Source organism: Rhineura floridana, chromosome 11 (assembly GCF_030035675.1).
Source record: "Rhineura floridana isolate rRhiFlo1 chromosome 11, rRhiFlo1.hap2, whole genome shotgun sequence".
In the NCBI taxonomy this organism is placed as follows: Eukaryota; Metazoa; Chordata; class Lepidosauria; order Squamata; family Rhineuridae; genus Rhineura; species Rhineura floridana.
The window spans coordinates 35,046,300-35,118,388 of record NC_084490.1 but is presented as its reverse complement, the minus strand read 5'-3'; the positions used below and the strand labels follow the sequence as shown (position 1 = coordinate 35,118,388).

The window sequence follows — 72,089 nt, the reverse complement described above, 5'->3', positions numbered from 1 at the left end:
AATTTCCAATTAGCCTCAATGACAAGCCCAGAAAATGTTCCAGTCTCAATTTGTATTTAACCTTTTTGGAGACAGAAGTTGGAACTTCATGTTTTCACCACCACCACCCCAATTTAAAATAAAGTGCAATTCAAATTCAGTATTTAGTTCATTAACACAAGGCTAGGTACCTTGCCTTGCAGGTGTAAGAATCTGGGTCAGGTGTAAGAGCTGGGTCAGTTAAGATGAAATTAGAAATTAAAAAATTACCTTCATCGCTTTCTCCTGCTGTTTACTTTTTCTTGGCTGTTTTCTTTCTTTGTATACCCTTGAATTATTTTCTGTTTCAGCATCTGGAAACCTCCAAAGCCATGTGCCTATCATCAATCTGAGCAATGCTGACAACTAGTTTCTGTCCTGTTGTAGATATTTATACTTGCTTAATAAAGCCATGGCATTTTTGGAAGCTTTCTGTTTAATAAAATAATGGGACTATTGGGAGAAAGACCTTTGAGGCATCCCCAGGAAGATGAGAAGTATTCATTCTATTGCTTATTTCAACATTGGGTGCATTTTCAAATACCTGACTTATCTTTCCATTTTAAGAGGACCATCTGTTCATATGTGTTCAAATGACCCATCTGTTCATTTTAGACACATACTTAACTCCTTTGCTGAAGTCAAAGAAACATTAGAGTGGTCGCCCCACTCCAGAGATTCCTGGATGATACGGATTATCTGGATCCATTTCAATCTGGTTTCAGGCCTGGCTATGGGACAGAGACGGCTTTGGTCGCCTTGGTGGATGACCTACGCAGAGAACTAGATAGGGGGAGTGTCTCTCTGCTGGTTCTACTGGACCTATCTGCGGCTTTCGATATCATCGATCATGGTATCCTTCTGGGTCACCTTGTCGAGATGGGACTTGGGGGCACTGTGTTACAGTGGCTCCGATCCTTCCTGGAGGATCGTACCCAGAAGGTGGTACTGGGGGACTCCTGCTCGACCCCTTGGCCATTGATCTATGGGGTCCCTCAGGGTTCTGTTTTGTCCCCCATGTTATTTAACATCTACATGAAACCGCTGGGAGAGGTTGTCCGGGATTTTGCGGTTCGGTGCCATCAATATGCTGATGACACTCAACTCTATTTCTCTTATCCACCTGAAGCCAAGGAAGCCGTACAGACCCTAAACCAGTGTCTGGCATCAGTGATGGACTGGATGAGGGCAAACACGTTGAGATTAAATCCTGACAAAACAGAGGTACTCCTGGTCAGTCAGAGGGCAGATCAGGGAATAGGGGTTCAACCGATGCTGGATGGGGTTGCACTCCCCCTGAAGTCTCAGGTTCGCAGTTTGGGTGTACTCCTGGACTCAGCTTTGAATCTGGAGGCCCAGATTGCTGCTGTATCCAGGAGCGCATTTGCCCAATTAAAACTGGTGCGCCCGTTCCTTGACCTGCCTGATCTGACCAGGGTGATGCATGCCTTGGTCACATCCCGCTTAGACTATTGTAACACGCTCTGAAGACTGTTCGGAAACTAAAATTGGTACAAAGAGCTGCAGCCAGAGTGTTAACTGGGGCTGGTTACAGGGACCATACAACCCCCCTGTTACAACAGCTCCACTGGCTGCCAATTCGTTTCCGGTCACAATTCAAAGTGCTGGTTTTGACCTACAAAGCCCTATATGGCTCAGGTCCAGACTATTTGACAGATCGTATCTCCCTACATGAACCTGTCCGGGATCTGAGATCATCAGGTGAGGCCCTTCTTGTGTTCCCCACACCTTCACAAGCATATATGATGCGGACACGAGATAGGGCCTTTTCGGTGGCCGCCCCTAGGTTGTGGAACTCCCTCCCGAGTGAGATACGATCAGCTCCCTCCTTGCCGTCTTTCCGGCGACAAGTAAAAACTGTTCTGTTTCAGCGGGCATTTGGGATGGAGAATGACTAGGATTAATTATGTCTTTTAGGCTTGGTGATCATATTATATGATTTTATTATTTTAAATTGTTCGTTGCTTTTAACCTATATTTATAGTTTTAATTTTCTCATAGTTTAATTCTTTTTAATAATATATTTTGTATGTTTTAATGATGTTGTTTTTAACTGTAAGCCTCTCTGAATCCTATCATAGAAGGGCGGGGTATAAATAAAGTTTATTATTATTATTATTATTAACATTGGATGGATCACAACACTAATATTTATGCTGTTCAACACACACACACTTCTTCTTCTTACTACTACTACTACTACTACTACTACTACCCACACTTCAAAAGCAGGCCTTATGCCAGGGTTACAATATTTTACCATTCAGTATTAAAAACAATTCAAACAAATCACAGTCTCAAAATACATCTCAGGTGTCAAAGGCCAAGGTGAAGAGATGAGTCTTCAGCATTTGCTGAAACTGTCAAGTGAATCTGCCAGATGGATCTTTGTGGGAAGAGAATTTCACAACCTAGGGGCTGCCACAGAGAATGCCTTCTCCTGGGCCACTCCCCAAATCTGTGAGGGTGGGAGAACAATAGAGAGGGTCACCTTTACTGACCTTAACCCCAAATAGGGTCTGTAGAGAAGGAGGCATCTCTGAGATATTTGGGGCCTAATGCCAAGTGGGCTTCTAAGTGGTTTACAAAATATAGAAAACTAATTTATAAAAGAAAAATTAGGGTAAAACAAGGATGGGGAGCTTGAAGGCTGAATTCCCTCATAGATAAAGTTCCAAGGGCCATATTCATGTGATGGCCAGAAGCAGAGTGGGACTGATTGGAGGGAAACATGGGTGGAGCAACAGAAGTGACTCCTGTCTTGTTTACACTTGGCTATATTACAGCCACACAAAAGTTTCCATACTCATACAGTACATACACATCTGTCCATCCTTCATCGAGGTAAGCAAGATGGATTTTCTCCATTCAAGGGCACATTCTAGCCAAATAAATACACTCAAGGAGTGTGTGGTAAAATGCTACTGAGTATCAGGGTAGGGCAAGGGAAGCCAACATGGTGCCCCACATATTATTGCTCTGCTGTTGTAACCCAGCATATCTGGATATGGGGCATTTTCTTGTCCAGCTCCAACACCCTCAGTCATTTGAAGATCTGCTCCATCAAACTGCTCTGCTTTTTTCTCCTTTATTGTCCCTTAGGCTTGGAACTATCTATATCTATATCCATATATTTGCTTTCCAAAAGTTAGATTCTCATCTTCTCCTTGATTGGGAGGTCGGTAGTAGACTCCAAGCAAATTGCCAATGTTTCAAGGAGGCATGACGTAGGGCTCATCCAAATGGAACACGATAATCCATGTTTTCCATATTCGATTTGTCATCTGCCAGTCCTCACTTTGCCTGTTTGTTCACTCTTTCCAGAATAAAAAAATGCTTTCACCCCCCCGCACATGCAGCGGGAGGATCCATACTTGCTTTTTCTCAGCTCCACCCATAACACTCCCCCTATCAGCCAATTGGTCTGCAAAATATGACGTATGCTCCTCTCCCCGATTGCAACAAAGCACAATAAGGTGCATGCACTTGAACATAAGAGCATGAAAGTTTGCATTTCCTGTGGCTGTAATGGAGTTCCTTGCTGCTCGCCACTCTGGAACAGGGCTGGCGGGGTGTGTGTGTCTCCAGGGGCCTATATGCCAATAGTTCCTGTAGTTCCAGACACCTGGTTGGCCACTGTGAGAACAGGATGCTGGACTAGATGGGCCACTGGCCTGATCCAGCAGGCTCTTCTTATGTTCTTATATTCTTATGTTCGTTTGCTTGTATTTGCGATATTACACAAAAACAAATGTATGTGTTCTTTTTAGCTTTTCTACAGTGCAGCGCTCGGCTGCGGCTCCAAGCTCCTCTGCAGGAATGCTGCCCCCGGGGGAACCAAACAGCCTCCCCAGCGGGTGGCCACTCTTGGCTTGGGAAGGGAATGCGTGCAAACAGCCCCACATGCTGCTGTGCCAAGCTGTGCTAAAGTGCCCAGCACCGGTTTGCGGTGTTCCCCCTGATAAAAGAAACGTGCAAACCACTTATATGCCAACAATTCCTGTATTTTTATTAGCTTGTATTTGCAATATTTCGCAAAACCGAATGCATGCATTTCTACTTTTATGCATATTAACATTTCTGGAGATACACACGGCTGGCAATTCCACTTATTTCTCCAGAAATGCAGGTAATGAAGTGTCATGTCTAGGAGGGTAGGGCACCAGTCTCAATGGTTGCTGGTGGACGCGAACCACTTATGTGCCAATAATTCCTGTGTTTCTGTTTGGTTGTGTTTGTGATATTTCACAAAACTGACTGTATGCTTTTCTGCCTTTATGCATATTAATGTTTCTGGAGATAAAAGGCACAAGGCTGGTTGTCGCTCTCCCACTTGCCATCAATTGCAGAGGGTAAATGCTGAGCTTTTCTAGAGTGCAGCGTGCCATGGCAGCTCCCAGCTCCTCCACATTCTCTCTCTCTCTCTCTGCCTGCCTCTCTCTCTCCGCTTAGGCGGCCTTGGTGGTGTCAGGGAAAAGCCACCAAGAGAGGCGTTCATGGAAGGTTTGATTTTGTTTGTGTTGAGAGAGAGAACCTGTCTCCGCCCCTCTTCCCTCCTTCCACTCCCACCCCCTGTTTCTCATGGAGAGATTCCCTCCAATCGTATTCCAGGGTGGAATGTTCTCCTCCTTGTAAACTAGACTGACATGAGTGAGAGCTCCCAAAGAGCGCTCCTCCCTGTTTGCTGTGGTGGGACTTGCCTGCTGAAAAATTTGCTGGGGGAGAGATTAGGCCCTTCCCAGCAGCTTCCCAACCAATCTGGGCAAAACTTGATGCTCCGTTGCCTGCACCCACCCCTCCTTCTCCCTTTCCTTCACGTGGCCCTTTGCAAAGCGCCAGGCTCTTGCTTTTCTCTGCTGTGTGTTCCTGTGCGTGTCTGTCTGTCTCTGAGCGAGGAGGAAAGAGCAAAGCGAGCTCCCTGCACCAACCAGCCGCACTTGGCCAGCCAGGAAAATGGAGACTTTACACATAACCACAATTGCAGATCTCACCCTGAGTGGCAGCCCAGTTCATAGGCTGGCTAAAAATAAACTGCTCTTGCTGCTTGTGCACAAATGCAGATTTTTGCATCTGCACAGTAGAAGTTACCACACCACACCATTGCTCTGATTGGTTCCCTTTTCCCGGGCTATCCCCGGACATTCGAACACATACGCAAAAGTAGAAATATGTGATTGGCTGGGAATGAGGGAAGGTGTATGGGGAAATGCCCAAGAACTGCCCATCAAATGCCCACAGCTGTAAAGTCCGCAGTATTGCCTCTGAGCCCCTGAAGACATAGCAGATGATTCCCAATTTAAAAAAGCAAATCACATTTTTCGCGATAATGCCAAAGCGGATTAAACCACACGAAAATTCACAAAAGAGCACGACATCATCTGGACGACCAAAAAATAATGAATACACAAAGCAGTCATGTCACACATTATACAGTCGTCTGGATGAGCCCGTAGTAGTAATGGGGGACTTCAATTATCCCAGTATCTGCTGGCAGACAAATTCTGCCAAACACGGCCTCTCCAAGAAATTTCTGACTTGTGTTGGAGATAACTTTCTCCTACAGAAAGTGGAGGAAGCAACCAGAGGATCAGCTATCCTAGACAGGTATCACAGAATTGCCGGGATGGTGTCAGGAAGGCTAAAGCTGAGAATGAGCTGAGGTTAGAGAGAGATGCTAAAAGCAACAAAAAAGGTTTCTTCAGGTATGTCATTAGTAAAAGACAGAGAAAATAAATGGTGGCACAGCTACTCAATGAGAATGGCAAAATGATAATAGATAACAAAGAAAGGCAGAAGTACTCAACTCCTACTTTGGCTCAGTCTTCTCCCCAAAAAGGGTCTATGACCCTCCCAGGAAACATGAAGTGGAAGGGGCAGGATTGGAGCTTGAGATTGATAGACAAACAGTCAAGGAATACCAAATCACTTTGAATGAGTCCAAATTGGCAGGGCCCAATAAACTCCATTCTAGAGTATTGAAGGAACTGGCTGAAGAACTCTCAGAACTGTCTATTAAAATTAGAGCCAATCTAGCAAAACCGATGCCATATTCGGAATCAGCGACACAAAGTTACCCTAAAATCGATCAAACATTATTGGCAATAAATTTAGTGTTGACCAGTGAAGTGACAGAGAGAAAACACACATGGTTCGGTCTATCTTCACTTGCAATAGTATGGGAACGACAGAATTGAAGCCACACTTCCCAGTACGTGAATTCTGTTTTACAACTATTGGGCAAGAAGCAAACCATCCTGCGGCCACCAAGGTGCATCATCAGTGGGTTTAAGGGGGTTGAGCTGAGCGCATGGAACCACTGTTGTTATTTTTATGGATGTAAGGGAGTGAGGTCAGAGGTAAATGTAAATTCTAAAAGAAAAACAAAAGACAGTGATGATTTCTTAAATGCAATACCATACCAACCATAACATGATTCCTATGTGTAAGGCAGAAAACTCAGCATCCCACAACCAGTCAGATTTCTTAACAAAAACTAAAAAAAAAAATTGCAGTTAGTCAGCCAAAGTCACAGAAATCCCCATGCAGCACAACCTGACCCGGGGGCTGCAGTTAGGGCAGAATGCTGTGGCACAATTGCTGACATGAGTGAGACCCTATCAGCACATAATACCTCTGCTCTGAAATCTGTACTGGTTGCTGATTTGCTACCAGGCCAAGTTCAAGGTGTGTTTTCCATGTTACAGATTCCACATACGGGTTCCTTAATGTAGCAGCACCTACGCTTTGGAACTGACTGCCTATTGATATTAGGTAGACACCATCATTGTACTATTTTTGGCACATGCTAAAAACCTTGTTGTGTAGTCACGTAGAAGCTATTACATTTTTTATATATTTTTAACTCATTGTTGGTTTTATTATTTCAAATGTTAATTAAATACCTGTCATTTACTGTTTTTGCCAATAATTTCATTATTTTAATTCCTTCTGTAAAATGCTTTGAGGTTTCTTACAATAAAGACATATATAAATGTTGTAAATGAAAAATGGAAATGAACTGCCTTCAAGTCGATCCCGACTTATGATCACCCTATGAATAGGGTTTTCATGGTATATGGTATTCGGAGGTGGTAGTAAATTTGTTACGGTCAAAGACCAGCATATGAGGTGGTTTACCACTGCCTTCCTCTGAGGCTGAGAGGCAGTGACTGGCCCAAGGTCACCCAGTGAGCTTCATGACTGTGTGCGGATTCGAACCCTGGTCTCCCAGGTTGCAGTCCAACACCTCAACCACTACACGACACATAAATAAATGTCAGAATCACTGGGACCCTTGGGTCTCTTTTCTCTTTTAGGAACAAAGGGATCTGTCTTATACAGAGCCAGGACATTTCGTACCATCTAGCACACAAATATCTGTTAGGTAAATTGGAACAATGGGCTGCTGAGAACTCGATTCTTGCCGAAGAACGGGGGGGGGTTATCAGAGGAAAATCCACTACAGATCAATGCTTCACGCTCCTCCATCTAATTCAGAAATATGCCTTAAGCGATAGGAAAGAATTATTTGCCACTTTTGTTGACTTTACTTCTGCCTTCGACCTTATAGATCACGGGCGATTGTGGCAAAAGTTAGCATCTACTAACATTGATAGAAGATTACTCTATCTAATCCAGATGCTACATTCTAACACCTCGCTTAAGATTAGACTGGGAGCAAATGGCCTGTTATCTGAATCCATCCCCACTCTGAGAGGTGTCCATCAAGGCTGCCTTTTAGCCCCTTTTCTTTTTAACTTTTATATTAATAATATTGTTCAAGACCTGAGTGGCCCGGATTATCTTCCAGCCACAATTTTAGATACCAAACTTTCAGTTCTTTTATATGCAGATGATCTAGTTTTGATCTCTATCACACAAATTGGCATGAGAAGGCTACTAAGAAGCCTGGACAAGTTTTGTGCCAAGGAACACTTAGTGATTAACTACGACAAAACGAACGTGGTGGTTTCTCGCAGAAAAAGGAAAACCCATGTGTGGAAATTAAACGATAAAATGATAGAACAACACCATAGCGCCACATATCTAGGGCTGAGATTTAACGCCAACCTCGCATGGAAACCACATTTTGACACAGTTAAACTGAAGGCCTCCCTCTCCATTCATTCGCTCCTGTGCTTTTACAACATTAAAGGCGGGAGCTTGGTTTCCCCCGCTGTAGAGGTGTTTAGGAGAAAAATAGTTCCCCAGCTCCTATATGTGGCGGAGATTTGGGGGTATGCAAACTTCTCTTCTTTAGAGTTAATTCAGAATGCTTTTTTAAGAACTATCCTGGCTGTCCCACAAGGCACACCAGTAGCCCTAACGAGGACAGAAACTGGTCTTCATTCGTTACAAGCTATGGCTCACACGGCTCTTGCTGAGTACTGGTGTAAGATTGCCTGTATGCATGAATCACGAATTCCTAAGAAATGTCTGCTTGAACAAATACAAAATTCATCTTCCTTTTTTTGGCTCAAGCGGACCAAGACAACACTTGCTGCTTATGGGATAAGCACAATATTCTTCCCTCTAACTCCTCTCAGCGAGCGAAGTACCTTCTTAGAGAAATAATATGTCTTTACTCTAAAAGATGGGACTTATATTCAGTCACCCATTCGTCCTTCTCCCTGTGGTACCCCCTTTTTAAAACAAGTTTTGTTATGGAACATTATTTCACTTTTTTAACCTCCAGAATGTTGAGACAATCATTTACAGCATTACACTTCCAATCAATGCCCTCGGCCATTTTGGAAGGGAGATACTCAAACACCCAAATCCACCAAATATTTTGCATTTGCCAATCAGGGGACATTGAGGACATTGTACACTATTTATTAAGCTGCCCATTGTATAAAGTGATTATGGGACAGAAAAAAAGTCCAAAAGGGGTCTGCTTCCCCCCCCCTCTTTTTAGATTTGAACTCTCGATTCTCTCTGTTTTGTGTATTGCCATGAGAATTTATAGTGTTGTCAAGCAAGCATTTCTGAGTTCAGGACTATACATTTTGTAAGGTTTTGTTTTGAAATTAGCTTATGCAAAGCATCAGAATGGCATGGGGATATTTTCAATTTAACATTGCGGAATATGAAAAATCCACACTGGCTATGGTTTACAGCCAATCTTGTGGCTGTATAGTCCTAACCATGTATACGCAAAAGTAAGTCCCATTTAATTCAGTTGGGTTTACTCTCGGTATGTGGAGTTACCATTGTAGATTTACTCCGAGAAAACAAGCATAGGGTTAACGCTTCATATTGGGGAAGTTTTCAAAATGTCCTATGAATTAGGGAAATAAACTGTCCTCTTCAGCAACCCAGGAAAATTTAAACAAGTTGCACAGACTTCTTTTAAAATTATATTTAAAAATTATTTGAAAGATAAAATGTAGCTTTTAAATTCATTTAAAAAACCCAGCATGTACACTTCTGTTATAATCATAACTGAAATTATTTAAAGTAAACAATTACCTACCAAGATCCTGCTGTGATTTTTTTTTGTTGTTCTACAGCTCCTGACAGGGACACAGAGAGAAAGGGACATTTGCTACTGATGAAAGGTATAAACCAGAAAAAGACAACAGTTTTCTGGCCTTGCAATGGGTTCTAGCTATTGCCTGGAGGTCAAGAAATCCCCTGTCAATCATAACCCTGACTTCACTTATTGGCTACAAGCCTGAAAGTGCAGGGTTAGATCAGACAGCTACAAGCTCATTTAACAGAGATGGTGGACATTTTGGTGTATATCTCTTGAATCAGACCACCTAGAAACTTTTGTTTTTAAAATGAAAGCTGAGAGTCCCAAGATTGGGGTAACTTACCCAGAGACCCAAACAGAACCCCCCAAAACTAGACTTTCTGAGCAAAAACTGGAGACTTGACAACCATGCACACCATGTGTTTAAAACACATCCAACACACATTTAAAGCACATGGCATCCCCCAAAGAATGTGGGGACTGTGATTTCTCCTCACAGAGATAAAAATTCCCAGCACTCTTAACAAACTGCAGTTCCCATGATTTTTTTTGAGGGAAGTCATGTGATTTAACTATATGGTGTGGACCTGCCCTCCCTCACCATGCAGCAGGAGGTGCTAATATTTTTGAGTCTAAGGACGCATATGGAAAGTGGGGAAACTCTCTTGTGCATCACACACACACTGCAGTCAAACACACACTACAATCTGTTTTATTGGCAATCATATAAAACTTATTTGAACCCTAAGTTCTGCAGGAGGAAGGGACTCTGTGTATGCCAAGAAAGACCCCTGAAGGTGCAAGTGTGTCTGCAGCTGTAACATTGGTGACCCTTGGCATGTATCAAGGTTGCATTTTCTACATCAAGTACAGAAAAAAGGTATGTGGAAGTTTAATATGAGCAGTTATCAGAGTCTGGAATTTGGGAGCAGCACATATTTCTGTGACCATGACAAGAGGGTCAATAAATAAAGAAGTCATGATCAGTCACATCACAGGGCAATGACAGCTTATAAATGCAACTGTCTCCACTTTGTTCCTTGTCATCCACTCACTCAGGCGTCTCCAACATTTTTGCTTGAAACCAGCCAGATTTCTTTCCAACATGATGAGGAATCAGGGTGGAAGACAGGAAGGAATGTGGAAATATGTTGGCTTCATGCCTCCGAGCATTTATAGGTCCCAGGCTTGAGAAAGAACATGATAAACCTAGTCAGGGCCTTAGACATAGGATACATGCAGGAAACACCTCTTTATGGCAACCCCAACATTACTTATGAAGAATTCCTGTGTCTATTGAGTCACAGGTTTTCCACTTCAAAATCCCAGCCAGGAATAAAGTGGAACATTTTAGGAACCATTTGGATATATTTTCACTGAAAAGCTATTATGCATACAGATTGAAGAAAGCCTGAATTTTATGATCCACAATTGATTCCAAATCATATCGTGCATTTTTATTCCACATGAACAGTCCAACAATTTACTACTTCCAACTGTTCTCCTGTTCCGTTCCTGCCCCTAACAACAACAGCAGCAGCCGCATTGTTGCTATAGAAGATCTTTGCAGATCAGACTTGAGGTCTCCAGAGCAACCTGACTCTTTCAGTAATTGTCTTGAGTGCCTCTTTTACTTCTTTGTTTCTCAGAGAATATATGAGTGGATTAACAACTGGGGTTACCACTGAATAAAGGAGAGTAACAAATTTGTCTTGTGAGTAGTCTGAGCTGGACCTTATACCTGTATATGTGTAAATGACTGAAGAGAAGAGTAAACTGACTACAATGAGATGGGAGGAACATGTGGAGAAAGCTTTCTTCTTTCCTTCAGTGGAACGGATTCTGAAGATAGCTCTCAGGATAAAGCAGTAAGATGTTAACGTCAACCCACAGGTACAGATCCCATAAAACACATCTGACAAAAGAGTCATCATATCATTCAGGCTGGTGTCAGAGCATGACACCTTTAGAAGTGGGGGAAGATCACAGCAGAAATGATCAATGATGTTAGAATTGCAGAAGGACAGCTGCAGCACAGCTCCAACATGAACAGAAGAATTGATCATCCCAGCAATCCATGCTACAATGGCTATGCCAACACACACTTCCTTCCTCATGATGACTGTGTACTGCAAAGGATGGCAGATCGCAGCGTAGCGATCAAAAGCCATAAATGAGAGGAGAAGAAGCTCTGTTCCCAAACACCATATGAACAGATGCATCTGTGTAATGCAGCCATAAAAAGAGATGGTCTTTATGTGGGTCCAAAGAGTCTGGAGCAATTTTGGAGTTGTAACTGAGATAGAAAATACATTCACTAGGGACAGATTGATGAGCAGGAAGTACATGGGAGTGTGGAGTTTCCTGGAAGTGCATATAGTAAAGATGAGGATGAGGTTGCTAGCTAAAGCAGTAGCATAGATGAATGCAAATGCCCCAAAGAGAAGTGTCTGTAATTCTGCAGAGTTAGTGAGACCAGCCAGTGTAAACTCCATCTTAGCAGACTGGTTCTTATTTCAGTATCTCTGATCCCAGTGTCCTAAATAGATAAATCGTATTGTAAGTTGCATTAATTATCATAATTCATAGATAGTTCATATCTTTCTCCTTCACTCACTCTCGTTCCTTCTCAACCTTTCTCTCTTTCTGTGCAAAATGGAGAAGGCATCTGTTTGACTTCCCCAGTCATTTGCAACACTATGGGAAACAAGTTGAAAATCTCAGAACATGTTCACACTGAGATACAATTCCATACACAGTTAGTTAGAAATAAGTCCCATTGACATCAATGATGCCCAATACACTCAGGATGACCCCCCCCACTCAAGAAAGGACACATAGGGCTTCCGATTTAAGCAGGGACCCAGAACCTGCCAACCTATCTTACATCATGTCTCTGAAAACAGGCTCATTTCACCATCTGTTCTGGTTAAACCAGTTTTTAAAACTTTTATTAATGAAATAGATTATAGCAACAATAATAACCACATCAGATCAAATACAAAGTGGTTGAAAACAAATCATAGTTAAATTTACATAATCTAATAGTCATTTAAGCAAAAGAGATGAAATTGAATGGAGCTATGTTACTACATCATCTGTTTATAATTAATATAGTCCACTTCTTTTTTTAATTGCAATTTCTTCTTCAACTTTTAACACATTATTTCTAGCATTGCCTCCCAGGGTTTCTTTGGGGGGATGGGCAGGATATGAAGTTAAGTAATAATAATGGCAATGTTAATAGCAATAATATTATTGGTATTAATAATAATATTTTTAATAATAATAATTTACTGTATAATATATTGCTTTTTCATTCTCTTAAATATTGAATATCTCTATCTTACCATTTTTGGTATTTAAACAGGGACTAATTCATTATCATCTTTGTACTCTTAAGTGATAACAATCCATCCAACCTCAATGTAAGATAAGGATGGTAAACATTTTAGCACAAGGGTTGCAATTTGCAAAGGACAGTCTTCTGGGAACCACATTCCAGTGGTAGGTAGGGACCAGAGGCAAAAGTCTGGATGTTGTGTAATATGAAACTCTTACCTTTGAATAGTAGGCAATATTCCACCCATAGAAAGGTTTCTCCACCCCTCAGTACTCACAATTCTCCATCCTTTATCCAGGCAAGCAAGAGGCCTTATGACAGATCAAGGACACATTCCAGTCATGGAAATCCTTTGAGGACAGTGGCAATCAGGGCCAGTGAGAGGTGTGGCCTAGAGACGGAGGTTTTGGCCTAAGGAGGAATGGCTTGGGAAAATTAACAAGATCTGGATAGAGAGGGTTGGAGGGATACAATTGGCCTCCAGGCCTTGGGTTCTTCACCCCTGTCATACTAGTACTGTGGGATCCACTGCTAATTTGTAAGCTATAATGTTTTCTTTTATAGACCTCACCTTAGTTCAAAACAGTATGTCTTTACAAGTTCACCAAATACGCTCAAAATCTGTAGTCTTGCTGACATCTTCAACAAAATGCATTGGATAATGAAAGGTATAAAGTGCTTTAAGTACAGAATCTTGTAAAACAATTCTGATCCATTAAACAGAAACATCCATTAAAAGTCTGGCCATTATGACACATTGCCTTCCATTGGTTAATCAGTCGTGCTGTTATTAATTTTTTTCCCTCAACTTACCTTAATTGCTGTCTCCACCCTTGAATCTCTGATAACATATATCATTGTGAAAACATAACCTTTTGGGAACAACGGTAGTTGTGTTTATCCTCTCCCTCTCAAAAATAAGGATATATTATAGAGTCACAAGAGTGGCTGTATACTGTAGCCAGCATGGATTTTTCACATTCCGGAATGTTAAATTGAAAATACCCCCCATGCCATTCTGTTGCTTCCCATAAGCTCATTTCAAAACTAAACCTTACAAAACGAATAGTCCTGAACTCAGAAATGCTTGCTTAACAACCCTATAAATTTTCATGGTGATACACAAAACAGAGAATCGAGAGTTCAACGTGTAAAAAGAGAGAAAAAATCCAGACCCCTGTTGCACATCTTTTCTGTCAGAGTTCTCATAATTTGTTGAAATTCATTAAAAATAAGCCATATTCACAGTGTACCTGTAAATCCTATTACTGACCTTGCCCCATACTCTGACTTTCATCTTCTGCAGTTTAAAAGTTTTAAAAAATGCCTAGCTGATTAACATGCTACCAATTTTTTCCAAGCTACACGCAAGTGGATTGCACTGTGAAAGACCAACCCAAATTGTGTTTTCATTTTGACAAATTTGTAGGGAAGTACAATATCTCAGAGAAGAGGTCAGATCTCCTACTCCCCTGGTGCATTCACTATCACTTCCCCATTTCCCTGTTTTTTAAAGTTTGATATAAACATCTTAAACCACAACTTTTTTTTGGCTGTTAGTGAGTATATCAATAGTTATTAAGAATTTAATTGAACAGCTGTAAACTGTTGTTGCTTCCGCCTCTAGGATGCACATCTTAAGTGGTGACGGGGGTTGAGTGTGTTGAAGAAGTTGAGTGCAATGCTATCAGTAGTCTAGACCGAGACCAGGGTCATCAAAGACGGAATGGTCAAAGTTGAGACACCAGACTAAGATGCATCCAAACTCAGAGGAAGATGATGGTAAATCACCTCTGAATACCTCTTACCATGAAAAACCTATGAATAGACTATCCAATATGCAACATGAGATAATGCTGGAAGACTAGACCCCTAGGTCAGATACCACTTACTGAGATACTGGGGAAGAACCGACAAGTACGAATAGTACTGTGGCTACTGATGCAACTGGGTCAAAGCCGAAAGGAAGCTCAGAAGCTGATGTACACAGATGCGAAAGGAGTGTCCAGAGTTGTACAATGTACCCAATAGGAACATGGAATGTGAGAAGCATGAACCAGGGAACATTAGAACTTGTCAAACAAGAAATGGAACATATTAACATTACAATACTTGGCATGAATGAATTAAAATGGATGGGAATGGGACATTTTCATTCAGGCAAGTACAAAATATTTTATGCAGAAAATGATAAAGATGAAACGGGGTTGCTATAATAGTGAGAAGTAATGCAGCAAAAACAATTAGGAGGTATGATGCTAGCTCTGAGCGACTGCTATCGATGAGACTCACTGGGAAACCTATTAACATAACCATTATCCAAGTCTATGCACCAACGGCACAGGAGAGGAATTGGAGAAATTTTATGCAGAAACACAGGAATAAATTGATCTCACATCAAAACAAGATGTGCTGATAATCATGGAGGACTGGAATGCAAAAACAGGGAACAGAGAAGAACTAGGAATTGTGGGAGAATGGGGCTTATGAGAGAGAAATGAAGCAGGAGAAAGACTTTTCCAATTCTGTGATGCCAATAATTTGTTTCTCGCAAACACATTTTTTGAGCAACCAAAAAGATGACTGTACATGTGGACATCACCAAATGGTGAATACAGGAATCAAATTGATTATATAATTGGTAGCAGGAGATAGAGAAGTTCCATACTTTCTGCCACATCTAGGCAGACTACTGTACAGATCACGAACTGGTAATATTGAAAATCAGAGTAATATCAAAAATCAGAGTAAAACCAAAGAAGAAAAACAAAACAATCACAACACTAGGATACAATTTAAATAACATCCCAGAAGACTATAAAGAGCAAAGAAGGAACAGATCTGAGGCTTTCAATTTAGTTGATAGAGAACCAGAAGAACTATAGATTAGAAAATGTAATGTAAAAACACAATACCACTAGCTAAAAGGAGAAAAAGGGTTCATCCACACAGCAATTTACTGTGTGTTTGGTGCTACTTGCATCCCCTTTCAATTCACATGATTCACATGACTTTGCGGGCAAGCAGAAGCTATCACTCAGTTTTCCCCTTTAAATCCCTATTAACACAATCCACTGATAATGCAAAAAAGGAAGGAAATACCGTCTCAGCTGTGATGCCCTCCTCCTTGTAAGCACTTTGCTTCAGTGGTTTTTAGTGAGAAGATGAATTGTCACTTTCATCTGTTCCCCTTTATCCTCCCAGTGTAACTCTCCCATGAATTCAATTTTGTTCCAGCAGTTTAACCAGCGACTTCCAACTGACTGCTCTGTCCTCCCCCATAGGATTTTGCTGCAGCCCGCCTTTCTTTCCCTGCTTTCTCCCCAATTATCTTTCTTCCTTAGAGACAGGCGGACATGGCAGGATTGGCAAAGTGTGGGGTGCGCCTGCCGCGGGTGCATGTCCCCACTTTCCCAGGTGCAGAAAACCCTTTTCTCCCCCAGCCTTTTCCCCTGGATACTTTCAATCCACCTGCCACTTGCAAAAGCTTCCTCAGCTGCTGACTACTTTCCCTTTCACTCACTCCCCCCAGTCTGCCTTTCACTCAGTCTTGGACAATGGAGAAGGGGAGGGAGTTTCAAGTCAGTTCCATTGTTTCTTGTCAATTGCACGCTGAGGCGCTCTCCTGGCTTCAGCCTTGAAGCCCAGACTCTCATGGAGATTGCAACTCAGAGAGGCAATTGTTGCCTCCCGTAAAATATAATGCTTTCCAGAGCAACGCCTACTTGTGTGAATGGAAAACAGGAGATTTCAAGCTACCATTGAGCAGAAATGTGGACCTTGAAAATCTCTTAGGATGGTAAAAGCAGTGCTTTTAGTATGAAATTAGGCTCCCGTGTAGATAAGCCCAAAGGCCTCAGTGGATGACAGACAAAACTCTTAAAATGGTTAAAGAGAGAAGGAAAGCAAAATCAAAAGGAGACAGAAACATGGTCAGAACGCTAAATGCAACAATACATTAACTAGTACGTAGGGACAAAGAATTATTACAACTATTGTATAGAAATAGAAGAGGATGATAAAAAAGGTAGAACAAGAACCTTATTCTGAAAGATTAGAGAAATTAAAGGAAATATTAAACCACAAATTGAATAATAAACAGGGGAATACACTGACTGACCAAGATACAATAAAAGGAAAATGGAAGCAATACACTGAAGAACTATATAAAAGAGATACAAGGATGACAGATTCATTCACGGAGGAACCGTATGATGTCGGCCCAGAAATGCAAGGTGGAAGCTGCTCTTAAAATACTCGGAAGAAACAAATCACCAGGAATAGATGGCATATCAATAGAGTTGCTACAGGTTACTGAGACTGAATCTGTCCAAATCTTCACAAAAATTTATCAACAAATATGGAAAACAAAACAATGGCCCATAGACTGGAAGCATTCAATATACATCCCAATTCAAAGAAAGGGGTCTGTTCCAGGTCATGGGGGGGGTCTCCATCCTGATAGTTTTTTGAGAGATGGGTCATGGGGGTCCCTTTCCTTCAGCCTCCACAGGAAATGTCTGGCGATAACGTCACTGCTGTTCACCGCACTCACTGGGATACAGGAGTTGCCAGCGGGCAGCTAGCCTCTAAGGCAGGAGAAGACAAGTAGAAAGGAGAGTGGCTTTTGCTTTCACACCTAAGGAGAAGGAAGAGGCACAGCTGCTACTGCTGCTGCTTAGCATGGCACAAGTGAGCGCTCGCCCCCTTCACTTCATGGCATCACTCAGTCAATCGAGATGTGCCCCGCCAAGCAGCAGCACCAGCAATGTCGGTGCCTCTTCCTTCTCCTGAGGTGCAAAATGCAATGCGACCCCTTCCTTGCCCCCTCAGAAGCCTATCACCCACCCACAACTCCTCCCTCCAGCCCAGCGAGAGTGGTAAGTGCAGCGGGGGCTTGCAGGAGGGGCGTGCAGGGAAGGGGGCACAATTACCCATGTGGTAATCAGTTGTCAGCATGCATGTCTACTCAGAAGTAAGTCCCAGTGAGTGCAATAGGACTGGCTTTCAACTAAGAGAATATAGGATTGTAGCTGCATGAATTCTTCTTAACCTATTTCACAATGCCTAGAGTTGAAGCATCTTTACAAAACTTAAGATACAATTCTATATTTAACAGTGTGTGTATGTTATGTAGGCCACCTTTAAATCAATTTATTTAGGACTGAGGGTAATTTTTTTTCTAAGTAAACATGCAGCCTGGAATACTGTGCACACTCTTCTGGAAATAAGCCCCATTGAACATTGTAGGACTTACTTCTGAGTAATCATGCATGGGATTGCATTGTTAGCATTAGTGAACAAGGATTTGAAGTCTACACACATTCACTATTATTTGTACAGTGCAGTTTAAAATCAAATTTCTGTATAATTTAAAATGAATTAAATGTAACCAGAACACAGAAAAAGCTGACCTAATATTGAGCTAGAAACAATTCAGTTTTTTTCTCTGTAATCTTTCTTAATGGATTTGAAATAACTCTACCTTATTTTGTAGAAATATTTTTTGGGGAGGCTTTGACATTTCAGTAGTGCACATTACACTTTTTGTGTAATGAATTATGAAGGCATTTCACACTGTGCATAAGTGTTAAATAAGCACATAAATGTAGGCAAAGGAATTTGATTTTAGGCCACTTTGCTAATTTTCATGCAATTTTTAGTGATTCTTATTTTTTCCTTCTAGAAGACGAATTACACTTTACACTTGGGGGGGAGGCTTTGACACGGCAATAGTAAAACCTGTTTAAATAACTCAGATACAAAAATGCAAAGCATGTCCCAATAGCAGTATTGGTACTTGCACACCTATCCTTCCATATTCATAGGCTTAAGGTTACAAACTAAAGGTAGAAATAAAGCAGTGGTGCTTCTCATGTCTGACATTGGAGTCACCCGTCTCCACTGAAATAAAGATGGATTTGAATATTTTGATGTGTTTTCCTGTGCAGCATATATTTGTAATGAAATCACCCAAACATTTTTCTTATGGTGGTTTTATGTTTATATCTTAGCACATTCAAAATGGAATAAACCTGTATTATTATTAAGTCTGGGGAAGGCTGCCCTAGAGGGTTTCTTGTACCAGGCAACATTTATCAGTATCTTCCCCCACCTTTTTAGAGAGGTGAAGTCCACTAATGCAGGAAAACTCATAAATAAAAACAGGAATTTAGGAAGAACAATGAAAAGACATAGACAAGATTTTGCTAACCAAGCTCAATTAAATTTGGACCATCTTTCCAGAAAAATAAATAAATGCTAGGAATGTATCCAATGCTACAGCACAACAGAATTCTGGGCATGTAACAGAACGTTCTCTTCTGTTCCCCCCATCCCCCTGCCCATCCCCTGGAGTAGATTTTTGGGTGGAAGTGCAGGTGGGGGGTGAGAAAACAGAAGTCTGTCATGCAAGCAAAACTCCACTCACATAGGATTGGCCCATCTAGTCTAGCACTCTGTTTTCACAGTGGTCAGATGCTCATGGAAAGCCCATAAGCAGGACATGAGCGCAAGAGCACTCTCCCCTCCCCATTCTCCAGCAACTGGTATTCAGAAGCGTAATGCCTCTAATAGTGCAGGTGGAACATGTTCATCAGGGTTAGTAGCCACTGATAACATCATCCATGAATTTGTCCAATTCTCTTTTAAAGCATCTTTAAGGTGCTCCAAGATTCTATGCTGTTCCTGGTGTTCTTTTGCAAGTAGAACAATTTGTATTTAGTTCCTCTGTTCTATTGTTCTAGTGCAAAGTGTAAAACAAATGAAAGGTACGTTTTACATACAGAAAGGCAGCTTTGAATCCAGCCCGTTTATACATTTGGATTTTAGCATATGCTGCATCTTCACCAATTTCCCAGGTCAAACTGCAAAGTATGTTTTAAGCCTCTCAAGGTCTTCATTGCATTTGTTGGTAGAAGAGGAGGCTGCCAAACAACTGGATATGCTATGTGAACACACAGAAAGTGGAAAGGGACATGACTATGAGGGGCCGTGGCCATAAGTATTCTGGAAGGACCCTGCACTTCTGAATTTGCCACTACACTAAGCCAGTATCCACATTTTCACAGAGATATTGTAACTGACATATCTTACTTGCAATGATCCTAAAGACAAGCAATATATTTAAACAAAGAAAATGAAGAAAATCTAACAAAAAAAGTAACAAGGAAAAATATAATAAAAAAGAATTAAATATAGGTAAGTGAGGTTTCATTTATACAGTCTTGGTGAGCTTCATATATTGGCTGGGGAAATCGTATAGGTGAAAATAGGGTCATAAAACAAATGGTGCTGAAATCTTGAAACTGCATCTTGTATGGTAGTGATTTATGAAAAGATGTCACTGTTCAATAAACTTGTTAGATGCTGCTTACCTCTTGTTATTTCTTCTATAACAGGTAATATAACAGGTTTTTTAAAAAAAGTATCTTCCCAAAATCTATTGTAGCACTGAAATATGTCTAGCAATTTCAATTCCAATTAGCATCAGTGACAAGCCTATAAAAAGTTCCAATCTCAATTTGTATATAATGTTTTTTAGAGACAGAGTTTGGAACTTTGTTTTCACTACCACCACCCAAATATAAAATAAAGTACAATTCAGATGCAGTATTAAATTCAATTTTAGTTCATTAACAGAATGCTAAGTGCCTTGTTTTGCAGGAGCAAGAATCTTGCGGGAGCTGGGTCAGTTAAGATAAAATTAAAAATTTACCTTTATTCCTCTCTGCTGCTCCTTATTTTTTCTCGGCTGTTTTCTTTCTTCGTATAGCCTTGAGGGTTAGGTTTTTATTATCGGCTGAGATTTTACTGTTTTAATGTATTGTATACTTTTTCTGTACATCGCTCAGAGTGACTGGACAACCAACCTAATGGGCGACTAACAAATCTAATAAATAAATAAAATAAATACTTTATTTTCTGTTTCACCTTCTGGAAACCTCCAACGCCTATTGTCAGTCATCAGTCTGAACAATGCTGACAACTAGTTCCTATCCATGGCCTTTTTGGAATCGTTCTTTTAATGAAATAATGGGACTATTGGGAGAAAGACCTTTGAGGCATCCCCAGGAAGATGTTAAGAATTCATCTTACTGCTTATTTTAGGATTGGGTGCATTCTCAAATACTCAACTTATATTTCCATTTTCAGAGAACTATCTGGTTTAGGCACATGCTTAACTTTCCTGTTGAAGTCTAAGAAACATAAAAGTGCTTAACACTGGCTGGATCATTACACTAATATTGATGCTGTCCAACACACTCACACAAACACACACACCTCCTCCTCCTCCTCCTCTTCTCCTTCTCCTTTTTATTATTACTGCTACTACACACTTCACAAGCAGGCCCCAGGGCAGGGTTACAACAATTTAAAATTCAGTATTAAAAACAGGTCAAACAAATTACAGTCACAGGAATAGTGTTGGTCCTCAAAACACATCTCAGGTGTCAAAGGCCAAGGTAAGGAGATGAGTCTTCAACATTTGCCAAAACTATAAAGTGAAGGTGCCAGATGCATCTTCGTGGGGAGGGAATTTCACAAGCTAGGGGCTGCCACAGAGAATGCCTTCTCCTGGGCCACCCCCCAAACTTCTGAGGGTGGAGGGACTACAGAGACGATTGCCTTTTCTGACTTTAATACCAAAAATAGGGAAGGAGGCAATCTCTCAGATATTTGGGGCCTAATGCCAAGTAGGCTTCTAAGTGGTTTACAAAATATAGAAAAACAATTATCAAAAACAATCAGGGTAAAACAAGGATGGGGAAACTTGTTCAGCTTGAAGGCTGAGTTCCCTCATAGACAAAGTTCCAAGGGCCATATTCCAGTGATGGCTTTGGACAGAAGCAAAGTGGGAGTGAGTAGAGGCAAAAGTGGGTGGAGCAGTATGCCAAATGGTATCAGATGACAAAGAAAAGGCACAACTGCTCAATTCCTACTTTGGCTCAGACTTCTCCCAAAAGAGGGTCTATGACCCTCCTGAGAAACATGAAGTTGAAGGGGCAAGATTGCAGCTTGAGATTGATAGACAAATGGTCAAGGAATATCTAATCACATTGAAGAAGTTCAAATCTCCAAGGTCAGATGAGCTGCATCGTAGGGTATTGAAGAAACTAGCTGAAGAACTCTCAAACCCACTGCCTATTATCTTTGCGAAATTGTGGAGGATGGGTGAAGTGCCGGATGACTGGAAGAGGGCTGATGTTGTCCCATTCTGCAGGGCCGGTGCCAAGCATTACTGGGCCCTTGGACACCAGCCTTCCCGGGTGTGTGGCTCCTGCCTATTCTTCCTACCACTCTCCAGTCTCCTACTGCTGTGCGCACTGCACACACAGGGCTGCCATCAACCAAGATGGTGACAGAGACTTCTCTAAGGGGCTGACACCCCCACCGTCATCTTGGTTGATGACACACATGCACGGTACGCTACATGCACACGCAGGGCTGCCATCAACCAAGATGGGAGTAGGGGCATCAGCCCCTTAAAGAAGCCTCTGCTGCCATCTTGGTTGATGGCAGCACTGCATGTGCAATGCGCGCAGCAGCAGAAGACAGGAAAGAAAAGTAACTGGGGTAAGTGAACCGGCGCATGGCTTAAAACCTCCCTCCCTGCAATCTGTGGCAGGGACTCTGCCACGGATTGCGGCAGGGGAGTGCTACTGTCCCATCCGTGCAAGGAGCCTTCAGGCATGGCCTGAACTGGCCGCCCTTTAATGCTGGCCCTGCCTATCTGCATAAAGGGCAAAAAGAAGAACCTGGGAACTACAGTCCAGTCAGTCTGACATCAATCCCTGGGAAAATTCTGGATCACAGTATAAAGCGGTCAATCATGAAAACAATGCAGTGATTACTAGAAGCCAACATGGATTTATCAAGAACAAATCCTGCCAGACTAGTCTTATCTCAGTTTTTGATCGGGTATCCTTCCAGGTAGACTGTGGCAATACTGTGGACATAATAAATCTTGACTTCGGGAAAGCTTTTGACAAGGTGCTCCATGATATTGTGATTAGCAAGCTAGCTAAATGTGGACCGGATGGAACAACTATCTGGTGGATCCACAGTTGGCTACAGAATTGTACTCAAAGAGTGCTTATCAATTGGTCCTTCTCAAACTGGGGGGAGGTAATGAGTGGGGTACCATAGGGCTCGGTCCTTGGCCCAGTGCTCTTCAAAATTTTTATTAATGACTTGGATGAGGAGGTGCAGGAAATACTTATCAAATTTGAAGATGATACAAAATTGGGAAGGATAGCTAATACCTTGGAAGACAGAAACAAAATTCAAAGGGATATTGAGAAGCTAAGGCATTGGGCTGAAAACAACAGAATAAAATTTAAAAGGGATAAGTGCAAAGTTCTACACCTAGGGAAAAAAAAGAAATGGACATGTATAAGATGGGAGATACTTGGCTCAGCAATACTACATGCTAGAAGGATCTTGGAATTGTCATTGATCAGAAGCTAAATATGAGCCAACAGTGTGATGTGGCTGAAAAAAGGAAAATGCTGTTTTAGGCTGCATAAACAGAAGTATAGTTTCCAAATCCCATGAAGTATTGGTTTCCCTCTATTTGGCATTGATTAGGCCTCATTTTGAGTATTGCATCCAGTTCTGGACACCGCACTTTAAGAAGGATGCAGAGAAAATGGAACGAGTTCAGAGGAGGGCAACAAGGATGATTAGGACACTAGAAACAAAGCCCTATGAGAAGATATTGAAAAAACTGGGCATGTTTGGCCTTGAGAAGAGAAGACTGAGGGGAGATATGACAGCACTGTTCAAGTAATTGTAAGGTTGACACACAGAGGAGGGCCAGGATCTCTTCTGGATCATCTGAGAGTGCATAACACAGAATAATGGGCTCAAGTACCAGGAAACCAGATTTCAACTGAACATTAGGCAAAACTTCCTAACTGTTAGAGTGGTATGACAATGAAACCAATTGTTTTCAGTTTTTTTTCCCTAATCACAACCCTAGATTTGCATGAAGTCAGGGTGGGGAAAGAGAACAAATGAAAAGGCAGGTTACACAATAACAGTGTTTTGGGCATGGGAATGAGAAGGGAAGGACACTGATAGCAGCTAAGTGGTGGTTTAAAACAATGAGAGAGGTCTGAATAGATTGGAAGGAACATTGAAGGTTTTTTAGAAAAATAAAAGATTTAACAAGGCTAAATAGCAGAAATGGGCACAACACAGAAGTTAACACAACAGAGCTTTTCCCAACTCCCTTGCTGCTGTACTCAAACCACTGCTCACTCTTCTCAATCATCTGTCATTGTTTAAAATTTCAATTTTTTCTTCGTGTTTCTCAATCCCTGCTTCTTTCAAACTTCCGCAATTGGTTAAAAGTGCCATTGTTTCTCAGTGTTGCTCAATGCCTGCTATTATTTTTCTCTCGGTGGTTCTCAATCTCTGCTTCATTCAAACCTCTGCTGTTGTTTAAAGCCACCTTTAAACAAGAGCCAGCGTGGTGTAGTGGTTAAGGTGTTGGACTACAATCTGGGAGACCAGGGTTCGAATCCCCACATAGCCATGAAGCTCACTGGGTGACCTTGGGCTAGTTACTGCCTCTCAGCCTCAGAGGGAGGCAATGGTAAACCCCCTCTGAATACTGCTTACCATGAAAACCCTATTCATAGGGTCACCATAAGTCAGAATCAACTTGAAGGCAGTCCATTTCCATTTCCATTTTTTTCTCATAGTGTTTCTCCATCCCTGCTCCCATTTCGCTCTCTGTATCCCACAATCCCTGTTTCACTCTTCAAAATCATGCTGGGACATGCATTTCTTTTTAGACAACATTGGATGTTGTGAGCCTGACAACCTGATGATACAGATGCATGATGGGATTGGTGGTTTCCAGACTAAAGCTCTGAATCAGGAATACCATATAAAAATAGAGTTGGGGAAGATGTGTAGGAGAGGCTAGTTCACCAGACTTACCGGGACAATGCTCTCCCAAGGAGAATGTGAAGCATTAAAAAAAATGAATCCCTGCCTACAAAACAAAACAAAAATAATCTCAAAGCCACACACTCTTTGCTGTCCCACAGACATTTTAAACTTCTATAAACTTCCAGAGGCTTGGGAAGGCATTTCTGTTAATAGCCTGTTCTGTGGCCAATCAGTCTCTGCACCACTCAACCAATCCAAATCCAAAAGTATAGCTATGGCAAAGAGGTCCCTCCTATGTGTCTCTAAGCATAAAACACCATGTATTGGGGGGGGGACTGCATCTCTTCCACTCCTGTTGAGAAGGTTGCAAATCCATCTGCTGTTGTGAGGGATATACAGCAACCTCAGTAAAGAACTTGGTAGACTTCTTTGCAGGGCAGTTCGAGCATATCCAGAGCTGTTTCTTTGAAGGCCACACCTCAAAGCTAGGGTTGCCAGGTTCAGGGCCTGAGACTGATCCTGTATCTTTTGGAGAAGAGAAAGTCAGCCACATGCAGGTGTTCTTGTAACACTGTAATGGGAAAATCACAAGGTGGAATTCTCTCTTCCCCCTGCACAACTTTACCCTAAAGAGAAATGTCTGTAATTCTGCAGAACTAGTGAGACCGGCCAGTGTAAACTCCATAGTAACAGACTGGTTCTTTATTTCAGTATCTCTTATGCCAGTGTCCTAAACAGATAAATTGTATTGCAAGTTGAATTAATTATCATAATTCATACAAGGTTCATACCTATCTCACTCACTCATTCTCTTTCCTTCTCACCTTTTCTCTCTTTCTGTGCAAAATGGAGAAAATTGGCATCTGTTGGATGTCCCCAGTCATTTGCAAGATGATGGGTAACCAGTCTGAAATCTCAGAAAATGTTGACACTGAGATACAATTCCATGCACAGTTAGATAGAAATAATTTAAACAAAAGAAATGAAACACAATGGAGTTATGTTACCACATCAACTATTTATAATTAATATAATCCAATTCTTTTTTTAATTGCAATTTCTTCTACAACCTTTAACAAGTTACTTCTAGCATTCTGATATTGGCTTTTCTGATTTCAATAATATTTAAACTTATTCTGCTGGTCCAATTAAACTTTTTTTTTGGTAACATGTCCCTTCCAAACCTTTTTATAAAGAGGTTCTACCTTGCCTCCCAGGGTTCCTTTGGGAGGATGGGCAGGAAATGAAGTAAAAATAATCGTAATGTTAGTAGCAATAATATTAATGGTGTTAATATTATTAATAATGATGATTGACTGTGAGATATATAGCATTTCCATTCTCTTAAAAATGGAATATACCTATCTTACTATTGATTCATAGGGTCGCCATAAGCTGTAATGGACTTGAAGGCACATAACAACAACAAAACAGGGACTAATGGATTAACATCATTGTACAACAATAAGAGGATTGTTATCAGTGCAATACAGGACCAAAATTGTTCGGTTAACCATTGTGAAAGTTCATTATCCCCTGATGAAGGCCTGTGATTACAGGCTGAAATGTGTTGGGCTTCTTTGAAAAATATTCTGCAATAAAACCAGTTTGGGCTTTTTTGGAAAAAAAAAATCTCGCAATAAAACCAGTTTTCTATAAAATACTTCAGCATTCTGAACTCCTTGCTTGGGCAGCAAAGTGGATACACGAAGTACCCTTGTTTCATTTGCTTGTGGGACAGTAGGGCAAAGCGAGATCATTGGAAAAAAGTGACATGGCCTTCAAGGGAACACATGACTGTAGGTGCAGCAAACATCATTAACAAGCCATTGGTTGACAGAGAAAAAATCATTCTCCCACCACTCCATATCAAGCTTGGACTGATGAAGCAATTTGTTAAGGCCTTGGACAAAGTTGGTGATTGCTTCAAATACATTTGTAGATCATTCCTTGGACTGACTATGGAAAAACTAAAAGCAGGAATCTTTGATGGTCCTAAAATTCATAAACTCATCAATGATTTGAATTTCACTAAATTTATGAATGATGAAGCTTCTGCCTGGTGCAGTTATGTCTCAGTTGTCAAGAACTTCTTGGGTAACCACAAAGCAGACAATTATGAAGAATTGGTGCAAAACATGCTCAGTAACTTTAAACATTTGGGTACTAATATGAGCATAAAGGTACACTATCTCCATAGCCACTTAATCAGATTTCTGGATAATCCTGGTGATTTTAGTGAGGAATACGGGGAGAGGTTCCATCAGGATATAAAGGTGATGGAGGAAAGGTATCAAGGCAGATGGGACAGACGCATGATGGCAGACTACTGCTGGAGCCTCCAACGTGATTGCCCTGATGCCCCACATAAAAGAAAATCGTACACACAGCATTTTTTATGCATTAATTGTGATTATCTGAATCAGCTTACTTTGTTTTAATGTTATTGTACTGAATACAACACCATTAGGTATTTCATGTGTTTACTTTTGTATGATTTGAGACAGTTTCCATGTCATTTGTAGGTAGGCTATGCCTGACCATTAAATTTTTTGAATTTGTTATGTTTTTCAATGGGGGCATCCATTATCTCAAAAATTAGAGCCAATCTAGCAAAACCGATGCCATATTCGGAATCAGCAACACAAAGTTACCCTAAAATCGATCAAACAACATTGGCAATAAAATTAGTGTTGACCAGTGTAATTTATATATTATAAGCTGGTAGGAAAGGGTTGGTCTCACTGCCATCAGTGTGAAACATTAGTCATCCCTAATTTGTCCCATGATTTCAATGTGAAATAAATGTAAATATCTTAAGTCTACATCCTGCCCAAGAACTTGGTTTGTTTAAAAAGTGTGTACAGTGTCTACCACAACATTTAGACTATTTTAGTAAAATGGATGAAACAGGCTCTGCTCTCTTCCCCTTACACACAAAGCATTTATTAAGCAATGCTGGGTGGATCAGGAATAATGCTATCATAGCATTAAAAAGAGACTGTCATTAGATAGCTAGATGCTGTGTGTGCCCATCCACCATCAATGCCTCTTCCGACCACCAACACTTTATGGCTTGGATCTTAAAACAAGTTAATGTAAGGAACTTCATGGAAGAAAACATTATTGTTCTGACCTCTGCAGATACCTGCATCCCAGGAAGGTCAGGGATCCTCCTTAACACTATGAGAGGGGTGATGCTAGCAGAGGGGGGAATCACTCAAAGTTGAGGTTAGATTACAACAAATTAATTTGAGGAAGCTTATGGAAGGAATGTTTCCTATCCATTCCAGCCCCAGGAGCACCCTGTATCCCATTTCAAATTGTTCCATAGATCCCCTGACCATCTAAAGAGGCTTTTTGGGGTACACAAGTTACTGTAGGATGAGGAGAAAGAAAATCATCTAGCCTGTTCATGGAATGGTATAGTGATGTCGAGGAGCAGCCAAGGCCTGTGGTTTTGTACTGATATTAAAAACGGAGATATACCACCTTACTTTCCATCAGTACATTAGGAGTGGCCAGCAGATAATATGCGGGCCATCTGAGGCTCCAACCCAATGTTACACATATCCATCCCAGTGCCTGAAGACCTCTTCCAAATGTTAATGAAAATATGGTACGAACTTTGCCCACCATATTAATATGATGGGGAAGGGGTGACTGAAAAATGAATAAACTACAGCATAACTATGATGAAAAACAAACAACACATCATCCTTCAACAACAGCACCAAAGGGCAGCCAGGTTGGGCCCTGGCCAAGGACCTCTGGGTCCCAAGAGGCCCCTGAAGAGCCCCTCCTTAGGGTGAGTGGATGGTGCTCCTTTCCACGATCTGTGGCAGTGTTGGATCCCAACCCTGCAGCAAATTGTTGAGAGGAAGCGCGCATGCATGCCATCAACCAAGAAGGCGGTGGAGGCATCAGTCCCTTACGGAAGCTTCAGGTTGATGGCAGGCATGCGTTCGTAGAGAGACCAGCATTTATGTCAAGTCACGGGCCTGCACATCAGTAGGGGGGGCTGTCTGGGAGCTCCCCTTCTGTGATCCGCTGCAGCCATTCACAGTAAAGAAGGATGGGGATTTTTTTTCAGCCTGAACACTGCATTGCCTCATAGACAAAATTCCAAGGGCCATATTCCAGTGATGGGTTTGGCCAGAAGCAAAGTGGGAATGACTACAGGCAAAAGTGTGTGGAGCAATAGAAGTGACTCAACTTTTTTTTTACACTTAGTTATATTGCAGCCACACAAACGTTTCAATACACATACAATACATACATCCATCATCCAGATAAGCAAGATGCATTTTCACCATTCAAGGTCACATTCTAGCCAATTAAAAAGAATGGAGTGTGTGGAGAAACACTAGTGAGCATCAGTGTGGAGCATGGGAAGCCAACATGGTGCCCCACACATTATTGCTCTGCTGTTTTATCCCAACACATCTGGATATGTGGCATTCCCTTGTTCAGCTCAAGCACCCTCAGTCACTTGAACATCTGCTCCATTAAACTGCTCTGCTTTTTTCTCGTTTATTGTCCCTTCGGCTTGGAGCTATCTCCAAGAACATCTTCAAATTCTTCTTCAAACCCACCTTTTCACCATTCCCTCTGGAATAATAAAAAAAAAAATCCAGTGCTCTCCTCTATGCCTAACTACTTCAAACTGGTTTGTAATGGCTATTGCTAAACAAATGAAATGATTACATACGTATGTAGTTCTGACCGAAACATTGCCCCTCTACAGAGAATCCACAATTAATGTGAAAAACAGGAGTAAACAAATCAAAAAGCCTCTTTGACTTTTTTCTGGAAAAGGTCTCATACTTTTTTGAAATTCATTAAAAATCAGAAGTAACAGTACACAGCCTATAATGCTATCCCTGCATTTGCCTCATCCTCAGAGCTTAATCTTTTGGCATTTAAAAATAAATTTAAAAAACCCTGCATGGATGTTTTTATATTAATTAAAGAAAATGTGCATTGAAGTCAAGGATAATGTACCTCATGTGTACTTAGAGCCAATGGAGGGGGAGGGGTACTCCCCCTCCTGTCCCCCACCTGCCTCTCAACAGCACATACTCCTGCCTTTACACTGTGATTTAGTGTTGCACAGTGGCTTCCTCAGTCTGCGCAGGCTTGTGTTTCTCCTTTGCGTTTTTTAGCCTGGTCTTAAGTGTTAATTCTGTGTTGTTTCCTGTCTCCAAAAGTTGTTTTTTAAGTCTCTTTGGTATGCATTGTTATGTCTTGCTATGGGGTTGCTGCATGTTTGTAGTTCATGCGAAGTGACTGCTGGGGCTTTGTTTTCAAAACTTCTTTTTCTACATTTTTTTTCTTTTTATATCTAAGACTGCAATCCAATACGTGCCTACTACAAAGTAAGCTCCTTTGGGTTCAATGGGACTTACTTCCAGGTAAGTCTGTACTGGATTGCAGTTCCCTTGCCTAGTAGTTTTGCTTACTCACCTCCTCGGAGCTTCAACTGGAAGCCCTCTGCTACTTCTTGCCTTGATTAGAGTCTGTTAGAAGCAATTTGTTTATATTTCAGCTTGATTTAGAATTATTTTCCTGCAATTTGCAGTCCACCCCTTTACCCTCCCCAAGTTACAGGGAGAACATCCAGAGCAGGACTGCAAAAATTAAATGGCAATGTGCAATTGCAGTTGTTTTCCCTCTGGGTCTTTCACCACCTCTGTGCTGCTGCATTGCAAATGCAGTGACAGCAAGACAAGGAAGCAGGCAAGCGTCCTCTTTCAATAATTTCTTTCCTCCTTGCAGTTCTTCCCCCCCCCCCGCAGTTATTTCCCAGGTCTCTGGAGGAAGAACAACCTCACCCCAAACCCCTCTAGTCCTTTCCACCTTTCTCTTTCTCTCCCCCCACCTTCCTGCATCCCTCTACCAGGAGGAGATTCTGTTTCATGAAGTGTCTTTTTAATGAGAAGGAGCTCTCCACAACCAGCTACAGAGAGAGTAAGTAAGCAAGAAGGGCAGAGAGAGAAGCAAGATCTCTCTGTGAAAGTAAGTAAGAAAGAAAAAGAGGAGGGGAAGCAAGCTCTCTCTCTCTCTCTCTCTCTCTGTGTTTGTGTGTGTGTGAAAGTAAGCAATAAGGAGGGAGAGAGAAGCAAGATCTCCCCTTCCATGCTGTAAATCCTGTCCTCAGAGCCTTTCCCCCCCAATCACAGACCATCTTGGGAAAGGACAAACCCTTCCAGCCTCTTCCACCCTTCTCTTTTTCTCTCTCCCCTTTCCCTTCTTACAATCCTCAACTGACAGGAGTGTGGCTGTATATTATAGCCAGCATGGATTTTTCACATTCCACAATTTAAAAATACCCCCATACCCCCGTGTTGCTTCCCATAAGCTCATTTCAAAACAAAACCTTACAAAACCTATAGTCCTGAATTCAGAAACGCTTGCATAACAACCCTGTACATTTTCATGGTGATACACAGTAGTTCATGTGGAGTGACAGTGGGCGCTTTGTTTTCAAAACTTCTTTTTCTACATTTTTTTCTTTTTATATCTAAATCTGCAATCCAGTATATGCCTACTAAGAAGTAAGCTCCTTTGGGTTCAATGGGACTTACTCCCAGGTAAGTCTGTACTGGATTGCAGTTCTCTTGCCTAGTAGTTTTGCTTACTCACCTCCTTGGAGCTTCAACTGGAAGCCCTCTGCTACTTCTTGCCTTGATTAGAGTCTGTTTGAAGCCATTTGTTTATATTTCAGCTTGATTTACTGTTATTTTCCTGTACTTTGCAGTCCACCCCTTCACCCTTCCCAAGCTACAGGGAGAACATCTGGAACAGGACTGCAAAAATTAAATAGCAACATGCAGTTGCAGTTGCTTTCCTTCCGGGTCTTTCACTACCTCTGTGCTGCTGCATTGCAAATGCAGTGACAGCAAGACATCTCTCTCCCTCTCTCTCCCCCACCTTCCTACATCCCTTAACCAAGAGGCAATTCTGTTTCATGGATAGGGTTGCCAGGCTCAGGGCCTGAGACTGATCCTGTATCTTTAGGAGAAGAGAAAGTCAGCCAAGTGCAGGTGTTCTTGCAACACTGTAATGAGAAAAACCACAAGGTGGACTGCCCTTCCCCTGAACAACTTTTGAAGATACAGAAGACATCTGGGAGGCTGGGCCTGGCAACCAAAAGGTCTTCTGTATCTTGAAAAGCTGTGCAGGAGGAAGAGAATTCCACCATGTGATTTTTCCCTTTACAGCGTGTTGAGATTTTGGGGCTCACAAACCCATCTTTTCCCACAAATCTATTTTCCTGTCTTTATGAATCTCATTCAGGGAAGTTTGTTCTGAGTTACTTTTGCTCTACAATTCTATAGGCAGCACACACTGACATCTTAGTGAAGGCCACTTTCACTTGCTATCCTATGTTATGGCTTCAAGCCTTCAGGCAAAGCAGGCTGATAACGCTTGTTCAGCAGAATGCAAGGCTGAAGCAGGGCAAACTTGAAAACTATGTAGAGAATACACAAAGAACAATTTGAAACTATTGTAACTGGAACTTAGCCAGCAGGTGTGAATGATGGAGTGTGCCATATATGGTGTGTTTCCTGCAACCTCAGTGCCTGAGGGTATAAGAAACCCGTGTTGAATGTCTATTGCTGGTCGACCCCACTCATCTTGCTGATGAGTGTGAGTGCTCTTTCTAAAAATAAAACATGTTTTTGTAGTTTTACTCCTGGACTGCTGTTTGTTGTTTTTACAAATGACCAGAACGAGAGACGGACTGGCTTATCTCACAACAATTCTGGTGACTCCGCCGGGACGTCTCGCTTGCCTGAGGGCTCCCCTGCGTGAGACCGCCTGAAAGCTCACCAACCGGCACAGGATCCTTTGCATTCCATAGGTGAGGAATTTCTTGGTCTCCGAAGAAGTATAAGGCTATAAAATTGGTCAGGGATTGTGCATGCAGCAGGCTAGGAGTAAAAGAATTGTTTTTATTAGTCATTTTTGCTCTTTCCTTTTTCTTTTTTTTTTGTGTTTTGTTTTGTCCCCTGCCAAATTTTCTCTGTTTTGAATGTGCAGTGTGGTATAAATGATTGATGTCTTGTTGTTCGTCTGCTGAGTCACAAGCATGGAAACAAGAGTGCCTGTGTTGTCCCAAGTAATTTAAGGTCTTGGACTGTCATTAGGGCAGCCTCCACCTAACGAAGTGGCAAAGCCAAGGGGTGTCAACACCGAGCCTTTTAAAAGGTTTATAGGGCAAGGAAAATTGGTTCCACTCATAATAAAGTATCGAAGGGAACACCACTGAGTAAGGTATTGCAGGCGTGGGACAAAGGAATACTCCCGGTTCAGCTGGGAATGACCAAGAAGCAGCTTGTGTACTTGTGTTGTAACTGGGAATGGTTTCTGGATGAACAAGGACAGTTAATTTGGCCACAAGGGGGAACTTTTGATTATTGCAAGCTTAAAGGTTTGCGGCCTCATTTAGAGGATTTGGCACCCAATCAACTTTCATATTGGTTTTGCTGGGCTAGGCTCAGCGATGGCATTTGCCCAAATACCAGTGGCCAACTGATACACCCACCCCCATACAACTCAGACAAACTACCGGATGCGGAGCAGGGAGTTGCTGAGCCACATGTTAATTCGCCACAGTCTGCTGCCGTTTCTGTACAGGGGTGGGACGGCATTGCCCCCTGGTGTCCTGCTCCCCCTCAACTGGTCACCCCCCTCAGGGGACAGTTTATTCGGGGACCAGGAGCAGTGGGGGAATGGCTCACTGAGGTGTTCACGCACTACCCATTTGCCCCAGGCGATATAGTAACATGGCAACAGCAAACCCGTAGTTTCCATGCTGACCCACAGACAGTAATCAAACAAATACAAACTATCATATGTTCTCATAACCCCAACTGGGCTGATATCAATGACCTATTAGATGCTCTCCTGACAGTGTACAAAAAAAGGGCTGTACTGGAAAATTGTATAAAAGTGGAAAATGACAACAATGCAGCTGGAGCTGCTGGCAATGTTAATTTCGTTCAATGGCCCAGGCAGGATCCACATTGGGACTATAATGATCGTGCAGATGGGGGCCATTGGAACACCTTCCAGCAGGCAAAAGATACACTGCTGAGGGCATTACAAGAAACTGCAAAAAAAAACCCATAAATTGGGAGAAGTTCCATGTTACTGTTCAAACATCAGATGAACACCCAGATGTATTTTATACACCCATAATAGAAGGGGCACAGCACTAAACTCAGTTAGACCCGGAAAATGAAAGAGACCAAAAAGCTATAGCTGCCGCATTTGTGAATCAAGCAGCCCCAGATATAAGACTGTACTTTCAAAAATCTGTCCTGGGTGGAGCGGGAAGACAATCAGTGAAATCTGAGGGACTGCAGCCTATCTTTTTGAAGGCAGAAGAGAAAAGGACGCAATAAAAGAAAAAAAGAATGCAGGGATGAGATAAAATTGCTTGCAAGTTCTTTACAGGGTTTCCAAGGGCAGAGTGCCTATCGTGGCAGAGGAAGAGGCTCTGGTGGCAGGGATCACTCTGGCAGAGGAGGAAGGAGCCCACCTGTAAGTACAGACCTCCCCACCTGTTTTTATTGTAAAAGACCTGGGCATATGTGTCGAGAGTGCAGAACTAGACAAAGAGATGAAGCAGCTGGCAACTATCAAGCTCCATAGGTGCCATTCTACCATCAAGGTCCGGACCAGAAGTTTCCCCCACCCCCTCCAAGCACACCAACGCAGCAGTACCCTGTTGATTCCGCCCTGGATGAGTATCAAACGACTGCATGACATGAGTGGGATGGCTCCCAGACTGGGGGGTGGGACAGGGAAATTCACGTTTTGCAAGCTGCCTGCGTTCCCATAGCCCACACACAAAGGGGGGGAGCCCTTTGTGAATTTGAAAGTAGGTAACACTACCTATCCTTGCCTCCTGGACACTGGAGCCTCTAGATCACTCTTAAATGTACTACCACAGGACCTGAAATGCAAGACACAGGGAGTTGATCACATTATGGGAGTGGGGGGGAAAGGTTTTACTGTGAATGTTTCTGAAGATTTATGCGTGACTGTGGGACCTTTGTCTTTGACTCATTACTTTTTACTAACTAACCAGTCTCCTGTTAGTCTTTTAGGTCGTGATCTTCTGTGCAAGCTAAGGGCTACCATCCATTGTGCTCCAGATGGCCTCCTATTGGACATTCCAAATTCACAAGTTCATAATTTGGCTATGGTGCTAGGTGTTACTTCTGCACCTCCTACTGAGCCGCAAATACCACCAGAGCTGCAAGGTGTCCCCACGAGTTTATGGGGATGGTCAACCACTGATGTGGGCCTTTTAAAATCAGCAAGCCCAGTCACAATTCAGGTAAAGCCAGGACCTCCCTCCAATCCCAGCTGAAGCCATGCAACCCATTCAAAAATTAATTGATGCATACCTGGCGCAAGGGGTTCTTCGGCCCTGCACTTCTCCTTGCAACACACCTATCTTGCCTGTTAAGAAACCCAAGGTGGATGAAGACGGGAAGCCCATTTACCACTTCATACATGACCTCAGACTCATAAACAGCTATGTCATTCCACGTGCCCATGTTGTTCCAAACCCAGCTACCATTATTACTGGCATACCTCATAATGCTGTTTCCTTCACTGTTATTGACTTGTGTGCTGCTTTCTTTAGCATTCCAGTATATCGGGACACACAATACCTGTTTGCCTTAACCTGGAGATCAAGGACAGCTGACAGGAATGTAGAAGGTCAGCTTTGTTGGGCCCGGCTCCCACAAGGCTACACTGAGAGTCCTACGTTGTTTTCACAGATACTGGCCAAAGACCCGGCCTCCATCATGCTGCCAGCAGGGTCCCACTTAATGCAATACATCGATGATTTGCTCCTGTCTTCGTTTTCTAGGGATGTGTGTATCCAGGACACTCAAGCTCTGTTGTGCCAGCTAGCAGAGAGGGGACACAAGGCATCCCCTGGAAAACTGCAGTTTGCCAGTACCAAGGTAAAGTATTTGGGGTATGTCATTGCCCCAGGCCAATGTGAACTGTCAGAGGAACGTATCCAAGCAATACTGCAAATCCTGCTGCCAGTCACCAAGCGGCAAGTGCGAGCACTGTTGGGTACTCTGAGTTTCTGCAGGCCTTGGATACCAGCCCTTGGTGAGTTAACAAAACCTCTGGTTGCACTCACTATGAAGGACGTACCAGACAGGGTTGTAGCAACACCTGAGCTCACTCAGCTCCTCAAACCATAAAACTGACTTTAACTAGGGCCCCTGCCTTGGGCCTACCGAATTATGACAAACCTTTCAGACTGTATGTGCATGAACGGTTGGGCTTTGCCTCAGGTGTTCTCTGTCAAGAGTATGGGTCTAGACAACGTCCAGTAGCATACTATTCAGTGCAGCTTGACTCAGTAACAAGAGGTGCAGTAGGCTGCCTGAGAGCACTGGCAGCCACCATCCTATTGGTCCAGAAGTCCAAGGACATGGTGATGGGCAGAGCTTGGAAAAGTTACTTTTTTGAACTACAACTCCCATCAGCCCAATCCAGTGGCCATGCTGGCTGGGGCTGATGGGAGTTGTAGTTCAAAAAAGTAACTTTTCCAAGCTCTGGTGATGGGTTACCCACCGCTTGTCTTGGTCCCTCATGAAGTCTCTGCCATATTACTAAAATGTCAAACCCAAGCATTTTCCCATCAGCACCTGGTGAACTATGAGGCTGAACTCCTAGCAGCGTCAAACCTACAGCTGGAGAGATGTTCCACCCTCAATCCTGCCACCCTGCTTCCTGATGTGGACCCAGAGAGTCCAGTGGTGCATGACTGCCTCCAAGTTATTCAACAGGTTGAGACTCCCAGGTCAGACCTCACGGATGTGCCTTGGGAAAATGCCGACTGTGAGTATTTTACGGATGGCTCCTCTTACATGGTGGAAGGGCATCGTTTTACAGGAGCTGCTGTAGTGACTCTATATAACATTGTATGGGCTGCACCTTTGCCTCCACACCAGGGGGCACAAGCAGCTGAACTTGTTGCCCTTACTGAAGCATGTAAAGAGCGAAAGATGTAACAGTGAATATTTACACAGACTCAAAGTATGCATTTGGCATATGCCATGCCACTGGTGCTCTATGGAAACAGAGAGGATTTTTGACTGCCAATGGACAGCACATTGCACATGCACACCAGGTATTGGCCTTACTAGACGCCATTCACCTGCCCAAGAAAATAGCTGTCATGCATTGCTCCGCCCACCAGAAGGACTCATCGCTTCTTTCCAAAGTAACAATTATGCTGATGCAGTAGCACGCTGGGCAGCATTGCAACCATTGACTCTATCTGTAGAAGCGCCTGTTTTTGAAATGACTCCTCTAAAACAGTATGCAGATTTTCTTTCTGCCCAGGAAACAAGAGACTGGGACCAAAAGCACAAGGCTACCTGCCAAAATGGCATCTGGACAGTTCCAGACGGGTGCCCCATTGCCCCAAGATGCCTCATACACTTACTCTGTGTGCAGCTTCATGACAAAGGCCATTGTGGAGTCCAAGCCCTTGTAGATGCCATACGAGCATGCTGGTTTGCCCCAGGTGCATATCAAGAATCTACACGCATAGCTCGAGCCTGTACCACTTGCCAAGCCTTTAACTCGTCTACTAAGCATAAAAGACACAAAGGGGGGCAGCCATGGGCTACTCTACCCTTTGAAAGACTGCAGATTGACTTCATCTCCTTACCTGCCTCACAAGGGTATAAGTATGTTCTTGTCTGCCGAGACCAGCTCACCCACTGGGTAGAGGCTTGCCCAGTGGCCCATGCCACAGCTGCAGTGGTGCTCAGGTTCCTTATGAAGGACATAGTGCTACGGTTTGGACCTCTGCTTGCCATTGACTCTGACCAAGGTACACACTTGCATCAGGTGTTGGAGAAACTGTATACTTCCTTTGGTATTTCACACAATCTCCATGCCCCACATCACCCCCAAAGCTCAGGTGGAACTGAGAGGGTTAACAGAGAAATTAAATCCCTTTTTGGTAAATTATGCCAGGAGATGAAACTGCAGTGGCCCCTGGTGTTGCCCATAGTTCTTTTCCACTTGCGTACCAGACCACGTGCTGATTGTGGGATCTCACCATATGAAATGCTGTTTGGACACCCTGTGCCCACCACCAGAGGGTTAGACCCGAGGTCCTTTAATCTTGTGGGAGGAGACAATTTGTTACATGCTTATTTGATTTCTCTTTCCAGAAGCCTTCAATGTCTGTGGTCCTCTGCTGCCCTGATGCAGACCTTGCCGTTGGAGGAGCATCTTCACACCTCCCACCAGGTGACTGGATCTGGATAAAGTCTTTTTCCAGGACCACTGCTTTGGCGTCTTCCTGGTTGGGTGTGTACCAGATACTCCTTACCACTCATACAGCTGTCAAGATCGCTAAGTGGAATACCTGGATCCATCACAGCCACATCAAACCTGCTGTCATCAACCACAGCCAAGAGGTTGCCAGACCCGTTCCGGCTCTTAAGCTCAGGAGGGACCCAAAAGAAGACAGGTGGTACATTGCCAGCCTGTTCCAAGATGCCTGACATCTGATGGCCACCCTGCATGAACTGTGTGAATCTGAAAGTGCTTGCTTTTCTGTGTTCCTAATTTGTTCCCTTATAATCATTGTTTTCATTTGCCTTTGGTGTGCCAAGCCATTTTACCAAGCATACTGGTGTGGAAAACCGAAAGAGGTAAGATGGTGGGCCTCCTACGATCTGTGTCCAACAACTTCCATGGGGCCATGGCCAGTCTAATGCTGATTCTTACCATATGTACTTCTCTCCCTATGGAGCCTAGTATGTGTTGGTTATGCTTTGCTTGTAGACAACAGAAATGTGCTGTTCCATATAGTTACTTACAGCCATATTTCATTATCACCCTATACCAGTCCATGGCCTCTTGTGATGCAGAAGAACTGGTAATTACTGTTCAAGACGGTAAACAATTGTGTATTTCTCCCTTAACCCCCCAGTGTGCAAAAATCAAAGTCCTATGGCAGAAAAACTACTCCATGCAAAAATGGGGTGTGTTATCCCATGTCAGTCCATTGCCTGAATGGGAAACAGACACAGCTCAAAACCAAATGCTATACAACATATATCTATCCTTCCATATCCCTTTCCCAGACCTTGCTAAAGAACATAATTCAGTACTTGGACTGCTGCAATTTACAGCTACCCATTTAAATCTCAAGACCTGTTGGCTATGTCTGCATTCAGGTATCACCCCCCAGGATTTATTACCCTTTAGAGTACTCCCACTCACTCCCATGGAATTAACATCCCCTTATTGATTGGATGATGACACACTCCATAAGAATAGTACATGGCGTGACTATCAAATTCCCAGTAACACATATTGGTCTGTAACACCCACTCCAGGGTACCATTGTGTTAGAAATTGCACAACAAAAAGTTGTACTGTTTTGGGAATAAGCAGGTGCAAATGGGCACAGCATTGGTGGACTCATTCTGTATACAATGGTCCAATAGATTGCACCACGTGGTATGCTAAATGGAACAAGACCTGCGAGGCTAAACAACATGAGTTACACTGGCCAAGGGGATGTGATTTAGCAGGCCAGCCCTGCTGGGATAAAAATATAACTGAGGGTTTACATTGGTTTAATGAGACAAAGCTTGGCTGGAAATCTGCAACTAGTTTTGTTACTGGTTTTACACCATTCTTCTTATCAAATACATCTTGGGCATTTAGTGTCTGAAAATGCATAGAGTCCAGTCAACTGGGAGTATATGGGGACTCACATTTTTGGAATAGTTTGCCATGGGAAGGGTATAATGAAGAACCACTCTCCTCAAAGTACACCTATGAAACATATCAAGGGTATGCCCCAAACGGAAAAGAAGCACTATCAGGACATTATTGGATTTGTGGCAACAAGGCTTATAAAGCCTTACCTGAAAATTGGGCTGGGATCTGTTACATTGGAACATTGCTTCCTCCTTTTCATATTCATTCTCATGATACTCCTGCCATTTATCACCCTCACCTTTATTTTCGTGCCAAGCATGAACTTAAAGACTCCAAACAAATTGTAAATGACTATGCTCCTCTCACCTGGTCATGGATACGGATCAGGGGCGTTCGTACCATGACAAATGCTATAATACGTTTGCAAGCAGTAGTAGAGATCTTGCTAATGAAACAGGGGAGGCACTGCTTCTTTTAAATTCTGAGGTGCAACAAATCCGCCAGATGATGCTCCAAAATCATTTAGCATTGGATATGCTATTAGGCCAGAGGGGCCCCCTCTGTGGATACTTAAACATAACTGACTGTTGCACAAAAATTGACGATAATGGAAACCTCATAACAGATACTGTTCAAGAAATTGCTAAGTTGACTAAGTGCGAGTACAACCTCAGCCCACTGATTGGTGGTCGTGGTTGTGGTCCTGGCTTCCTAATCTTAGTTGGTTAAAATGTCTTGCTGTCAGTCTTATAAGCCTCATCTTCTCTCGTTCTGATATGTTGCTGTTTCCAGTGTATAGGTAATCTGCCTAACATTATGAACATGTTTTTCTCTTGGTGTAAACCTCAAGCAGTTAAAATGCAGATGCTGACTATGAATGGGGTTAATGAAATACAAGCAAAAATTGATGCCCAATATTACCAGTATTCCCAGAAGTGACCCTCTGATATGCAGGCATTCAGAAGGGTCTAAGGGGGGATTGTTGAGATTTTGGGGCTCACAAACCCATCTTTTCCCACAAATCTATTTTCCTGTCTTTATGAATCTCATTCAGGGAAGTTTGTTCTGAGTTACTTTTGCTCTACAATTCTATAGGCAGCACACACTGACATCTTAGTGAAGGCCACTTTCACTTGCTATCCTATGTTATGGCTTCAAGCCTTCAGGCAAAGCAGGCTGATAACGCTTGTTCAGCAGAATGCAAGGCTGAAGCAGGGCAGACTTGAAAACTATGTAGAGAATACACAAAGAACAATTTGAAACTATTGTAACTGGAACTTAGCCAGCAAGTGTGAATGATGGAGTGTGCCATATATGGTGTGTTTCCTGCAACCTCAGTGCCTGAGGATATAAGAAACCCATGTCTAATGTCTATTGCTGGTCGACCCCAATCATCTTGCTGATGACTGTGAGTGCTCTTTCTAAAAATAAAACATGTTTTTGTAGTTTTACTCCTGGACTGCTGTTTGTTTTTACAAATGACCAGAGCGAGAGACAGACTGGCTTATCTCACAACAAGTGTTACAAGAACACCTGCACTTGGCTGACTTTCTCATCTCCTAAAGATACAGGATCAGTCTCAGGCCCTGAACCTGGCAACCCTATTCATGAACTGCATTTTTAATGAGAAGGATCTCTTTGCAACCAGCTACAGAGAGAGAGAGAGGAAGTGTAAGTAAGCGAGAAGGAGAGAGAGAGAAGCAAGATCTCTTCTGTGTGTGTGTGTGTCTCACTGTGTGTAAGTAATTAAGAAAGAGAGGAGTGGAAGCAAGATATATCTGTGTGTGTCTAAATGTAAGAGGGAAGGAGGGAGAGAGAAGCAAGATCTCCCCTTCCATGCTGCAAATCCTGTGGTAAGAGTCCCGTCCCCAATCACAGACCTTCTTGGCAAAGGACAAACTCTTCCAGCCTCTTCCACCCTTCTCTTTTTATTTATTTATTTATTTATTTATTTTTAAAACTTATATACCGCCCGACTAGCAATAGCTCTCTGGGCGGTGAACATAAATACAATAAAATACAGGAAAATACAAAAGCATCACAATCTAAAATCAAATTTCACAATCTAAAAACTGCATAACTAAGATCAAATTACAAACATTACCATCCTTAACAAAAAAATTAAAATGCCTCGGAGAAGAGAAAGGTTTTAACTTGGCACCGAAAGGATGATAGGGTCGGTGCCAAGCGCACCTCCTCGGGGAGACTATTCCATAGTTCAGGGGCCACCACTGAGAAGGCCCTAGATCTTGTCACCACCCTCCGGGCCTCCCTATGGGTCGGGACCCGGAGGAGGGCCTTCGTAGCAGACCGTAGTGTACGAGCCGGTTCATAACGGGAGAGGCGTTCCGACAGATATTGTGGTCCCACGCCGTATAAGGCTTTGTAGGTTAATACCAACACTTTGAATCTGGCCCGGAAGCATATTGGAAGCCAGTGCAAGCGGGCCAGAACAGGTGTTATATGGTCCGATCGCTTCGTTCTTGTTAGCAGTCTGGCCGCCGCATTTTGCACTAGCTGTAGCTTCCGAACCATCTTCAGAGGTAGCCCTACGTAGAGCGCATTACAGTAATCCAAACGTGAGGTTACCAGAGCATGTACTACTGATGTAAGATCCTCCTTAGTCAGGTAGGGACGTAGCTGGGCTACCAACCGAAGTTGGTAGAACGCATTCCGTGCCACCGAGGCTACATGAGCCTCAAGTGACAGGGAAGAGTCTAGAACGACTCCCAGACTATGAACCTGTTCCTTTAGGGGGAGTGTAACCCCGTTCAGGACGGGATATGTATCCACCATCTGATTGGAGAAACCATCCACCAACAGCATCTCAGTCTTATCAGGATTAAGTCTCAGTTTGTTAGTTCTCATCCAGTCCATTGTCGCGTCCAGGCAACGGTTCAGCACATTGACCGCTTCACCTGAAGAGGATGAAAAGGAGAAGTAGAGCTGCGTGTCATCAGCGTACTGGTGACAACGCACTCCAAAACTCCTGATGACCGCACCCAACGGCTTCATATAGATGTTAAAAAGCATGGGAGACAAAACCGAACCCTGCGGGACCCCACATTGGAGTGCCCATGGTGTCGAGCAATGTTCCCCAAGCACTATCTTCTGGAGACGGCCCGCCAAGTAGGAGCGGAACCACTGCCACGCAGTGCCTCCAACTCCCAACTCTGCAAGCCTCTCCAGAAGGATACCATGGTCGATGGTATCAAAAGCCGCTGAGAGATCAAGGAGAATCAACAGAGTTACACTCCCTCTGTCTCTCTCCCATCATAGGTCATCAAACAGGGCGACCAAGGCCGTCTCAGTGCCAAAACCAAGCCTGAAACCCGATTGAAATGGATCTAGATAATCGGTTTCATCCAATAGCGCCTGGAGCTGGTCAGCAACCACTCGTTCCAAGATCTTGCCCAGGAATGGAACGTTCGCCACTGGTCTGTAGCTGCTGAAATCCTCTGGGTCCAGGGAAGGCTTTTTCAGGAGTGGTCTCACTGCTGCCTCTTTTAGACAACCAGGGACCACTCCCTCTCGCAAGGAGGCATTTATCACTTCCTTGGCCCAGCCAACTGTTCCTTCCTTGCTAGTTTTTATTAGCCAAGAGGGGCAAGGATCTAGTACCGAAGTGGTTGCACGTACCTGTCCAAGCACCTTGTCCACGTCCTCGAACTGAACCGACTGAAACTCATCCAACAAAACATGATAAAACTGTGCTCCAGACACCTCACTAGGGTTAACTGCTATAGAATGAGAGTCTAGGTCCCGACGGATGCGTAAGATCTTATGCTGGAAGTGCTCAGCAAACTCATTGCAGCGGGCCACCGATGTATCTACAGTGTCCTGCAGGCCTAGATGGAGTAGCCCTCGGACGACTCTAAAAAGCTCCGCTGGGCGGGAGAGAGATGCCTTAATAGTGGCGGCGAAGTGTTGTTTTTTCGCCTCCCTCACCACTCCTACATACCGCTTGGTGGAAGCACAGACCAGCGTATAATTGCATTCGTCGGGAGTTCATCTCCATCTCCGCTCAAGCCGTCTCCTATCTTGCTTCATAGCTCTCAACTCTGGAGTATACCAAGGAGCTGAATGAGCCCTGCAAAGGAGAGGGCGCGCAGGAGTGATCGTGTCGACAGCCCGGGCCATCTCCGCATTCCACAGATTAGCCAGGGCTTCGACAGGAGCACCGGTCCTATCAGCCAGAAAAACCCCCAGAGCCCTTTGAAAACCTTCAGGATTCATTAGTCTCTGGGGGCGGACCAATTTAATAGGTCCCACACCCTTGCGGAGGGAAAAGGTCACTGAAAGTCTAAACTTCAGCAAGCAGTGATCTGTCCATGACAAAGGGAGAGATGTAAAACTCCCTACGTCCAGACCACTATCCCCATGTCCAGTAACAAAAATAAGGTCGAGAGTATGCCCCGATATATGTGTTGGGCCACTAACATATTGGGACAGCCCCATGGTTGTCATGGAGTCCATGAAGTCCTGAGTCGCCCCTGGATTTAAGATCATCTGCCTCTGGTCACCTGTGTGTGCCTGGAATTAAAGATGTCATACTGACAGACACACGAGAGGGAGCCTTTTCAGTTGTGGCTCCTAGGCTTTGGAATTCACTCCCTCAAGAAGCCTGTTCTGCTCCCTCCCTGATTGTTTTCCGGAAACTTGTGAAAACTATCTTGTTCCAGAAATCCTTTGGGAGGGACTGATGGGTGAGCCTATATGGTATTTTATGTATTTTAATTGTACTCTATGTATTTTAATTTACTGTAATGTTTTGTATTTTATTGTGTATAATTTTATTATGTATGTGTGTGATTTTATTATGAGCTGCCCTGAGTGTTTCTATGTTTCTTCGTCTTCAACAGGGGAGTTAAGCATGTGTCTAAAACAGATAGTTCCCTGAAAATGGAAATATAAGTTGAGTATTTGAAAATGCACCCAATTTTGAAATAACTAGTAGGATGAATTTTTATCACCTTCCTGGGGATGCCTCAAAGGTCTTTCTCCCAGTAGTCCTATTATTTCATTAAAAGAAAGAATCCAAAACTGCCATGGCTTTATTAAGAAAGTATAAATATTTTCAACAGGATAGGAACTAGTTGTCAGCATTGTTCAGATGAATGATAGTCCATTGGCTCTGGAGGTTTCCAGATGCTGAAACAGAAAATAATTCAGGCTATACAAAGAAAGAAAACAGCCAAGAAAAAATAAGCAGCAGCAGAGAGGAATGAAGGTAAATTTTTAATTTCATCTTAACTGACCCAGCTCCCGCAAGATTCTTACTCCTGCAAGACAAAGCACTTAGCATTCTGTTAATGAACTAAAATTGAATTTAAATACCGCATCTGAATTGTACTTTATATTACATTTGGGTGGTGGTAGTGAAAACATGAAGTTCTAAACTCTGTCTCCAAAAAAAAAAAGAATACAAATTGGCATTGGAACTTTTTATAGGCTTGTCCCTGATGCTAATTGGAAATTGAAATTGCTAGAAATATTTCAGTGCTATAGTAGATTTTGGGAAGAAACTTTTAAAAACCCCTAGAATTACCTTTTATAGAAGAAATAACAAGAGGTAAGCAGCATCCAACAAGTTTATTGAACAGTGGCATCTTTTCATAAATCACTAGCATACAAGATGCAGTTGCAAGATTTCAGCACCATTTGTTTTATGATCCTATTTTCACCTGTACGATTTCCACAGCCAATATATGAAGCTCACCAAAACTGTATAAATGAAACCTCACTTAGCTATATTTAATTATTTTTATTATCTTTTTCCTTATTGCTCTTACTTTTTTGTTAGATTTTTTCATTGTCTTTGCTTAAATCTATTGATTGTCTTAGGATCATTGCAAGCAAGATATGTCAATTACAATATCTCTGTGAAAATGTGGATACCAGCTTATGTATTTTTTGATGAAGACAGTAGTGTAGTGGCAAATTCAGAAGTGCAGGGTCCTTCCAGAATTGTCATGGCCATGGCCCCTCATAGTCATGCCCATTTCCACTTTCTGTGCGTCCACACAGCATATCCATTTGTTTGGCAGCCTCCTCTTCTACCAACAAACGCAATGAAGACCTTGAGAGGTTTAAAACATAGTTTGCAGATTGCTATGGGGAACTGGTGAAGAGGAAGCATATGGTAAAGTCCAAATGTATAAATAATGGGCTAGAGTCACACACGCTAGACATAAACAGTGCCAAAACCACAGCTCCGAGGAAGGAATTTTACGAGCTCCAACCCTGCTACACTCGGGGAGTTGTTGAAGAGAGGAACGTGATTTTGTTTAAAGGAGTAGGGGAGGTAATGTATTGGAGGGGAAGTGGGAGAAAGCAGGAGAAAGGAAGGCGAGAGCAACCGGAAGTTGCTTCCTCAAGAGCAGGAAACAAAATGATGCCCAGAGACATTTAAAGGGGCAGAGAAAAGGGAGGATCCAATGGCAAAGAAACTGCACAGCCAAAAAAGGCACTTAAAAGGTAATACACGGTAGACACAGATGCGGATTTTAAAAGCAAATTCGGGTTTTGGTCGCATCCATTTAATCCGGAATTAAAGGGAAAAGCAGTAGAATGGACGCACATTGACTAAAACGTCAAGTAAACGGTCCAAATTAAAAGGATCTGCAGAATGCACCAGATGCAGATTTTTTTGGCATGTAAACCGGCCCATAGTGTTCAGAAGGATCCTTGACCTCCTGGGATGCAGGTCAGAACAATAAAGTTCTCTTCCATGAAGTTCCCTCAATTAACCTGTTTTAGGATCCAAGACATAAAGTGTTTGTAGTCAGAAGAGGCATTGATGGAGGATAAACACACATAGCATTCATCATTCTACTTTGGCTGTGTTGTATTTAGTTTCTAAGATGGTGAACAGATATCTAGCTAGCTAGCTAGCTAAAGAGAGTCTCTTTTTAGTGTCATGATAGCATTATCCCTGATCCAGCCAGAATTGCTTAATTAATGTCATGTGTGTATGGGAGAGTAGAGCCTCTGATCTGTTTTACTGAAATTGTCTGAATGTAGTGCTAGACACTATACAATTTTTTTAAGGAAGTCATGTCCTTGGGCTGGATGCAGACTTAAGATAGTTGAATTTACTTCCCATTGAAATCAATGGGACAAATTAGGGAAGAATAATGTTTCACACTGATTGCAATGAGACCAATCCTTTCCTACCGGCTTATGATATATAAATTATCATTGCAGCTGTAGCTGTATTGTTTGAAATGAGTAGACTATTGCTGAAGCATCTCCTCGTAAGTTTGGGCATTTTTCAGGTTATAGATGGAAATGCTGTTCCACTCACAAAACAGTATCAGGCCAAATAGTCCAAAGCAAGGCTGTGCTGGCCAGGGATCTGCTGCAACATGTTTCAGGTTTTTATGTTTCTTATAAACATTTCCAAATATAAAACCAATGTCACTTTACTGTAATTGATTTTGAGTTTCAGTGTTTCAAAATAAAATATCATAGATAACAAAATTACAATGTACCATTTGTAATTCAGTAATATGACAGCATTGGTCAGGAATCTGATTACTTTTGCAAGGTACTGTATGTCTTCTGTTGTCATTACTTTAGTCTTTTTGATGTTCAACTGTAGTCCTGAGTTTGTGCTTGCCTCTTTAATTTTCATCAGCATTCGTTTCAAATCAATACTAGTTTCTGCTAGTAGTATGGTATTGTCTGCATTTCTTAAACTGATATTTCTCCCTCCAATTTTCACACTTCCTTCATCTTGGTCTAATCCCGCTTTCCTTATGACATGTTCTGCATATAGATTAAATAAATAAGGTGATAACATACACCCTTGTCCGTGCCCTTTCCAATTGGTTTCTCCATATTCTACCTTTTTAGTAGCCTCTTGTCCAGAGTATAGGTTGTACATCAGAACAATAAGAAGCTATGGCACCCCCATTTCTTTTAAAGCATTCCATAGTTTTCTTGTGATCTACACAATCAAAGGCTTTGCTATAATCTATAAAGCACAGGTTGATTTTCTTTTGAAATTCCTTAGTCCCTTCCATTATCCAACGTATGTTTGTCATATGATCACTGGTGCCTCTTCCTTTTCTAAATCCAGCTTTAACATCTGGCATTTCTCCCTCCATATATGGTAAAAGCCTTTGCTGTAGTATCTTAAGCATTACTTTACTTGCATGGGATATTAAGGCAATAGGTCATTAATTAGTGCATTCCCTGGGATCCCCTTTCTTTGAATTGGGATGTATATTGAAAGTTTCCAGTCTATGGGCCATTGTTTTGTTTTCCATAGTTGTTGACAGATTTTTGGCAAAATTTGGACAGATTCAGTAACGGTAAGCTGTAGTAACTCTATTGGTATGGCATCTATTCCTGGTGATTTGTTTCTTCCAAGTATTTTAAGAGCAGTTTCCACCTCGCATTCTAAGATTTCTGGGCCGTCATCATATGGTTCGTCAGTGAATGAATCTGTCATCCTTGCATCTCTTTTATATAGTTCTTCAGTGTATTGCTTCCATCTTCCTTTTATTTTATCTTGGTCAGTCAGTGTATTCCCCTGTTTATTATTTAATGTGTGGTTTAAATTTTCCTTTCATTTCTCTAACCTTTTAGAATAAGGTTGTTGTTCTACCTTTTCATTATACTCTTCTATTTCTATACAATAGTTATAATAATTCTCTTTGTCCCTATGTACTAGTTGCTGTATTATTGCATTTAGGGTTCCTACCATATTTCTGTCTCTTTTTGCTTTTGCTTTCCTTTTAAGAGTTTTGTCTTTCATCTTTGGGCTTATCCACATGGGAGCCTAATTTCTTATTAAACACAGTGCTTTTACCATCATAAGAGATTATCAAGGTCTACACTTCTGCTCAATGGTAGCTGCCAATCCACTGTTTTCCATTCACACACGTAGGTGTTGCTCTGTAAAGGAATATATTTTACAGAAGACAACTGATTTAAATGGAAAAACTGAGTGATAGCTTCTGCTTGCCTGCAACGTCTTGTTAACCATGTGAATTAAAAGGGGATGCAAGTAGCACCAAACACACGGTAATTCATCCTGTGAATGAGCCCTCATTTTAGCTAGAGGTATTGTCTTTGTACATTATTTAGCTAGTGGTATTGTCTTTTTACATTACATTCTTTAATCCATAGTTCTTCTGGTTCTCTATCAACTCAGTAAAAGCCTCAGATATGTTCCTTCTTTGCTCTTTATAGTCTTCCAGAATGTTATTTAAATTGTATTCTGGTGTTATGATTGTTTTGTTTTTCTTCTTTAGCTTTACTCTGATTTTCGATATTACTCTGATTTTCAATATTACCAGTTTGTGATCTGTACAGCAGTGTGCATTGTTTTTGCAGAAACTATGGAACTTCTCCATCTTCTGCTACCAATTATATAATCAATTTGATTTCTGTATTAACCATTTGGTGATGTCCAGGTTGACAATCATCTTTTTGGTCGCTCCAAAATGTGTTGGCAAGAAACAGATTATTGGCTTCGCAGAATTCAGTAAGTCTTTCACCTGCTTCATTTCTATCTACTAAGCCCCATTTCCCCACAATTCCTAGTTCTTCTCTGTTCCTTACTTTTGCATTCCAGTCCCCCTTGATTGTCAGCACATCTTGTTTTGATGTGTGATCAATTTCTTCCTGTACTTTCCTGTGCATAAACTGACTCCAATTATACCCATGTAAACATTAAGAGGATGCTCCACCTGATCAGCTTTCCCTTAGTAGTTGCCTGTGCAAAGCCTGTTTTGTTAGTTTGTTGTATATCAGACACATGACATGACATTTTCAGAAAGATATAGTAAATTAACCAGCTCATAGAGAAGCACTATAAAAGCAGAGACTTTCCAAAGTGGAAAAAATATCAGTATGTCTCAACAAATGCTCACATTTACCTACAAATGGTGTAAACCAGGTTAAGCATTAAATCATTCCCTGAAACCATTTCTGGTACTCATCCTCATCAAGGAATGGCAAATGTAAGAAAAGGTTGATCATGGTGCTCTTTTGACAGTTCCTGCTTAAATCGGAACCCCTATGTGTCCTTTCTTGTGGGGGGAATTGCCTGAGTGTGTTGGGCATCTTTGATGTCAATGGGACATATTTCTAACTAACTTTGTATGGAATTGTATCTCAGTGTCAAAATTTTCTGAGATTTTAGACCTGTTTCCCATAATCTTGCAAATGACTGGGGAAGTCAAACAGATGCCTTCTCCATTTTTCACAGAAAGAAAGGGTGAGAAGGAATAAGAGTGAATGAAACAGAAGAGGATTTTGGTCCTTACCTGAAACAAATTTCTTCTGGATGATAGTCCACAAAGTGGGTTATGGGCTCCACCTAGTGTCTATAGGCAGGAAAAGCAGCACATTTGTTAGGAGTAGGTTGGCTCATACATGTGACCTCCCCCAAGAATCGCCCCCAAGTGCACTGTGTGGCATTGTGTGGCAACCAGATGATTCTTGGGGTAGTTGATGAGAAAACCATGGGACGTCAAGACTTGCAACGTGAGATGAACAGCCCAGTCCACATGAGAGAAGGTGTCTGCCCGGATCAATAGGTCATCAAGGTAAGGATAAATGTGGATGCCCTGGCACCAAAGGTAAGCTACCAGGGCCATCATTATCTTCATGAAGACCTGGGGAGCAGATGACAGGCCAAAAGGCATTGCACAGTACTGATAATGCTGATGATCATAGGTGAAACAGATGTAGCATCTGTGCTGGGGATGAATAGGAACATGAAAGTATGCCTCCTGGAGATCTATCAATTCCAGGTAATCATTTTGATGGAGAGCATCCCTAATGGATAGAAGGGACTCCATCCTGAACGTCTGGTATCGGACAAAGTGGTTCAGGAACTTCAAGTCCAAGATTGCTCTCCAGGACGTTTTGTCGAATTTTGGTACGATGAAGAAGGTGGAGTAGACTCCTGAGAACCATTTGTCTACCAGCACCTCCTCTATCACCCACATTTGAAGAAGATGGAAAACTGCCTCTGTTAGCGCTTGATGATTTATGGGGCAGCTTGATATAGGAGAAGGTAGAAAATAATTTTGGGGGAGGCCTTCTAGCTCTGTTGTACAGCCCTCCTGAATAGCTTGAGAACTTACAGTGTGCTGATTGCAGCTGCTAGTGCTGAGCTCTGGCTTGGAACTGGGCTTTGTAATAGTCCCTGGCCCCCCTGGAGGCAGAGAAGGAGCTGGCCAGCTTGAGAAAAGAGCCTTCCCTGAGGGAGCAGAGGGAGCAGTTTTAGCTTTCTTTTTAGAGGTGGCAAATTAGGGGACCACTTCCAAAATGGCAGCCACTCTTTTTTTGGCGGGGTCTGATGGTACGGTGATGATGTCTGAACCATCTGCTAGTGTCCCTGCTAAGTGCTTGGATTTCTTGAAAGCATTATGAATTGGTGGCTGAGATAATCCGCAGTCCACTACGGAGCGTGCTGGCAACGCTGTCTCACTTATGGCTGGGAAACCTGCAGAAGACTCAGGCCATTTACTTTGAGGCAAGATATCGCTAGCTGCCATTGCTCACTCTTCCACTCACTCTCACTCACAAACATCTTGCTGGAGTATGGAGAGAGCCTCTCCACAGAGCACCTCACACGCACTCACACCTTGCTGGGGTGCGGGGGGTGTACAGGTAGCTTTAATTCTGCCAGGCTATGCCCTTGAAACAAGCCCCTATTTCCTGCTCTGACTAGCCCAGGCGGGGAAGGAATGAAAGCAGGGGAAAATGGAGAGAAGCAGAACGGGGGAAAACTTCCAAGACACTGACAAATGTCTTTTTCTTTTTTAAACAGGTACTGAAGACAACAAACACACTTATCAAGTAGGAGCTCAAGGAAAAGGGAAAAGAACAGAGTAGAGATCAAAAACTAAGCTTCACTATGAACAGAGAGAAGAGAAATTCAACCGTCTAGGATGAAGAGGTAGGAAAAGACTGGGGAGATCACATGTGTGAGCTGACCTACTCCCAGCAATTCTGCTGCTTTTCTTGCCTATGGACATGAGGTAGAGCACATAAACCACTTGATGGACTATCATCCATGGAGAAAGGTATGAACTATGTATGAATGATGATAATTAATGCAATTTACAATACAATTTATCTGTTTAGGACACTGGCATCAGAGATACTGAAATAAAGAACCAGTCTGCTACGATGGAGTTTAAACTGGTCGGTCTCACTAGCTCTGCAGAATTACAGACACTTCTCTTTGGGGTATTTGCATTCATCTATTCTACTGCTTTAGTTAGTAACCTTATCCTCATCTTTACCATATGCACTTCCAGGAAACTCCACACTCCCATGTACTTCCTGCTCATCAATTTGTCCCTTGTGAATGTATTTTCTATCTCAATTACAACTCCAAAATTGCTCCAGACTCTTTGGACGCACAGAAACACCATCTCCTTTTATGGCTGCATTACACAGATGTATCTATTCCTAGTGGCTTTGGGAACAGAGCTTTTTCTCCTCTCGTTTATGGCTTTTGACCGCTATGCTGCTATCTGCCATCCTTTGCAGTACACAGTCATCATGAGGAAGGAAGTGTGTGTTGCCATAGCCTTGGCAGTATGGGCTGCTGGGATTATCAATTCTTCTATTAATACTGGACTTCTGCTGCAGCTGTCCTTCTGCAATTCTAACATCATTGATCATTTCTACTGTGATATTCCCCCACTTTTAAAGCTGTCATGCTCTGACACCAGCCTGAATGAGATGATGACTTTTGTGGCAGATGTGTTTTATGGTATTTGTACCTGTGGGTTGACTATAACATCTTACTGCTTCATCCTGAGAGCTATCTTCAGAATCCGTTCCACTGAAGGGAAGAAGAAAGCTTTCTCCACATGTTCCTCCCATCTCATTGTAGTGAGTTTTTTCTTCTCTTCAGTCATTTACACATATACAGGTATAAGGTCCAGCTCAGACTACTCTCTAGACAAATTTGTTTCTCTCCTGTATTCAGTGGTAACCCCAGTTGTTAATCCACTCATATATTCTCTGAGAAACAAAGAAGTAAAAGAGGCACTCAAGACAATTATTGAAAGAGTCAGGTTGCTCCGGAGACCTCAAGTCTGATCTGCAAAAATCAATGCGGCTGCTGTTGTTGTTGTTAGGGGCAGGAACAGAACAGGATAAAAGTTGGCAGAAGTAAATTGTTGGATTGTTCATGTGCAATCAAAATGCAACATATGATTTGGAATCAATTGTGGGTCATAAAATTCAGGCTTTCTTCAATCTGTATGCATAATAGCTTTTCAGTGAAAATACATCCAAATGGATCCTAAAATGTTCCTCTTTATTACTGGCTGGGATTTTGAAGTGGAAAAAACGTGACTCAATTGACACAGGAATTCTTCATAAGTAATGTTGGGGTTGCCACAAAGTAGTGTTTCCTGCATATATCCTATGTCTAAGGCCCCTGACTAGGTTTATCGTGTTCTTTCTCAAGCCTGGAGCCTATAAATGCTCGGAGGCATGAAACCAACATATTTCCACATTCCTTCCTGTCTTCCACCCTGATCCCTCATCATGTTGGAAAGAAATCTGGCTGGTTTCAAGCAAAAATGTTGGAGACACCTGAGTGAGTGACAAGGAACAAAGTGGAGACAGTTGCATTTATAAGCTGTCATTGCCCTGAGATGTGACTGATCATGACCTCTTTATTTATTGACCCACTTATCATGGTCACAGAAATATGTAGTGCTCCCAAATGCCAGACTCTGATAACTGTTCCTATTAAACTCCCACATACTTTTTTCTTGTACTCCATGTAAAAATGCAACTTTGATAGATGCCAAGGGTCACCAATGTTGCAGCTGTGGACATACATGCACCTTCAGAGGCCTTCCTTGGCATCCACAGAGTCCCCTGCTCCTGCTGTACTTAGCCAGTAAAACAGATTGCAGTGTGTGCTTGACTGCAAGACAGTTTCTCCACTTTGCATATGTGTCCATGGACTCCAATAGATTGGCACCTCCTGCTATATGATGAGGGAAGGCAGGTCCACATCATACATTTAAAGCACATGACTTCACTCAAAAAATTCATGGGAAATTTGTAGCTGTGTGAGGGGAAAATCACAGTTCCCAAATGTGTGTTGGGTGTGTTTTAAGTGCATGGTGTGTAGAGTTGCCATGTCTCCAGATTTGGCTCAGATATATATTTTTGGGGTTCTCTCTGGGTGATTTACTCCAATCTGTGGACTCCCAGCTTTCATTTTAAAAACAAAGTTTCCAGGTGGTCTAATTCAAGAGATATACACCAAAATGTCCACCACGCCACCCTGCAACCTCTGTTAAATGAGCTTGCAGCTGTCTGCCCTAACCCTGCCCTTTCAGGCTTGTAGCCAATAAGTGATGTCAGGGTTATGATTGACAAAGCATTTGTTGACCTCCAGGCAATAGCTAGAACCCATTGCAAGGCCAGAAAGCTGTTCTCTTTTTCTGGTTTATACCTTTCAGCAATAGCACAAGTCCCCTTCTCTCTGAGTCCCTGTCAGGAGCTGTAGAACAAAGAAATCACAGCAGGATCTTGGTAGGTAATTGTTTACTTTACACAATTTCAGTTATAATTATAAGAGAAGTGTATATGCAAGGTTTTTGAAAGTACTTTAAAAGGATATTATACATTTTATCTTTCAAATCATTTTAAATAAAATTTTAACTGAAGTGTACATGCAACTTGTTTACATTTTCCTGGGTTGTTGAAGAGGGCAGTTTATTTGTCTAATTCATAGGCCATTTTGAAAACCTCCCAAATATGAACCTTTAATCCTATGCTCACTTTTCTGGGAGTAAATTTACAATGGTAACATACTGAGAGTAAACCCCACTGAATTAAATAGGACTTACATGGTTGTAGATTATGGTGTAATCAATGGCAGTTTTGAGTGAACATAGCACAGGTCTGTATTTGTGTTATAAATCTTTCTCTCCTCCTCCAATCCTATTTTTTTAAACAATTAGGCAGGGATTTCCTAGGTGTCACTGCTTTTATTTGGAAGGAAACTAATATTGATTTTGTTTTTTTAAAAAAAACATATTCTGCAATGACCAACTGGTTTTGACAATAAACTATTATATGGGGTATATGTATTTTTACATCTCCAGTGTGATTGTATATGGAATCTTTCCAACAACCCTGTGAGGTAGGGTTGGAAACCAAGATAGCTCACAACAAGAACTAAATCCATTTAAAATCCAGTAACAATAAACGAAGTATGAAAAAATTGCAGAACAGCTTGAAGTGGCATGATTCTCAATTTTGGTGTGGATGAGTGAAGTTCCTTATCACTTGAGCTTGCAGACTTGTGCATGCTTCCCTGTTTGAAAAAACCCCATTGAATACATTTAGGCTTGCTTCTTAATAAACATGCATACGAGTGCACTATACTGTAAGTATCTTTACAGGTTGTATAAATAATAAACATATTTGAGAGTTATGGTATATACATATTTCTTCATACTACATCTCAATACGTATCTGATTCCACACTATGGTTGTACATGATTATTTTCTCTACATTTTAAGTGTGCCCTTCTGCCTCGGAGTGGTCATAGTCCCCCTCTGTTGTTTTCACTCTGAGGGGCTGAGAGATGGTGAGTAATCCATGGTCACCATGTAAACTTTGTAGCTGATTTCCTTTTTAAAAATGTAATTAAAATGATTTATATGCAGGCAACATTTATTAAGTGGATCGACACAATACATTTAAAGCACACCCAACTCGCATTTAAAGTGCATGACGTCCTCCAAACAATCATGTGAAGTGTAGTTTCCCCCTCAAAGTTATAGTTCCAACCACCTTTAACAAACTACAATTCCCATGATCTGTAGTGTGATTCATGTGCTTCAGTTGCAGTCAATGGGTGAAATAATATGCAGACAACAGCAGCTATGGTTGAATAAAGGGCCACTTTATTAAATTACAACCAAAAACTTTTAAAGTGACCTGCAGAGGTGAAACCTAAGTGTGGGAACTAACTATAGGCAAGCAGCTTGCCCTACAGCTCTTGGGCGACCAGCCCCTACTGGGGCAAAGGGCAAGCCCCTTTTGCTTACCCCCTGCCCCGGCCACACCTTGTAGGTGAGTAGGGAGGCCTTCCCACATCACCAAATCCCTGGGGCTGTAGAACCCTCAGGTGGATGAGGTACATTGGCCCAAAAGCAGCCCATATCCTGCCCTTGGGCCATAAAACCCTGAGAGACAGGCCTCCAGAACCAACAATCACCTCCAAAGGTGCTTAAGGGGGTCACCTAGCTGTTGTTACCTATTTCCCCTTCTGCAGTTTACCACCACAAAAGGGTACAAATCTCTATTTAGTCCCCTTTTTCCCCACTGCACAGAAGAACTTCCAGCAGACTCCTCTGCAGGTCTTGCAAAAATATGTCATTTCCTGTATCTGACAGGTGAATGCCATCGGCCCTGTAGAGTTCAACCCTAGAATGCTGTATCAGTGGATGAGAAATGGGCAACCCAACATCCCCAAGAAGAACGAACCGAATCTGTTGGTTGACTCTCTTCAGTGCCAGGCTATCCTCCTGGGGTCCCCACACCACACCACTCTCCGCGTGGAAGGATGTCTGACCGTAGCAGACAACCTGAAGCCCAACGCTTCCTTATAAACTGCATGTCCTCACATGCTTGCCATTTGTGGGTCTTCCCTCAAGTAACTAAGGTCATTCCCACCCCTGGGGAATGACCACCACATGCGGAACCGTCTGCATTGAACCTTGCTGGAACAAAGTGGGTAGGAGCCCATCCCAACGCATTCCTCTCCGACCAAGCCACTGTACTGCAGCCCATCGACTGAGGCCCAACTGTGATCCCATGTTCAATTTTGCGGCCCTCCGGGCTGTCCAGAACACCTTGCTGTGGCCCCATATTAGGATGTGCATCTGCTCCATCCCCATCCAGCAACCTGTCAAAATAATTATCACTTGTTAGGCTTCCGAATTCCCAGGCCCTTTAAAAGGGGCGGATATAGCCCTTATAAACACCAGAGGACCAGCATCCAAAGGCCTACACCTTTGCCTGGGAAAACCCAGGACCTGCTGCCATAGAAGCAGCTCCAATTCCAAGAGACTGGGTTCCAAACTCTGAGGGGTCATGCCCTAGCCCCTGCAAGGGCCACTTTGTGAGAGCTCAAACTGTTATTTGTGAGGGTATCCTCACTTGCATGGGTGAATAAATATCCTTCTCTAGATCCCCTGGCCCCCAGGAAAGTCTCAAAGCCCTCACAAGATAAACTGTGCCAGGTGGGCAAATCCACTATAATGTAGGCAACTCAAATTCTGGAGAAGCATGCCCTTAAAACCCCCGTGGGGGCTGCTCCAAGGCCTTGGATGCCAAACTGAACTTTATGTGGGGAGATCTCTCCTCTGTATATCAGACAACCATGCCTGTATCCAAGAACACTATAACTCCCTCACAGGGCAGCTGTCCAGTCCTGGGGCAGGATAATATGACGGTGTGACCCTTGCACCAGTCATTGTGCCTGAAACATTAACCTCGGCCACAGGCTCATAGGGGAGAGTCTGACTTGGCCTCAGCAACCGCTGCCCCACCCGAAAGGCTCCAAATTAGTGACGGCCACTGCACACAACTGTCAAACTTTGAAGGGTGAGGACCACCAGGCATCCCCCTGACTAATGTTCCCAGGTGGGGAGAAACAGGGGTATGTGGGTGTTTCATGATAGCCCTCTGCCTTGGCCTGAAAGGACGACTCCGCCCACATACCTTGTAGCACACTGACCAACAGGTTTTTACTTCTACCATCCACGGGAATTCCAATGCATAATGCACAGGAATAGGCCACCTTTGCACAGCACCTGCGGCCCAGAACTCCCGTAAATCCCATAGGCTTATGGCCATCTCTGACTCCATTCCCCAAGCTCCCAATGTGTGGTTTGCACAGAACTGCCAAAACTTCCCCAAGAACAAAGGAACATACATGGGGCCTTAAACCTAGTGTTCCTAAATATAAGGGAGTTACAAAAACCTGGCCCATGGCCATGAACCTTTTTGCCCATAAGTTGACCTCCAACACACCGGAAAGAGTTAATGAAAGGTGAATCCCCTAGTTAACCCCTCCCTAATCCAGGCCTGCAGCTGCAGGAAAGAGGGCCACACAGCCAGGTCGGCGCCTAAAGCAGCCATAACCCCAAACCTGTAGTGAGGCTGTGAAAACCCTGCCATGGCATCATAACCCACCGTAAAAGACCCCTAATACCTGGAGGGCAGAAAGGAAACACATTCATGGCCCATGAAAATCTAGAGTCCTAATCTGCAATAGTTCAATCTTGTCCCCAGGCAGCCCACAGCCCTGGGCCCCCAGAGTTAATCTTGGTACCCAGAAAGGTGAACACTGGGGCAGGATCTTCCATATTCCCCGCTGTTAAGGGAACCCCCAGTTACATAGCAGTACCAGAAGCTGCGACCTCAGGTGCTAACGTGCACTCCAAAATCTGCCATACCTATGAACAGCCAATCAGATAGTGCCCCCACTGCTTCTGAGCCCACTTGACTCTATGACTGCCCCTTCCCAGAAGGAGCTGAAGCACTCCATGTGATAAATATAGCAGTCCATAGGTAATGCTCTGCCACGTAAAATGCATAAGGCATCTCTATCACAGGCGCGCACCATGATGAATGAAGTGCAGCGCACTATTCCCAGACTATCTGATATAAACCCATCACTGCCTGAAACCATACATAGGACTGGTGGTGAATTGGATGTAATTTGCCCTCTACATCTTAGGGCCATAACTACGTAGAGTTAGGATTGTATGCAGTGGCATCACTAGGGTTGGTGTCACCTAGTGTGGTAACTCATGGTGTCACCCCCATGGACCTCCTCCCATACCAGACCATACAGAATCCTTAGTAATGTTTTTTGTACTAATGTTACTCGTAAATTGTAATTCCTGTATAACACTGAATGTAATAGCACACACACACAGAGAGAGAGCCAGCTGTGGGATTGTCACACAAACAACCTAGAACATTTTTTCCCTTTCACAAGGACATGCAAAAGATTGAACCCAGGACCTTCTGCATGTAAAGCACATGCTCAGCCTACTACTGAGATATAGGGTAGAAAAGCACTCACTGTTCTGCTGGCTTGGGGATAATTCTGAGGGCCAGTTAGAGAGGCTTGGAGGGCCACATTTGGTCTCTGGGCCTGAGCTATCCTCCCCCCCCCATTCTAATGAGCAGCCACAAGTGAAACAGGGCAGGGGGTGCAGAAATCCTGATTCAATAGGTCCCCTTCCCAAGTCTGCACAGTTTTGTTTTGACTTCAGAGGATCTCCAAATCAAGGATTACAGGGACAGAAGAGGCAATGTCATTTCCACACAGAATTGAACTGAAACCTATCTTTTTTTTGAGAAATTAAGCACTGGGCATCATATTGCACCAAGTCTAACAGCAATGGTAAATTTCTAAAAAAAAAAAAAAGTGCCAAAGCTCACAGGTGCTTGCTTGCTCTGTACCCCTAAACCAAGGGATGTAGTCATCCATTGGTCTGGGGGGGTTAGACCCGTTGATTTTTGGAAGCAGGGTCCCCGCAGGGTCCCTATGTCTCCAGCACCCTACAAGCCAATCAGCCTGAAAGGAGTGTAAATTACTGAGAAGAGTCTCCTAACATGCTTCCTTGTCCTTTCCTGCTGATTGGAGCCAAGCAGAGTGAAATGAGATGAGTCAGCCACTGAGAAGACTCTTTTCAGTAGCCAACACTCCCCCCTTTCATGCTTACTGGCACCTAGGGACGTATGTTGTTGTGGGAGAAGGTATTAATAAGGATCTCATTCTCAACCCAGCAGCAAAAAGGGTGTGGGTGTGGCTGGGAGTGTCATGAAGGTGTATTCTATTGTAAACCGCTTTGAGATCTTTTAGACAGTAAGTGGTCTATCATCATCATCATCTTTACTCTAAAGCAGGGGTGGGAAACCTTTTTTCAGCCCGAGGGCCACATTCTCTTCTGGGCAATCTTTCAGGGGCCATATGTTAATAGTGGGCAGGTCCAGAGGCAAAAGTGTCCGGAGCAACACATGTGAATTTTATCTTTTTACAATAAGCTAGTTTTCGCTTTGATGTAAAATCCCTTGGGAGTTTCTACTGAAAAGTACAGAACTTTCAAAAGTATGTAGTATTGATTGTGTGCTGGATTAAACCTTCCAAGGAAATATGCTGATGTGGCTGCAGCTGTCCAGTGTGAGCATATACATGTCTACTCTGAAGTAAACCCCGCTGATTTCAGTAGAACTTCATCCCAGACAGTGGAGCTATTGGGAAGTTTTGACCCTGGGCTTAGTGGGCTTATCCCCCCCCCCCATTCTTTAGAAAGGGAAGGGCTGTAGCTCCATGACAGAGCATCTGCTCTGCATGCAGAAAGGCCGAGGTTCAATCTCCAAAAGCATCTCCAGGTAGGGCTGGAAACGTCCTTTCCCTGAAACCCTAGAGAATCGCTGCCAGTCAGTGCAGACAGTATTGAGCTAGATGGACCCATGGTCTGATCTGGTTTGAGGCAGGTTCCTATGGTGCAATGGGGCTTCGCTTACTTTGGAAGGTGGTATGCCAGTCCTGCAACTGGGAACCCTTGTGCTGAGTGGGGGCCTGGACCTCTGCCCTGCCCTGATCCCAAGGAAAGCAGATCGCAGCCCTCCTTTGGTTTCTAGCTGGTGGTTGTTTTACGGGAGGGAGGCAAGTACCTTTCCACCAATGATGAGCGGGAAGGCTACTTGATGGGGGAGGGGCCTGCCTGTGCTCCTTAGTTGGAAGGCAGATGGCTTCTTTCCGAGGACGGCCGCTCGAGGCCCCGCCCCATGGGAGATCCAGCCTGGTGCGTCGCCCTTCCCTGCTCTTCCCCAAGCCTTCCACGTGCTAGCATGGGTAGGGTTGCCATATTCCAGTTCCACAAATCCGGGCAGGTTAATTTGCATATTATGTAAACTATTTGCATATTATGCAAACATCTGCATATTATTTGCATATTATGCAAATATTTGCATATTAATACTTGGATTGTCCAGTTGTTTTGTTTTTGTGCCTAGGAATTACCACCAAAAACTGGGGAAAGATGTGAGAAATCTTTTTTTAAAAAGCAACATTTTTAGCCTTAAATGCCTAGACTCTAGTTTCCAACACTATGGAGTATTTATTGATTGATTAAGAGAATTTATATCCTGCCCTTTTGCTATTAAAAACAGAGCTCAGCACAGCTTACAAATATAATAAAAACAATAAAAATACACAATCAATATAAAAACATAATAAAAACACAAAATAGCAACAAACAAAGTAAGTCAGGGCAACAGTACGGTTAACCATATACAATATATATTGTGGAGAAAAACAAGAAGCCAAAATGTTAGGAAAAGGAGTCTTTCACACCACATGCTCAGTTGTAAATACTGTTGCAGCAAGCTTTACAAGTTCCTCCAGTATTCCACTGGTGCAGGCACTCAGACATTCAAAGTATCTGTATGTTTCTTAGGTTTTATAAAAGCAGAGCTTTGCTTAACTCAAAATTTCTTCTCCCTTTGATCAACCACATCTACACAGGTTCCACCTCCGTACTCAAAATGAAACTGGGCCTGGAAGTGGGCAACAATCCCACATATACCTTGCTAATTAGATTACCAATGCCAGGATGTCTGTCATCGACTACTCTCCTGCTCCCCCCCCGGGCATCATGAAAGACCCAGTCCTGGGCTCAGAAAGAAAATAAATATCTGGTTCTCTTCAAAGTATTGATAAGCCTCTTGTTTTAATTGAAATAATAATTATAAATTCTTGTTCTTATCACTAATGGGAGTTAATTATCTTGCATATGCTGCTGTTGCTTCTATGGCTGTGAGGTTAAAGATAAGTGAAATGCAAATAGGAAAAAAACAATACAAAAGGCAGTAACACTTTCCTAAATGTAATACCATACCAACCACAACAAGAGTAAGGCAGAAAACTAAGCATCTCACAACCAAAAATATGATAAATGAAGAAATATTTATATAAAAGCATGACTATCAAATATATTTATTATTTACACAAACTGTAAAGATATTTATAGTGCAATCCTAGGTTTATTTATTCAGAAGCAAGTCCCAGCGTATTCAGTGGGGCTTACTCAAACAGGGAGAGAAATGCAACTTCAAGTGATAAGCAACTTCATTCACACAACCCAAAATTCCGAATCATGCCACTTTACGCTGTTTTGCAACTGTTTATACTTGTTTTTATGGTTATTGGATTTTAAATGGCTTTATTTCTTGTTGTGAGCTGCCTTGGTTTCCAACCCTACCTCACAGGGGTGTTGGAAAGACTCCATACACGCACACACTGCAGATGTATAAATACATACAGCCCAGATAATAGTTTGTTGTCAAACCAGTTGGTCATTGCAGAAAAATCAGTATTTGCCCCCACACCAAGGAAGACTCGTGACACAAGACTGGAATAATGTTATATTTATTAAATATAACATACTAGATCAAATGCAATACAGCCAATTATCAGATTAAAATACTTCGGGCAGGTGAGGCTAAACCTAACTATGAGGGATTATACCCTCACCTTCTAAAGGCAACAACTCTCATCAATCTGTAACTCCAGAGTCAAGGACACGGGTGCATTTCTCCCTCCTTGCTCTTAGAGCCAGTTATGTGGTTCCAACCTCCACACCATGGCCCCGCCGTACAAGCGTTCACCATGATGCGCAAGCCGGTTCCACAAGGGCACTACCCAGATCCCCTCCAGACATGAAGCCCTGATGGTTCCCTAAGCAGTGCCCCTTTTTGAGAATGCCCTAAACACCTCAATTTAACCCCCGAATGCCTCACCTGCCCGAATTCTATGCCAGCCAAAGCAGACACACCGCACCCAACCCGATAAGCCAATTGAATTGAACCCAAGCAGTATGGAGTAGGCAAAACCAAAGGGATTCTGAAATCAGGATCCCCCCCCAAAATTCCTACTCAGCCCCATTTTGGCGACCAGCAAAGCCCATACTGACAAGGGAGGGAAGGTGGGTGCCGCAAGGCAAAAAGGCAAGCGCGTGAGGGAAGGAGCAGCTTTATATCAGCTGCTCCACCCCCTCCAGATTGGATGGGCGATCTCACGTGGCGGCACGCCTTAACTTCAAGAACCTTCCCGCGTCTTCCCTAAATGGGGTGAAGGCAAAATACGCCCCTTTACAGGAACGCTATAGTTTTAAAAAAATCAGTATTACTTTCCTACAGAATAAAAACTGTAATACCTAAGTAAGCCCTGCCTACTTGCTTTAAAATAGGACTGGAGGGCACAAACACCATTCTTTTTTACATTCATTCCAAAGTCCCATTGATTTTCAGCACATTCATAACCATGTCTACTCAAAAGTAAGTCCTATTGAATTTTATTTATTTATTTATTATTTATTTAATTTAATTTATATACCGCCCTAAGCCAAAAAGGCTCTCTGGGGGGTGTACATAGAGGATATACAAGAAAATATATGAATAGAACAAATATAAGAAAATCAAAAAGCAAAACAAACAAAGAACAAAAAACCAAACAACATCAGAATATACCAGTAATGAAATACTGTTTTAAAATACACTATAAAACAATTTTTTAAAATAGAACATTTAAAAAAAATTTTTTAAATGCCTGGGAGTATAAAAAGGTTTTCACCTGGCGCCGAAAAGATAGCAGCGTCGGCGCCAGGCGTACCTCATCGGGGAGACTATTCCACAATTCGGGGGCCACCACCAAAAAGGCCCTGGATCTAGTCACCGCCCTCCGAGCTTCTCGATGTGATGGCACTCAGAGGAGGGCCTTAGATGTCGAGCACAGTGTACGGGTAGTTTCATACTGGGAGAGGCGTTCCACCAGGTATTGCGGTCCCATGCCATGTAGGGCTTTATAGGTCAAAACCAGCACTTTGAATTTAGCCCAGAAACAAATAGGAAGCCAGTGCAGACGGGCCAGAACAGGTGTTATATGAGCGGATCGTCTGGTCCGCGTCAATAGTCTGGCCGCTGCATTCTGGACTAACTGTGGTTTCCGAACTATCTTCAAGGGCAGCCCAACGTAGAGCGCATTGCAGTAGTCCAACCTAGAAGTTACCAGAGCGTGAACAACTGAGGCAAGATCATCACTGTCCAGATAGGGACGTAGCTGGGCTACCAATCGAAGATGGTAGAAAGCGTTCCGTGCCACCGAGGCCACCTGGGCCTCGAGAGACAAGGAAGGATCAAAAAGAACTCCCAAACTACGAACCTGTTCCTTCAAGGGGAGTGTAACCCCATCAAGAACAGGATGAACATCCTCCATCTGGGCAGTGAAGGCACTCACCAGCAGCGTCTCGGTCTTGTCTGGATTGAGCTTCAGTTATTAGCCCCCATCCAGTCCATTATCGCGGTCAGGCAAATTCAATGGGATTTACTCTGGGCATATGGGATTAGCATTGCTTTTACAAAAAGCAAGCACTGGGAAGGTTTTCAAAACACTGCCCAATATCTGACTCCTGCACACAAGAGGGAAAAAAACTGAAATGTATATACTTACCCAATTTATGAGATTTTCAGATAAACAGGGGGTGAAACCACCATTTTGTTTTCTAGACACTGCCTAAGGTCAATGAAACTGAAACACAATCCCTGATTGGCTGTAATTCTGAACGGGCGGGGTTAAAGCTACAAAGTGCTATACAGTACAGATTTAACAGTCGGGGGCGGCTGACGTTTTTATGTATATCTCGAGAACCGGACCACCTAGAAACTTAATTTTTAAAAAAAATTAAAGCTGAGAATCCGGGCCACCTAAAGGGCTAGGCAGGCGCCAGGTGGCATGCATAGAATCCGGGTAAAACCCGGCTAACCGGGCAATATGGCAACCCTAAGCATGGGCAGGACAGCTCTCTGCCTGCCCCGCTTCCTGGTGCCTAGGGGCGGGCGGCTCTGGGTGTCACCCCCTCTGATGGGTGTCACCCCGGTGCGGTCCGCACCTCCCGCACTGCCCTAGTGATGCCGCTGCTTGTGGCTCATTTATTGCTGATCTTTTAGTGATGTGACTTGTGTTAGACCTGCTTTTTATATATATATTATGGATGCGTTTTTAAGTTTCAATTTGTTCTGGTTTTTATACTTACATTTGTATTATTTGTTAGTCATTTGGGGTCATTTCTTCTGAAAAAAGTGACTAATAAATGCAATTATCATTATCAACAACAATTCACTCCTTCCAGAGGTGGAAGGCAAGAGTAGCACTCAGGGACTTAATTGATTGGATGTTTTGTTTTCTTACTATGTTGTTAACTTACTTATGTATTTTTAATATTGTATTTTTACTCTAGTTGTAAATCTCTTCTGGACTGTTGCAGTGGGATGTGATATATAAATTTAATAAACCAACCCTAACCTACTTGTGGTAGTGGGAAAACCTGTATTTCCTATTTCAACACTGAGAGATCCGTCTCCACTTCTATGCATGCAATAGGATTTCACCTCTCACAGCCCTACCGCCTATTATAAGGACTGGCATTGTGCTATTCTGTAAAAATATGATGCCACACAACATGACTGCAATTGTAAAAAATGATTCAATATTTATTTATTTATTTATTTATTTATTTTATTTTATTAGATTTCTAAACCGCCCTATAGCTTTCTAGCTCTCAGGGCAGTGTACAAAAGGTAAAAACAGATTAAAATACAGTAAACATGATAACAATACACTGTAAAATATAGAAACAAAATCAAGACAAAGACAAATTAAATAAAATTAAATTAAAATGCCTGAGCAAAGAGGTAGGTCTTTACCTGGCGCCGAAAGGATAACAAAGAAGGTGCCAGGTGTATCTCATCAGGGAGGGCATTCCATAGCTCGGGGGCCACCACTGAGAAGGCCCTAGTTCTGGTTATTACTCTCCGGGCCTCCATATGCGTTAGAACCCGGAGAAGGGCCTTCGATGTCAAACGTAGTGAACGGGCGGGTATATAGCGGGAGAGGCGTTCCACCAGGTATTGCGGTCCAATGCCGTTAAGGGCTTTATAGGTAAGAACCAACACTTTGAATATTTACTGTAATTGTAACATCTAATAAGCAAACTATAAATCCTGGTACCAAGAATCCTAGAATATGACAGCTGAAAGAAATAATTTCAGGATTAAATTGAAAGTGACTATTCAAGAACAATTTTTTTTCTGATTGTCAATATATAATCATTAGGGGCCTATCCAAGAAAAGTGGTTTGAAAACAGCGCTCATAAACAGTCAGCAAATATAAACCATTGTATACTCTTTTCACAAGAGAAGATGATTATTTGTAACTTTTGTTGATTGACGATTACAAACATTGATCGCCATTTGGTCTGTCTGTTACAAATACTCCATTTCAATACGTCTCTCAGGGTCAGAGTGGGTGCTAAAGGTTTTTTGTCAGAGACAGTCCCTATAAGGAGAGAAGTCCGACAGGGATGTCTTTTGGCCCCGCTGCTCTTCAATTTATATGTCAACAACACTGTTGATGCATTATCAGGACCTGACTTTTTCCCACCTTCGATACTGGACTCTAAGCTTTCGGTTCTGCTATATGCCAATGACCTAGCTATGATCTCCATCACGCAGGTCGGCATGAGGAGACTTTTAACCAGGCTGGGCTCCTATTGTTGGACGGAACACCTTTCAATCAACTACTCCAAAACGGTGGTTGTAGTTTTCGGAAGGAAACCCAAACACCATACTTGGAGACTAAATGATAGGACTATTCAGCAACAACGTCATTTCAGATACTTGGGCCTCACTTTTGCTGCTACCCTTTCATGGAATTTACATGCCACAGCAACTAACGTAAAGGCCTCTCATCCCATACAATTGCTTTTATGTTTTTTTAAATTTAAGGGAGGCAGTCTGGTCCCACCAGCTGTGGAGGTGTTTCAAATGAAGCTTATCCCTATGTTACTATATCGTGCCGAGATTTGGGGCCATGTGAAGATACCCTGCTTAGAGAAAGTACAAAATGCCTTCATTTGAAGGATTTTGGCACTACCACAAGGCACACCAATCCCCCATTTGAGGTTAGAAACTGGCCTTTATTCTTTAGAAGCTAGGGCCCATGTTGCCCTTGCCTCATTTTGGTTGAGATTAGTGCCCATGGATGACTCAAGGTTGTCCAGGAAATGTTTCCTTGACCAACTACAAAACCCCTGGCAGAACAATTGGTTAAGCAGAACCAAATCAATTCTGGCTTATTATGGGATAAGTATTGAATCCCCTCCCTCATACGTATCTTCACGAGCAAAATCATTGCTGAGGGATAGAATATTTTTCTACGTCAAAAGATGGGACCTCTATGCCTCCATCCAGTCACCCTTTTCGCATTGGTTTCCTATGTACAAAACTTCTTTTAACCTGGAACCTTACTTCACCTTTCTAGAAGCGCCTTGGCTGAGAACTGCATTTACGGCTGTTCTCTTTCAAACAATGCCCTCTGCGCTTCTTGAGGGGAGATATGGACATATTCCAATACATCTGCATTGCTGTATATGTGGGTCAGGTGATGTTGAAGACATATATCGTTATTTGTTGAGCTGCTCTCTTTACAACGACCTGCAGTCTAAGATCCTAGCTCCTATTAGTCATCTTCTTGAGAATAGGTCCGCCCTGGATCAAGTCTGCATGCTACTAGCAGGTAATGATATTTTCGTCACTCGGCAAGTGGCCAAGTTTGCCCTTGCTGCGGCGAAAATCAGATGTAAATTTTGAAAACAGCCCCAGCCTACAGGTTTATCAGCCTCTTAAACTGACTTGGGCTATGGCCCTAAGAGGGCAAGCAATTTTTCCAATAGATCTGAATTACCCTCTACATATACTCTGAGCTGTCCCTTGTACTTGGTACACAGGAAACGTGCTGGATGGTATGTTTATTTTCAGCAATTTTAAATTTCACAATTGTATTTTATAAAAATGTATGGTCTGTATATGTATTGTATATTGGTGTATGTTTTTGTGATGGTACGTCTTTGCGATGGCCTTTGGCCTTGAGCAATAAAGTTTTTACATTACCTTATGACTAATTAAGTACATCAACATCTTTCCAACATGTCCTCTGCACTGTTTCATTCATTACTTATGAGCACTCATTGTTGCTCAGTTTGTTATTATGGGCAAAGACAAAATAAAGCATCATGATACTGCAATTTCAGTTTCTGATTTCTTAAAATATGGCAATTTTGTGAGCTTAACTACAATTACAGGTTATATGCTTGTTAACTATACCTTTACGTAATCTTGTTATTCCCTGTGTATATAAATAAATAGTTCTTGGTTTACCAGAATGCCTGATCCTTGGCTGGGTTACACAGACCAGAAGGGTGGGCAGGGCATATACCAAGTTTGGGAAACAGTATCAATGGTGGCAGCGATGAAGAGATAGTGTAACATCATCAGGTATCCAGAGCAACCCAGGGCTGTATTCTTTATAGGCACAAAGATGCAAGGGGGTTGTGGCCTGTAAGTGCACCTAGACACAAAGTATCAATAGGCCAGGAGGAGACTAAGGCACAATCTCAAGGCAATATTGAATTACAGGGAGTGACTGGTGGTGCTTCCTAGCAGTGTGATCTTGAAAGATCTTTGCTAGAGCCGGTGAGAACCATTTAAAGACCACGACCCTGAGGTGGGACTGTGACAAGGCGGTGACCACAGGCGGGATCCTAGCAGGTGGTGCCTGAGATGGGATCCTGACAGGAAGGGTCCTGACAAGGGCCATAAGCCTTTCCATTGTGCCAAGCACGCTAGCCAGCTCTCAGAAAGCAGGTAAGGAGCTCCATGAGTTTAGGGGCAGCAGGGGGTAACACACGAAGGTGGCCTATCCCTGTGGATCACCTGCTGGAATTCCTGGTGGAAGGCTGGAAGAGGGGCCTTTCTGTCGGGACTCTGAGAGGTAAGCTGGTGGGGCTTTCATTTATAACCAAGGAATGGGGTTTTATGGATGAGGCAGGTGATTTTCGGGTCTGTTGTATGTTGGCTGACTGGGCTCGGGAGAGCCCTGCTGCCCCTGATTCCCGTCACCCTTTGTCACCTAATTTAGTAGTGGGACTTTTAGGACGTTGGGATGGCATATGTTCCTCCCACTCTGAGGTTCAGCTGCTTCATGCAGCGGCTCTCACATTATTTGGGGGGGCTTTTTGGATTGGGGAAGTGGTGGCAGGGTCCAAGTTGGACTCATCATTGAGGGCACTTCTCTGGTCGGATGTTAGTTTAGAGGGGGTTGTGCTATGGTTAAGTTGCGATGGTCTAAGATGGACCAGGGTCATAAGGGGCGTAGTACACTTCTTTTAAAATTCTATTTAAAAATGATTTGACAGGTAAAATGTATAATATCCCTTTATATTTATTTTTAAAACCCTGCATGTACACTTTCATTATAATCATAACTGAAATTGTTTAAAGTAAACAATTACCTACTAAGATCCTGCTGTGATTTTTTTGTTCTACATCTCCTGACAGGGACACAGAGAGAAAGGGACTTGTGCTACTGCTGAAGGCTATAAACCAGAAAAAGACAACAGTTTGTTGTCCTTGCAGTGGGTTGTAGCTCATTTAACAGAGGTTGCAAGATGGCTTGGTGGATATTTTGATGTATATCTTTTGAGTCACACCACCTAGAAGCTTTGTTTTTAAAATGAACGCTGAGAGTCCACAGATTGGGGTAACTCACCCAGAGACCCGGAGAGAACCCCAAAAATCTAGAGTATCTGAACAAAAACTGGAGACCTGGCAACCCTACACACTATGCATTTAAAACACACCAAACACACATTTAAAGCACATGGCTTCCCCAAAGAACTGGCGGAGTGGAACTTTGATTTTACCCTCACAGAGCTACAAATTCCCAGCACTCTTAACAAACTACAGTTCCCATGAACGTTTTGAGGGAAGTCATGTGCTTTAAATGTATGGTGTGGACCTGCCCTCCCTCAATATGTAGCAGGAGGTGCCAATCTTTTTGGGTCCATGGACACATATGCAAAGTGGAGAAACTATCTTGTGCATCACACACACTCTGCAACCAAGCACACAATGCACTCTTTTATTGGATATGATAGAATGCTTTTTTGAAGCCAAAGTTCAGCAGGAGGAGGGAACTCTGTGGATGCCAAGCAAGGCCTCTGCAGGTGCATGTGTGTCTGCAGCTGCAACATTGGTGACCCTTGGCATGTATCAAGGTTGGATTTTCTACATGGAGAGAGTATGTGGAAGTTTAATAGGTGCAGTTATCAGAGTCTGGCGTTTGGGAGCACTACTTATTTTTGTGACAAGAAGGTCGATAAATAAAGAGGTCATGATCAGTCACATCTCAGGGCAATGACAGCTTATAAATGCAACTGTCTCCACTTTGTTCCTTGTCACTCACTCAGGTGTCTCCAGCATTTTTGCTTGAAACCAGCCAGATTTCTTTCCAACATGATGAGGGATCAGGGTGGAAGACAGGAAGGAATGTGGAAATATGTTGGTTTCATGCCTCAGAACATTTATAGTCCCCACACTTTAGAAAGCACATGAAAAACCTAGTCAGGGGCCTTAGACATAGGATATATTCAGGAAACACTACTTTGTGGCAACCCCAACATTACTTATGAAGAATTCCTGTGTCAATTGAGTCACATGTTTTCCACTTCAAAATCCCACCCAGTAATGAAGAGGAACATTTTAGGATCCATTTGGATACACTTTCAATGAAAATCTATTATGTATACAGATGGAAGAAAGCCTGAATTTTATGACCCACAATTGATTCAAAATCATATGCTGCATTTTGATTGCACATGAACAATCCAACAATTTACTTCTGCCAACTTTTATCCTGTTCTGTTCATGCCCCTAACAACAACAGCAGCTGCATTGTTGCTATAGAAGATTTTTGCAGATCAGACTTGAGGTCTGCGGAGCAACCTGACTCTTCCAGTAATTGTCCTGAGTGCCTCTTTTACTTCTTTGTTTCTCAGAGAATATATGAGTGGATTAACAACTGGGGTTACCACTGAATAAAGCAGAGAAACAAATTTGTCTAGAGAGTAGTCTGAGCTGGCCCTTTTACCTGTATATGTGTAAATGACTGAAGAGAAGAGTAAAATGACTACAATGAGATGGGAGGAACATGTGGAGAAAGCTTTCTTCTTCCCTTCAGCAGAACGGATTCTGAAGATAGCTCTCAGGATGAAGCAGTAAGATGTTAGTGTCAACCCACAGGTACAAATTGCATAAAACACATCTGCCACAAAAGACATCATCTCATTTAGGCTGGTGTCAGAGCATGACAGCTTTAAAAGTGGGGGAAGATCACAGTAGAAATGATCAATGATGTTAGAATTGCAGAAGGACAACTGCAGCAGAACGCCAGTATTAATAGAAGAATTGATGTTCCCAGCAACCCATACTGCCAAGGCTATGGCAACACACACTTCCTTCCTCATGATGACTGTGTACTGCAACGGATGGCAGATAGCAGCATAGCGGTCAAAAGCCATAAATGAGAGGAATAAAAGCTCTGTTGACAAACACCAAATGAATAGATACATCTGTGTAATGCAGCCATAAAAGGAGATGGTGTTTCTGTGGGTCCAAAGAGTCTGGAGCAATTTTGGAGTTGTAACTGAGATAGAAAATACATTCACTAGGGACAGATTGATGAGCAGGAAGTACATGGGAGTGTGGAGTTTCCTGCAAGTACATATGGTAAAGATGAGGATGAGGTTATTAGCTAAAGCAGTAGCATAGATGAATGCAAATGCCCCAAAGAGAAGTTTCTGTAATTCTGCAGAGCTAGTGAGACCAGCCAGTATAATCTCCATCGTAGCAGACTGCTTTATTTCATTATCTCTGATGCCAGTGTCCTAAACAGATAGATTGCATTGTAAATTGCATTAATTATCATAATTCATACGTAGTTCACACCTTTCTCTTTCACTCACTCTCATGCAAAATTCAGAAGACATCTGTCTGACTTCCCAGTCATTTGCAAAATTATGGGACACAAGTCTAAAATCTCAGAAAATGTGTTTCTCTATGAGCTGTATATCTGTATCTGACGGAAAATGTAATGCTATGTGTCTGATATACAACAAACTAACAAAACAGCCTCTGCACAGGCAACTACTAAGGGAAAGCTGATCAGGTGGAGCATCCTCTTAATGTTTATATGGGTATAAACCCTTAAAGGACTAATTCATTATGTACAATCATTTCTTTCCAAGAGCTTGCTATGCAGAAAGCTCCTCTGAACATGGTGGGACTTGTTTAGAAGAAAACATGTGAAGGATTACATGGTTTGCATTGATATTTTACATCATTTCTCTGTAAACACGCTCATTTCACCATGTGTTGTAGTTAAATCAGTTTTTTAAAGTTTTATTAGTGAAATAGATTATAGGAACAACAACCACACCACCTCAGATCAAATACAGAGGGGTTGAAAACAAATCATAGTTAAATTTATATAATCTAATAGTAAAGTAAGCAAAAGAGATGAAATAGAATGGAGCTATGTTACTACTTCATCTGATTATAATTAATCTGGTCCAACTCTTTTTTA

The 72,089-nt window shown here is 42.6% G+C and overlaps 1 protein-coding gene and 1 long non-coding RNA gene across 2 annotated transcripts; both read left to right on the top strand.

Moving 5' to 3' along the window:
- Positions 1–30,588: 30,588 nt before the first annotated feature.
- On the top strand, positions 30,589–40,918 carry LOC133366307 (uncharacterized). Its single transcript, XR_009758378.1, has 3 exons — positions 30,589–30,782; positions 32,499–32,631; positions 38,003–40,918. It is a non-coding gene; the product is annotated as an uncharacterized LOC133366307 (long non-coding RNA).
- Positions 40,919–51,665: 10,747 nt separating this feature from the next.
- Positions 51,666–52,589, top strand: LOC133367909 (olfactory receptor 13G1-like). The gene has a single exon (XM_061591996.1). It carries the CDS (start codon positions 51,666–51,668, stop codon positions 52,587–52,589), a length of 924 nt encoding a protein of 307 aa, XP_061447980.1.
- The last annotated feature ends 19,500 nt before the right edge of the window (positions 52,590–72,089 follow it).

Bases quoted from the DNA above. Each gene is read 5' to 3' on its own strand.
- LOC133367909 (XM_061591996.1), top strand. From the start codon at position 51,666: ATGGAGTTTAAACTGGTCGGTCTCACTAGCTCTGCAGAATTACAGACA.